Below are 72,089 nucleotides of genomic sequence, written 5' to 3' on the forward strand. Positions count from 1 at the left end.
TAGCAAAGGCTACAAGTGGCCATCTTCAAGATTTATGGAGCAATTCAAGTAGCACAAGTAGAGAATAGTGTCATTACAGTGAAGAAAGCAGAAAAAAAAAAGAAGAAGAAAGAAAGAAATTACTGGCATAATTTGAGCCCCTGGATCCAACTAAGCATGATATATGGAAGTTCCATGAGCCCAAAATCTCTTTAAAATTGAGTATGTGTTTCCTTATATTAAATATATAAAGCTATTTTTTGTTTTTTGAGATGGAGTCTCACTCTGTCATTGTGCCCGACTATATTAAATATATAAAACTAATTTTAAAAATTCTATGGAGTCCTTCATAACTTGGCTACAATTAACATACCATCCTCAATTTCTATGATTGTCTTCTAATGTGCTTTCTTCTGTCCATGCTTACTTTTTAGTGTTCCTTGAAAAACCATCACACTCCAGCTTAAGGGTCAGTATATGGGCTGTTAAATTGCTCTTCCTCAAGATACCTTCATATATCTATACACCACTCCATCTCATCCTCAAATCTTCGCTCACATTCTAGAATTTCTTTGGAGGTTTTCTGACCACTCTTTATGACCTTGCAACTTGCCTGCACACCAAATTTCACTTACATTGCTATAGTATTATCTACTTTCTAAAATACTGTAAGATCATACATATTTTATATGTATTCATACATGCAAAATATATATACAAACATATTTTTACATGTATTCACTGCTCTCTCCTCCACACCACTAACAGTAGACTTATGACCCACAAGGTGACTTTCATTAGTTCCCCCCGCCCGCCGGGGTTATGCCCCCTGTGGTGAGAATAGTGCTTGACACTTACAGTGATCTCAATAAATATGTAGTGAATGAATTAGATGAATCATACAAACATGTAGCTAAGTTTGGTTTTAAGCAAGTCTCATAAATTGTTTGAGCCTTTGTATCTATGGTTGTAAAACATCAATGACACATGCTACCCACTCTCCATATCTTACAGGTCTATGTATTAGTCTGTTCTCACATTGTTATAAAAAATTCCTGAAACTGTATAATTTATTTTAAAAAATAGGATTAATTGGCTCACAATTCTCAAGTCTGTACAGGAAGCACAGCAGCTTCTGCTTCTGAGGAGGTCTCAGGAAACTTCCAGGCATGGCAGAAGGCAAAGGGGAAGAAGGCGTGTCTCATATGGCCAGAGCAGGAGCAAGATAGAGAGGGGCAAGGTGCTACACACTTTTAAAACAACCAAGTCTCATGATAACTCGCTCACTCCCTATCATGAGAACAACACATAGGGAAAGGTGATAAACCATTCGTGAGAACTCCGCCCACATGATCCAATCACCTCCCATTAGGTGCCATCTCCAACAATGGGGATTATAATTTGACATGTGATTTGGGTGGAGACACAGATCCAAATCATATCAGTCTATAATATATACATCTTATTTTACCAAGTTTATGAAAATAGTTGGACATATGTAAAATGCTCCAATGATATAAGCCAACATTTTCAGATACTATTTTTATAACTAAATATAGAGTTAGAACCACATATATGTGTTCCTTTAATCGTGGTCTAACTCAATTCTTTTTTCCAATGGAAATATCAAGGGTTAAACAAAGATACTTCAAAATCAAATCATAATTCTGGCTTAATGTTATAAATTATTAGTTCTCTGAAATTGCTTTTATAATGTCATAATAGTAAAATTGATAATAAATGTATTATGTTATTTTCTCATAATGTACACATTTTAAACTATAATGTACACTATAATGTGTACATTATGAGGAAATAACAAAGTATTAAAACTAATATGAATTTTATTTCATGGTAAACTTAATGTCATTAAAAAAACTTAATTGATTATTCTTACATCAGCCAATTTATTCAGCAAAGAGTAACAGGGGAAACCACATGTTATATATGAAAGAGATTCTGCTGGGAAGTGAAGACCTGAATCAAGTTATGGACAAGTCTATAACTTGCCTATGATGCTAGGAGACATATTTATGCTTTTCTTTTTCCTTAATATTTATCAAATGGGCTTAATGATCTTGTTTGCAAAAATGTTACTATTTTTAGAATCACATGAGTTAATGTACTGAAGAAAAATTAACATTTTATATATATATATATAAATAATGTTTCTGCCACTAAATTTTTCAGTGAAACATGAGAGCTAGTTATTATCCCTGCCCATAATTCCATAGCTCCCTTCTCAAGCCGTGTTTCTTTTGCACCAGAATTGTTGTTTGCGATCGCCCATCGAATTTATGCATCCTTCAATCCTCACCAGAGCCTAGTATTTCTACAGCCTTGACTGTAAATAGACATCAAGGCAAAAACCGCAGAGTAAAATATTGACAGATTTTATTTCTAAAACAATTGGAAAAATTAAACCAAAGAATGGATAAAAGAGTTTAATATATATGATAGCAAAGGGTTAGCATCATTTATATAAATAAATCTATGCATTTATGGAAAAAATGTGAATATTCCAATAGAAAATGGAAAAAGGACATGGTAATTTACAAGATAATAAACCCAGATGTCCAAAAGACAGAAATGCGTTAAAAATATTAGAAATTGCTAATGAATAAAAACTACACGTTAAAATATTGATGTACTTATTTCCATTAGGTGATCAGTTATTTCAAATAATTCTAATGTTTTATGTAGAAAAAAACATGTGTGGAAAAAGTGACAAGGAATATTTGTGCAGTCTAGGAAGGATACCAAGTAAAAAAAATACATCAACATGTATATATTTTGGAATGCAAAATCACAGTACTCATAATCTTTCTTAAGGACATTTTTTTTCTTTTTAATCTTTTTTTAAGGACATAATTTTTTAAAAAATAAAATGACTTCTTTTCAAGCAGGTTCTTCGTAGCGTATTACATGTTATAAACAATATTGGAAACCAATTAGATGACTAAATCAAGAAGTGTGGTTAAATAGTTCTGTATGAAATACTACAAGTATATATCATTACATAGTTTTAACACTGAAAGAGACCAGGAAAAGTGTTAAATAAAAAGCAGTCTATAAGCTATATGTATAGTAAAATGCCATTTTTGTTGCATATATTTAATCATTCAAGCCTGTTTCTGGTCACACTCAGCCCTCTTTCATCTGCTGATAGGCTACAAAAGAACCAAAGGTGATGTTTATATGGTTAATTCAGAGAAAGAGTCTTAAATAAATGGAGCTCTGAAAGAAACCTGCAGTAATTTGTCCTTCCAGGGACATGCCTGGACACTGTGGTCTTTAAAGAAGATTATTTTAGAGAGTGGTGTTTTTAGAATATGAGCATCAGGAATTCAAAAATTTGATTTCTTCTTATTATTTCATTTCTTGACAATCATAGAAACATGAATTGATATTCATTTCTTGGGATATTTTCTCATAGATGATCACTTTGAACAGAATAAACTGCTAAGCCTTTATAGAGTGAAGAGGTTTCTTTACATGACTATGTTAACAATATTAATTCTTTAAAGTCCTTTACTACTAATAAACCAGAGATTCTTGGGCCTTACCAAATTGTGGGATAAAATAAATTGGTCATATTTACAGGAATTACTGAAATATCACTTCTCATAGGATCTCAGCACTTCTACCTCTTCCCACAATTTCCATACAAGAACATTAAGAAGTTCTGTTCATATCTTAGTAGATCATATCATGTGTTATCCGCCTGAAATAACTGCTACTGGCACTAGAAACCACATGCCGAAGATGCACCATTGCTGCTTCTCTTGGTGATTACTATTTCTGCTATGCAGTCAATGCGTATGGAATGTACAGAATGAATTGTAGCAAGTGGAAAGGTGAAAGAAGAGAATCTAGAGAACAAATAATGTGCAAATGGGAAACGAGTGTGGAGGCTCACAAGTACTCATTGCTCCACATGGATGGAGAATTATACTCCCCTATTGCACTGTCATTATGCTTGGGACATATGAGATTTGTCAATGAAATGGGAACAGATGTGGGTTACATCACTTTCCTTTCTTTATTTTTATTATACTTTAAGTTCTAGGGTACATGTGCACAATGTACAGGTTTGTTACATATGTATACATGTGTCATGTTGGTATGCTGCACCCATTAACTCGTCATTTACATTAGGTGTATCTCCTAATGCTATCCGTTCCCCCTACCCCCACCCCACGACAGGCCTCAGTGTGTGATGTTCCCCTTTCTGTGTCCAAGTGATCTCATTGCTCAAATCCCATCTATGAGTGAGAACTGTTTGGCTTTCTATTCTTGTGAAAATTTGCTGAGAATGATGGTTTCCAGCTGCATCCATGTCCCTACAAAGGACATGAACTCATCCTTTTTTATGGCTGCATAGTATTCCATGGTGTATATGTGTCACATTTTCTTAATCCAGTCTACCATTGGTGGACATTTGGGTTGGTTCTATGTCTTTGCTATTGTGAATAGTGCCACAATAAACATACGTGTGCACATGTCTTTATAGCAGCATAATTTATAACCCTTTGGGTATATGCCCAGTAATGGTTGGCTGGGTCAAATGATATTTCTAGTTCTAGATCCTTGAGGAATCGCCAAACTGTATTCTATAATGGTTGAACTAGTTTACACTCCCACCCACAGTGTAAAAGCATTCCTATTTCTCCACATCCTCTCCAGCACCTGTTGTTTCCTGACTTTTTAATGATCGGCATTCTAACTGGTGTGAGATGGTATCTTGCTGTGGTTTTGATTTGCATTTCTCTGATAGCCAATGATGATGAGCATTTTTTCATGTGTCTGTTGGCTGCATAAATGTCTTCTTTTGAGAAGTGTCTGTTCATATGCTTTGCCCACTTTTTGATAGGGCTGTTTGATTTTTTCTTGTAAATTTGTTTAAGTTCTTTGTAGATTCTGGATATTAGCCCTTTGTCAGATGGGTGGATTGTAAAAATTTTCTCCCATTCTGTAGATTGCCTGTTCACTCTGATGGTAGTTTCTTTTGCTGTGCAGAAGCTCTTTAGTTTAATTAGATCCCATTTGTCAATTTTGGCTTTTGTTGCCATTGTTTTTAGCGTTTTAGTCATGAAGTCCTTGCCCATGCCTATGTCCTGAATGGTATTGCCTAGGTTTTCTTCTAGAGTTTTTATAGTTTTAGGTCTAACATTTAAATCTTTAATCCATCTTGAATTAATTTTTGTATAACATGTAAGGAAGGGATCCAGTTTCAGCTTTCTACTTATGGCTAGCCAGTTTTCCCAGCACCATTTATTAAATAGGGAATCCTTTCCCCATTTCTTGTTTTTGTCAGGTTTGTCAAATATCAGATGGTTGTAGATGTGTGATGTTATTTCTGGGGGCTCAGCATACCAGAATCTCTGGGACATATTTAAAGCAGTGTGTACAGGGAAATTCATAGCACTAAATGCCCACAAGAGAAAGCAGGAAAGATCTAAAGTTGACACTCTAACATCACCATTAAAAGAACTAGAGAAGGATGAGCAAACACCTTCAAAGGCTAGCAGAAGGCAAGAAATAACTAAGATCAGAGCAGAACTGGAGATAGAGACACGAAAAACCCTTCAAAAATCAATGAATCCAGGAGCTGGTTTTTTGAAAAGATCAACAAAATTGATAGACCATTAACAAGACTTATAAGGAAGGAAAGAGAGAAGAATCAAACAGACACAACAAAAAATGTTAAAAGGGGTATCACACCAATCCCACAGAAGTACAAACTACCATCAGAGAACACTGTTAATACTTCTACGCAAATAAACTAGAAAATCTAGAAAAAATGGATAAATTCCTGAACACATACACCCTCCCAAGACTAATAAAGAAGAAGTTGAATCCCTGAATTTCAGAATCCCTGAACAGTTTCTGAAATTGAGGCAATTCATCAGATTACAGGACATCATGTCCTGCCTATATATGGGCATGAAGTATAAGGATGACATATTGCAGGTTGTAAAATATTTTTCTGGAGATAGCAGAGATGTAGGAAAGAACAAACAAGTTCCACATAATACCACAATAATTCAGAAGTTTTTATAGGATTTAGAATGTTCTTAATGGAGATTTATCTTTTTCCCTCGTCTAAGACACTATGGGAATACTGAGGGAAAATCCATTTTGGTACCTCCTAATAAAAATGTTAAATAGATATTCAAAGAGTAATATCGAATCTAATTATCCCCATTTTATCCTCTAATGTTGTTAATGTTGTTATACTGATCATAGTGTAATTGACTGATGCATTTAAATAAGATGATACACTCGCTGATGGATATAGAAAATATTCACTGTAAATACATTTTATGAGACTGGATAAATGTGAGAGGTAGGCTAGAGGAAAGAGATATAGTATGAACTATGGCAGGTAAAGATGACACAAATATGTTGATAGCTTTCCCTAGAGAGATGAGATTTATTTACCCTGATGTATGACCAGAGTATGGCATAAGTAATTTCATGCCAATTCCAGTTCTAACCTTTAAAAAGAAGGTAATTTTCTGCTTCTTATCACTTAGAATAGCTTCTGGAGCTCTGACTCACCAGTTGAGTTGAAAAGTCAAACTAATATACTAGAAAGACCATTGAGAGACATCCTGAAGCTACATGAAGAACCAAAGGAACTCTTCAGAATCTAGTGTTCCAGTTGTCCCCACAAGGGTACCAGACATATACATAATGAAGCCATTTTGGAACTGACTTTGTTATCCTCAATTACTCCAATTCACAGTATGTGAGGGAGAGACAGATGTCCCAGCCATGCCCTTCCCAAATCTTTGGTTAACAAAATCATGAGTAGCGTAAAATGCTGTGTTAAGCCACTAAAGTTTGAAATAATTTGTTATATAGCAATAGATAACCAAATATGTGCTAAAATCTGCTTCTCAGGCATAAAATGATTAAAAAATATATCTTTTTAAAAAACAAATCCCTGCTTGTCTACACTTCTATCATTGAATTATTACTCTGTTTTCTGACGACTTTGGCATATACAGGTGCCATACCCTTATCATAACCCCCAAGTGTTTTTTTTTGTTTTTGTTGCGTTGTTTTTCTCCATAGAGGTCTTTTCTTATAGGCATGAAAGAACAAACATAAGTGTAGCAAAAAATAGCAATTCTAGAAATTATAAATACAACTATATTTAATTGTGTCACTATAAATACAGGTAACTCTTGAACAAGATGGATTTAAACTGCGTAGGTCCATTTATACATGGATTTTCTTCTGCCTCTGCCATCCTGAGACAGCAAGAAAAACCCTTCCTATTCCTCTCCTCATCAACCTACTCATCCTGAAGACAATAAGGATGAATATTTTTATGATGATCCATTTCCACTTAATGAATGGTAAATATATTTTCTCTGCCTTATGATTTTATTTTCTCTAGTTTACTTTATTGTAAGAATACACTATGTTATACATATAGCATACCAAATATATGTTAACTGACTACGTTATTGGTAGGGTTTCTGGTCAACAGTAGGCTATTAATAGTTATGTTTTATGGAGTCAAAGTTATATACGAATTTTCAACTGCATGGGAGTTGGCACCCCTAACTCCTGCATTGTTAAAGGGTCAACTGTAATTTGAAATTAACTAAAAAGCACTTGTAAGTGTTCTGATTAGACATATGTCATATTCAAAAATAATTCTTAGATGCCTATTAAAAAGTGAGAGAATGAACTATGAAATATTTATACATATACTTAATTTCCAATAATTATATGAAAGAAGAAAGAAGCAAAAGGCAATTTGAACTCCATAAGCAATTGAAATCTTGAATATCATTAAACTCAAACTAACATGAGACCACTTAAATTATTTATCCATGATTACTTTCTTCACAGTTAATCACTCCCTTGGTGTTTCCAGAATGATCAGAACTCTAAGGTGTTTATCATACTAAAAATGTCAAATCTTAGAGTTGTTCCAGCCTCAGAACACAGACTCTATTAAAGCAGTTTCTCATTTTAAAAAGAAAGAATGGTTCACTGGGGCAAATCCCTTCTCTTTAAGTTCAGGGAATTAAAAAGCATTCATTTAAGTCTCCCACTTCCATTTAAAATGAAGCTTCAGTCATTCAATCAACTGTGGTTTTTGAGACTTTGAAACATTCCAGGCCAATTCCATATTCTAGTTTATTTCTAAACAAATGCCACTTTTGTTTATATGCAAGAGAAAAATTAGTCTAACCCTAAATATCCATTTTTAACACAAAGAGAAAAATAGTCAAGAGAATGTAAAAGGCTTTTTCTTTCTGGCTTTTTTTTTCAGAAACTAAAGATGAAAGCTAACTTGTCTGAAGGCTTCGCACTTCTTAATTTCCATGCTTATTAATAAATATTATAATTTTATTTTGAACATCAAACTATGCTGATTGTAAAATTAGATACAAACTCTAGGATAAAATTTTCTTTTACTGTTTTGAGCAATGTTTTTCAAAGTTTGAAGATGTTTTCTTCTGATACTATATGTTCTAATTAACTATATATTGGCAATGACACAGACACAGTGATTTACAACTTAAGTTTTGTTAAATAATACATAGACAATTTTTTTAGTATGATTGAGTAGACTTTTCTCTTATAAAAATCAACACAGATACAGTGATTTACAACTTAAGTTTTACCAAATAATACACAGACAATTTTTTTAGTATGATTGAGTAGACTTTTGTCTTATAAAAATCTCCAACTTTTTGGTGTTTTATATTGCATGAGGGCCTTGAAAGAAGGAAGCAATATCTATCATCATCTTTTCTTCAGATGCCTTTTTTTAAAAAAAAATTACAGACCACCATACCTGGCTAAAGAAAAAGTATCTTTTGAAGTAAACATAGCTTATATGACTAAATGCAGTGCTATGTTTTCTGAGAATAAATCCAGGAGATCAAAATCTCACCCAAATAAGTGGAGTACAATTATTAGTCTAATTTTCCTGTGAAATCTACAACACATGGAAATGGAAGGAACAAAGAAAGATAAGGAGAGAGAGAGGGAGAGGAAGGAGGAGAAAGGAGGAGGAGGAGAAGGAGGAAGAAGAAGAAGAAGAAGAAGAAGAAGAAGAAGAAGAAGAAGAAGAAGAAGAAGAAGAAGAAGAAGAAGGAGGAGGAGGAGGAGGAGGAGGAGGAGGAGGAGGAGGAGGAGGAGGAGGAGGAGGAGGAGGAGGAGGAGAACGTGGAGGAGGAGGAGGAGAACGTGGAGGAGGAGAAGGAGAAGAGGAAGAAGAAAAGAAGAAGAACAGGAGGGGGGGGGAGGAGGAGGAGGAGGAGGAGGAAGAGGAAGAGGAAGAACCAGGAGCCGGATAGAAGGAGGAGAAGAAAGAGAAAGAGAATGAGGCTGAAACAATAAGACCAAGAAGAACATGAACAACAATAAGAACAAGAGTAAAAACAGGAAGAGGAAGAAGGAGAGGAGAAAGAGATGAAGACAGAGAATGAAAAAAGCAGAGGAGGGAGAGAGGAAGCATGGAAGAGAGGAAAAGAGAGCAAAGAAATGAAAGGCAGAGAGATGGAGTGAAAGAATGATGGCAAGATAAAAATCTAAGAACACTTACATTTAAAAAAAAAAAAAAATTGCCCTGATTAATCAAACTTCAAATCATTGAGTTCTTTAATACACAGTTGCATAAAAGCTCTGTTCAACTGCCTACCAGGGCCTTTTCCTCTAGACTATTGGAAAGCCTCTCTTTAATAAGCCTTAGCTAACCAAGTAAACCTTCAAGTAAACCATGAAGGTTTACTTGGTTGGGTTCTCATTTCCCTCTAAACCTCCTCCCATGTTTTCTCCAAGTCCAAGTATGACAGAATTGAAGAAAACTGCATGATCGACTCAAAAGGGAGAAAACATATAACCAATGCCATAATTATCCTTAGAATGCAAGAAGTAAATAATATCTATGAATATTAATATTTTAACACTTTTGATTTTATAAAACTTTTCTTTGCCCAAACTTCTATGATTCTTCAGAGATTCCTTTTATTTAGTCTTATATCAGTAATCATTTGTCTTATTTTCTTATTTTTAGGGTGTTAATGATTCTTCTTAGAGTTCCCCATTCCACTTTTCACATTCCATTTCCACAGAAAAAAACTAAGAGTATAACATATTTACTAGTGATGTATATGTTTCTGCACGTGTGTGTGTTTAAGGGGAAATTAGTATTTTTTTACTGTATTTTAAAATAATGTCAAAATATAGTTTGAGCTTAAGAATTTCACTTTTAGGTAAATCAGCTTGCCTCTTGATTGCTTAAGATGAAGAATTTTTAATAGTTGTATGTAAATAAAACCTATGGATTGTCACCTGAGAGAAATGCAAGAAAATATCCACGAAGAAAAGTAATTAGAGATGATCACTGCATTATTCAGATTCCAAGGGCATGCAATGCTTTATAAACCACCCAGGTGTTTTTCCAGTGTATACCCACAGCCTTTGAGGAGTAAGAAAGATTTTATTATTGAATCTGTATGTGTATATCACAAGATGTGGAATGAATGGGTGAAATGAAGGACAGTGAAGCAGGGTTTTGGCACTTTTAGATCCTTATAGGTAAGTGTGAAAGATTGACACATATTCTCAATGTCATATTAAAATGTACAAATCAACATGACTCCAACAGTTATAAGTTATAGAAATTAATAAATGTTGAAGGGGAGTAACTCAAGTCCTGCATTGGAATGAATAAGACCATGCAAAAAACTAACCATAGGGGAAATGTTGCTAAAATTTGATTTAAAATTGCTGAATTGATTTAATAGCATATATTATCTCATCTCTTTCTGAACCCAATAGGTTTCACTTATTTGTTTAGTATCATAAAAATTTGAGTGTTTTTTGAAACACAAAAAATTAGGAAATCAGTGAAGATAATTTCCCAGTATTCTGTCAGCTGTTGGATGGTCCAGTATCTTTACTTCAATGGTAATCAGGAAAATAGCTTTAGAACAGATTAGGATTGTCCACATTAAGGATTTTAAACATAGGCAAAAGGGAGATACCAAACATTTTTTCAGTGAGTACTAATATGAAGGGATCTGAAGAGGAGATAAATGCCTGTAACACAAGACAGTAGTGAAAAGGATGTGGGCAATGTTAGAGCAAACGGAGCAAGGAGGACTTTATAATTGTAGACATCAATTATGCTGATGATGCTCACTTAGGACAGCAGTACCAAAGTCGATAATGAGGTGGTAAAATAATCTACCACCTAATATGGTGAGTGACACAGAGAAGGATACTGGTAGGATGCTTCCCAGCTGCCAGCTTTGATGAATGAGTAGAATCCACCAAGAGAGGGAATGTAAGAAGAGAAGCAGAAATGGCAACAGGAGGAATTCAGTTCAGACACACAGAAACTTACATCCCCATGGAATACTCAGAACTTAGGCCACTGGCGAATTTGAATATTTTGCATAAAGGAGAGACATAAGTAAATTAGTATGTTTAATGTCATTTGCCAAAGCTATAAAGAAATGCATCCTGTAAAAGTAAAATTAGTCTTGTTTTGGTTCCATGATCATTAAGGGGAGCCCAGGCGCTTTATTTTTTATTAATTTTTTATTATACTTTAAGTTCCAGGATACATGTGGACAACGTGCGGGTTTGCTGCGTAGGTATACATGTGCCATGTTGGTTTGCTGCACCCATTAACTCATCATTTACATTAGGTATTTCTCCCAATGCTATCCCTCCCCCTGCCCCCCATCCAAGGACAGGCCTCTGTGTGTGATGTTCCCCATCCTGTGTCCATATGTTTTCATTGTTCACCTCCCACCCATCAGTGAGAACATGAGGTGTTTGGTTTTCTGTCCTTGTGATAGCTTGCTTAGAATGATGCCCAGACACTTTTAATTGCTCTCCTAGTTTATATACAGATCAGAAATATTACCACAGTTGCAGGAAAATAAAAGTTATTTTACACATAAAGGTAACATTTTATAAAAATTGTCTGCACATCAGAGACTCAAATGTGTCTGCAGTGTTTGTGAGAGAGACTCAAAGTGTATCTTTCAAATTGCCAGTTGAACTTACTTTTTCTTTTTCTGTGGTATATAATGGGAAGTACGTGTCCTGATAACAATAAGTATACTACCTGTCTCTTGAAATACTAAGGGATCTCTTAAGATATAAATCAAAGCATAAAAATATTCATCAATGTCGCCATCTCTCTGCCTCCTGTAGGATGAAAGAGAAGCATTGCAGAGTAAAAGAAGAAGAAAATATCTGTTGATTGTTCTCTCCATTCCTTTGACCTAGAGTTATTTAGATCTAAGAGCAACATAAATGGTTTACCAATTCCTTATTTATCCTGAAATCCAAGCTGTAGTCCTGATTTGATTTTCCACTTTTTGGCATCTAAAATTTCCCAGGAGCATATGCTGTGGCAACAAGAAACTTGAGCCTTTCACTGTATATTATATGTAGGCAAAAATGCCAGATTTAACCTGGATATCTGTTAGTCCCCAATAATAGAATTATATATTGAAAAACTCATAAGTTTCTGCATAGTCTCTTATACCTTTAATGGGCTCTTTGATCAAATTTAATGAGTACAACCAAGGTTTTGGACAACTGCCAAATAGTGCATGCCAGAGAGAACAAGGAACAGGAAGTCAGCTTGCTATCGTGAGTCATGCATTTTGTAACACAGGAGGCTCTATTCAGATCCAAGTTTTTGTTTGTTTGTTTGTTTGTTTGTTTTATGACCTGTCATGATATAGAAAGGATATTCTGCGTACAAGCATCATAGATAAGTCTTTGATTGCAGAGAAGTACCACAGAGAAGTGAATTCCGGGGAGGCTGGTCACTTTACACACTCTGTCAGCCCTAAGACACATAACCAGTTATGAATGCTGTTTCTATAATGGAGGTCACTTATCTTCTGCTTGGTCTTAGAGGTATTTCCATTTTAGGTGGATACATTAGTTTGTTAGGTCACCGACTGGATGACTTAACAAATACTGATTTTCTCATAATTCTGGAGACTGAAGTTCACGATCAAGGTGTAGCAGGTTTGGTTTCTCCTGAGGTTTCTATCCTTGGCTTTCAGATAGTCACCTTCTTGCTGTGTCATCACGTGGCTTTGTCATTGTGTGTAGACAATCCCTGGTATCTCTCTTGAGTTACAAGGACACTGGTAAGAGCTGATTAGGGCCCACTCATATGACCACTTCAAAGCCCCTCTTCTAATTATGTATCTCTAAATACAGTCACTTTGTGAGGTACTAATTGTTAGGACTTTAGCCTATGAATTTTGGGGGAACACAAATTTATCTGAAATCATATTTTGACTTTTAAATTGTGGACAGCTTGCTTTGTGTATGTTTAAAGAAATATTGACTATGTAAATAGTAATCTAATACACTTTGAAGGATCATGCAATTTATTAAGCCTCGTGTCAGCCAATGTTATGGCTCTTATTTATTTCTTTATAAGTTTATTGCTATATTTACTATTTCATCACAAAGCAGGAGAAGACTTTGGATCATAAGTTAGGAGTCTTGTGTTTATTTGTACCTAACACCGGCAGTCTTTATGCAAGGTATTTAACCGCTTTAATCCTGTGCTTCATTGGTCGAAGAGATTTAACTATATAAAAGTTTTTGCAAGTACACAGTGCTTCACAAACACAATATTAGTATTATAGTGATTATTTTACTTTTTATAAGAAAAAATGTCCTTAGCTTTATTGTATTTTGGTCTCATTAGTTTAAACAAAATAATTTTTTATGATTCTATTTTCAGGCTATATGTCAGCATAGCCAATATTAAAGTAAATTTTTGATCTTCTGATTCAGGAAATAAGTTCTATGGAGAAACTATTATAGTATTTAATTTTTAGTCCTTTCTAATACCATAGTTCCTCTTAAAATTGAATTCATGAGTCCGGGGCAGTGGCTCACGCCTGTAATCCCAGCACTTTGGGAGGCCAAGGCAGGCGGATCACGAGATCAGGAGATCAAGACCATCCTGGCTAACACATTGAAACCCCATGTCTACTAAAAATACAAAAAATTAGCCGGGCATGGTGGCCGGCACCTGTAATCCCAGCTACTTGGGAGGCTGAGCCAGGAGAATGGCAAACCCGGGAGGTAGAGTTTGCAATGAGCCGAGATCGCTCTACTACACTCCAGCCTGGGCTACAGAGTGAGACTGTCTCAAAAAAAAAAAAAAAAAAGAAAAAAGAAAAATCACGAAATCTCAACTGGATACAGCATTCTTAAATACCAAAATCTGAAAACTATTCTATTTTGAGTGATTCTGCATTCGGGAAGACTAAAATTCTGGAGCTATATGAAGGCAAATTCCTTATGAAAAATATCTATAATCATAACATGGTTGTATTTTCTTGAAGTTTATGGTTTTAATTCTTTATGTAATTCCTTTCACCTTACATGTGCCAACTTTCCACGGATTCCTGTCAGATAATACAAGGATCCATCTCTAAGTCAGAGACCTCATGCTATCTCTCTCAGGTCACCTTTCTTCTGTTCTCTCATTAGTTTTGCAGACAAGTGATGGTGTGAACAAAATTATCAGCATAGTGGCAGACATATTGAGTGCACAGAGCAAATGTATGTTACCTCCTTCCTATTAATAAAGCAATACATTCCGGTTAAGCTAGGCTTTTGTCCAGTTTCTCTAATATAACTTTTAAATTACTGTTACTCATTTTAATGTTATTGCTAGTTATTGGGATTGTTTGTAGATGATAGATATATGAGCCTTAACAAGAACGTTCATGTTTGTAAAACTGTAAGGAAAATTATTCCTACAGTTTTCTTATTTTTCTTTTTAAAATTTTTATTTTATAACATTCATTAAGTGCCTACCATGTGCAAAGCATAATGTCAGACCATGGCAATACTATGTTAAAAACAAAAAAAAGTCTCTGTTCTGTTTATAGTCTAGAGGGAGTAACAAACAATAATCCAGCAAACATCAAAGTGGTGAAGCACATTTGGTATGTGTTGTAAAGGAAATAAACAAGGTGCTCTTACCAATGAGTCTGTGTAGTGAACTGCAGAAATGGCCATGATTCTCCATCCTTTCTGTTTCTGCATCTTTTATAATGCAACTGTAGCTTTTCTCATCAAGCACTGCAGCCTGTATCTTCTCCCTTTGATTCTGGGCTGTGTAGTGACTTATATTGACCTGAGAACTGCATTAGAAATGATAGTGTGACTGCTCTGAGCATTAAGATCTCTCTCTCCCCTTTGCCTTTTGACTATGTGAACAAATTGGCTAACATTCTAGAATGTGAGAAACAGCATGGACTAGAGAGACTGGCCTTCCTAATTGAAGTTACCCTAGAGAAGCGAGCTGCCAATGACATGCAGTTGACAGGAGCTGAATGAATGGTCCCTCAGATACCAGGAGAGTTGCCTTGCTTGGTACAGACAATATTATTCACAAAGAAAAATTAGCAACAAAATGGTTATTGTTTCAAACCATCATTGGGTGGCTATGAAATAAATCCAACTGATCCAGTTAAAGTGGGATACTTAAAGAAATACCTTACAAGGTGGATTTAAGCTCAGATCTAGAGGATAAGCATCTTTCACAGTGAGAGTGATTCCAAGAACACACTCTCAGAGGGAATAGCAGGTGTTAAATAATATCGACTGAATTAGGTTAGCGCATTTTAGGATCAAGTGGTTGAAATATATTGAATGAAGAAAAGAATGGGATAAAATGTGGCACATATACACCATGGAATACTATGCAGCCATAAAAAAGGATGAGTTTGTGTCCTTTGTAGGGACATGGATGCAACTGGAAACCATCATTCTTAGCAAACTATCACAAGAACAGAAAACCAAACACCACATGTTCTCACTCATAGGTGGGAACTGAACAATGAGATCACTTGGGCTCGGGAAGGGGAACATTACACACCGGGGCCTATCATGGGGAGGGGGGAGGGGGGAGAGATTGCATTGGGAGTTATACCTGATGTAAATGGCGAGTTGATGGGTGCTGACGAGTTGATGGGTGCAGCACACCAACATGGCACAAGTATACATATGTAACAAACCTGCACGTTATGCACATGTACCCTAGAACTTAAAGTATAATAATAATAAATAAATAAAAAAGAAAAAAAAGATTACAGATATAAACAAAAGCCATATTATGCAAAGCCTTGTAGGTCATGAACAGAAGGTGGCCTTTGTCCCTGAGGACAGGGGAAACTAATGAATGATTTTAAAAAGGGAAGTAATACAATTTAATTTATATTTTAGAAAAATTCACATGGCAAAACCATGTTGGAGGCTTTGTAGTAGCACAGAAAGGAGATGGTAGTTACTTATAAATACCTCTCATTTTTTTCTCCCTTAGTAGACATGGGAAGGTTTCTTCAGATTGTTTTTAGGGATAAACTCTGAGTCTATCTATTTGTAGAACTCTCTCTATTTAAATTCATGAAGTTTTGCATATTCTCATATGTCTATATAAATTGACATAGATGTTGTCAGGGGCTGCAGAAGCCTTTTCTGAACACAAACTTGAACTTTGAGTTATGCGAAAAGGTCACATTTTTAAGTAGCAAGAAAATGCTTCTCTTGACTTTTTATGTTCTATTTTTAATAAAGCTTTCTCTTGAAATTTACTTTCATGGATCTGATTTCCAAAGTTAACCCCATATTATTATTTTTTCTTCAATTTTTTTATTCACTGATATTTTTTCTTTTAATTATTATTTAATAAAGTAAAAAAATCTGTTGAAATACTAATACAATCCTTTTTCTTTTATTCTAAAAACTTTTCTGGTTGTCTTTAATGCAATCTCAAGTAGCATGTTCTGTGTCCTTCAATATTTGCATGTACGTTGTTTCTTGATTGACATAAATTATGTCTTACTATTTATTTGTTCTAGTATTTCACTAAGAAAATTATATTTCAATAATGTATTACTGTGTATAATATAATATTACATAATAATTATATCTGTATATAAATAAAACACATCTTACAGTAGTAATGAAACCTCACAGAATTAGAGCTAAAAGAACATTTAGAAATTACTTTTTCTCAAATCAGATTTATAGAGAAAATCTAGCTTGTGAACAACAAAATTGGGAATTAGCAAAATTGCCATGTCTTCTGGTATTGTGAGCTGTCTACCTAGGAAATATAAGAGCTATATAGTTTATATATAACTCAGAAAATTAAATGGGAATTTGGCTATTTGATTCTAAATTGAACATTCTGTGCATTAATGAGAGTTTCTTATTGAAAAAATGATGAAATAGAAACATCATTATAGAAAATTCCAACTGTGTTTGGAATAGAGGTTTATTAATTTTTTCATATTACTTTTGATTTTTCCCTTCATCTTTGCCAAATATGGATCTAAAGATTGTTCTTGTTCTTTTGAAATGATAATGATGATGAAAAAAATAACAGCAACATAAACTCGTTTCATTATAATTGCTTTTCTGTACATTTAGCTATTTTATCCTTAAAGGGAGATACCGTTTCCCTGTGAGATTACATCAGTCAAGGTACAGAAAGTTTAAATAATTAACTTGTAGTGACATTATTACTGAAAACAAGATTCAAAGTGTCCTTCCTCCAATCATAAGCTGTGTCTATTGAACCATAAAGATTTTCATGGTGTCAACATAATTCTAATAACTAATAAATATTACCCACATTAATGAATTATAGCTGCATTGATGAGCGTCTTAAGAAGAATTTAAAAAAATATATAGGTACTGTAAAAGAACAGGTAAACAGGTAAAGAAATCACAAGAGAACAATGAGTGTCCTTTTTACTGATTTTTAAAAAAAATCTTTCAAGATTTTGCTTATCTATAGACAGTGGGATCAAAAAACTTGGGAATTTATGTTTTAGGTTTTAATTTACATAAAAGGCTTTAATTTTTTATTCCTAAAAGCATACAGAAATGGTAGTAGTAGAATGACAGTAATGGAATCATCCATCTGACTCTAAAATTGTTTGTTTCTTTTCATTTCAAATAAATGAACTCAAAATAGCAAACTAAGATTCATGAGACATGTAGAGGTTATGGAATAAAAAGTGGCTAAAAATAAATATGACTGTAATACAAGAGCAAAAAGCATTTCTCTATTGCACAGTCTGACCTTGGAATAACAACTAACATGTTTCTAAAATTTGCATTAAACTCTTCTGTGCTGCTTTACACTTAATTCACTTGTGCTTAATTAAGAGCTTTTATAACCTGAGAGAAAAATATTTGATACCAAATTATGCCTATAGTTTAGGAAAATATGACTACCCATTTCCTTTCAATTTTAATTAAATGCCTGATTTAAATATATCTGTTTAATGCAGTGAAGAAAATTACTCATCCAAAATAGCTTACTTATTTGTACTAAAATAGTGCAAAATAGTTCCCTGAAGTGTGTCTTTGCAACTTAGCCATGCATTTGTTATTTGTATGCAGTATAGTCTTGTAAAAGCTTTTCTATTATTAATTGAACAGATCACAAAATGTTATACTCAACCACCCTAACTAGATTATCATCTCCTTGAAGAAAATGATTATAACTAGTGTTCTCCATAGTTCTTAACAAAGCCTTAGCAAGAAGCATTATGTCACTAATTTAACAAAGTTCATTATATTTCTATATAGAAAGCTAACCATTTAAAAAATTAAAAATGTCTTTGTTTCTTGAAAGATCAAAACTAGAAGAAGCAAAATCAACAAATACTTTAAAAATTCTGGGTTTATTATTTATGTTGTTGCCAATCATATTTTAGATAGGGAAAGAAAGATATTACAAAAGCTTGAATTTACCAGTTTGGTGCATTTTCTTTTGACTCAAAATTCATTAATTTCATAAATAGTTCCAATTTGCATACACCTGTCAGTGAGTTATTTTGTCCTTACAACGTGCTGGTAAATGAAAGAGATAGGAACTTGGTTCTTATGAATTACCTTCTCTTTTGTGTATGTTTTGATTAGTGGTAACAAAAAAATGAATATTTAAAGAAACACCTATACATGTATATTTCTATACATATGTGTATATAATAAGATACATAATTTTAAATTGTAATAATTTCTATAAATGAGTAGAATTCTACCATAAATATTAATAAAAAATCAACTTCTGATAAGATGTCAGAGAAAGGTGATATTTAAATTGTAGCTGGAAGCCCATTGACATGATTTATGCAGATGCATGTCTTAATTACAGTTGCATATTTAACAGATCATTCAGCTCTCTGTATAGAGAATAGATTCGTGTGAAGCCAAATTATAAAACATAATTATAATTTTAGAAACTATCATAATCACCCATTGACAAAGCCAGGTAAAATGTAAAAAGAAAATGGATTTATAGTAGTTTTGCAGGCAGACTTGTTTTGCAGATCCAAGAGATTAAGATAACCATAAAATTATTCTTCTTTCTGGTTTTCCAGTATCTTTGAAATTCTTTTAATACTCATCTGTAAAAGTATAATGCCTATCTAATAAATATGATTTATTAATTTAAAACATTGGTAAAAAGACTGTAATAGCTTGGTCTATGTATACCAGAAAACTTTAGTAAAATATGTAATTAAAAGTCATTAATTTAGGTAGCTGGACCTCACCAGGTCAAATAATACTGACATTTGAATTCTAATGTTATGAATAGCTGCAACTATCTCAATTGAAAATCTAACTTTGAACCTCTTTCCTTGCTTCTGATTTTCTTCCAGTCTACACCATTTGTGTGTTCGTAATAACTATTATCAGAAACATTTTTCTATTTCTGGTTGTCTGATAAACACTATACGGAATAATACTGCATTATCCTGAGAGAGCAACAGTTCATACTGGCCTATTGAACCTAAAATTCTCTTGAAAGGCACAAAGAAAAATAAGCGGATAGATTATATTTTCACCCAGAACACCAAGTCAACTCCCTTTCCCAGACTCAGTTTGTGGTCCTCCTATAATCTTTGCACTTTTGTTGCATCTGCAGTCCATAGTGGGCAAAAGAAAGTAAGATAACCCCTAGATCACACAGTTATTTTGGAAAAAAAGCATTAACAGTGTCATCTCAGATTTTTTTTCCTGAAATATAGGAGCCAAACCAAATAATGTAAAACACTTCTTATGATTTCATACTACTGATAACAGAATAAATTTCTTCTTAAGTGTCTATATAAAAGCCATGATAACCCAAGGAGGAGAGAGCAAATAAGTTACACAGTTGTGAGAAAGTTGATTTCTTTTCTCTCCAAACCCCAATCTTGATGGAGATTTTCTTTTTTCACATCTCTTGTAATATGAATAAATGTGCTGAGGGATTATGCTTGGATGTCTCTTTTGAGACCAACCAGTGATTTTAAATAAAGATTGCCCTAACCCCAGAGACATAATATGTGAAATTACAGTCTGAAGATTTAAAGGTTTATGTTTATCATAAAAGATCATTTATGTTTATCATAAAAGGTCACTTTCCAAACTCTCATTCTAGAAGTGATATTACATATTGCATTTAGAAAAGATCCACAGAGCTTATCTAATATTATTTTCTTGCTTTGAAAAATGTAAAGGGCAACTTACAACATAATTGTTTTAAAAAAATTATACTTTGGATGTAATGGGAGCAAAATAGCCTATCAAAACAATGTTGATAGGTTATTTTTCATTAAAAGATAATAAAAATACAATTCTAAGAAGACTGAAGATTTCTTCAACATTGTAAAATAAAATGTTGAATAAATCTTATTACACAATCATCATTCATACTGAATGCATTTATTATTTTGATATTAAGAGTGTCAGACATAAATAGATGGTAAATCACTCGCTAGCAGAGCTCTCTGCTCATAAAATATAAAAAAGTAAGTAGAATTTAAAAAACTCCCAATTGGAATGGGCAGACAGCTTATAGACAATTTTGATTCTCAGTAATCTTTATAGCATTTTTTATGCACTGAAGAGTTCATTGGCAGAAGTATTCTGTTACTGCTGAAACAGCTTAGAGTATATAATATGCAATGACTATGTTATGCAGTCTGTCCTACAGGCATGTAGATGATAATATATTCTTGATTAATGCACCACCCCTTCCTACTCTACCTATCACTATAAAATATTCGTAATGTGTCCTGGAGTATATATAAGTTCACTTTATAAAATACAGATGTGCTTATTTGAAAATGGTCTTTAAAGCCTTTGGTTAGATTTTTTTTTTTTTTTAAATATAATGCCCAAATGCCCATCATTGAAGTGCATGTTTTTCCTTCCAATGTAGAGTACTCTTTGCATTTTTTTTTTTTTTTTTGAGATGGAGTCTCGCTCTGTCTCCCAGGCTGGAGTGCAGTGGCGCGATCTCGGCTCACTGCAAGCTCCGCCTCCCGGGTTCAGGCCATTCTCCTGCCTCAGCCACCTGAGTAGCTGGGACTACAGGCGCCCGCCACCTCGCCCGGCTAGTTTTTTGTATTTTTTAGTAGAGACGGGGTTTCACCGTGATAGCCAGGATGGTCTCCATCGCCTGACCTCGTGATCCGCCCATCTCGGCCTCCCAAAGTGCTGGGATTACAGGCTTGAGCCACCGCGCCCGGCCTCTTTGCATTTTTAATTTAGTAAATTAAAAATCTATCTTACAATTGTACTTTTATTATCATATATATATATATAAAATGGCAAATTAAAGAATAATCTTGGCATCTATTGGAATTTGAGAAGATTCTCTTCATTTCAAATATGTACTAAGGTTTCTCTAGAACACAAAGAATAAGAATTATGTGTACCGATCTAGCCAGAGTTGATTCATCCTTAGAGATGGTATGTTCTATGGCAATTTCCTGCAGAAATCTTTGGAGAACATCTCTAAAATATCTTCATGCTATATGAGGTTGATGGTTTGGGTAAAATGAGAGAGGCTGATATGATTTATTTATGTGTCTCTGCCCAAATTTCATGTAGAATTATAATCCCTAGTGTTGGAGGTGGGGCCTGGTGGGAGGTGATTGAATTATGGAGGTGGTTTCTCATGAACGGTTTAGCACCATTCCCCTAATGCTGTTCTCATGATACAGGTTTTTTGTGAGATCTAGTTATTTTAAAGTGTGTAGCCCCTCCCCCATCTCTCTCTGTCCTGTTTCTGCCTTGTAAGACACCTATTCCCGCTTTGCCTTCTGCCATGAGTAAAAGCTCCCTAGGCCTCCAAGAAGTAGAATATGCCATACTTCCTACATAGCTTGAAGAACCGTGAGCCAATTAACATTCTCTTCTTTATAAATGACCCAGTCTCAGGTATTTCTTTATAGCAATGTGAGAACTGACTAATACAGAGGCAAACTGTGAATAAAACTTTTACACCAGTTTTAGATTTGTGAAAACCTTGATAGAGACCTATAAGAGACCAAGGGATTAGTGCTGGCATCCACTAGTAAAGAATATTAAAATGGAACATTTTATTTTGTTTTCATCAATACATGGTTTGTGGTCTTCCTATAATCAATATATGGTGATATCTATGGAAAAGATTTCACAGTCATTTATATATAAATATCTTGTGGGTCTTACAAATACATCCATAGAATGGAAAGGATGAAAAACTCTACCAAGATTTGTTGAGATAACTTTTAGAGTCAAGTAATCAATTTGTTTGTCTTTGATTTTATAAACTCCAAATCAGGTTAGTATTTGACTGATTTTTGAAGCTCTGCTACCAGGAAAGAGTGGTAATCTACTTCATTTTATAATTAAAATTTCTCATTGTGAATTAATATGTTGGCATTCTGGGATGTGCATATAGCAAAATAAATATAGATTAATGAACACTATTCATTTATTCCTCTCATTACTGGACAAGACAAATAGTATGTTTTCTCTGATTGACTTTTTAACCAATATGTACCTTCCTGTTACCCAGATGCCATTGGCAAAGCAGAAAATTTTAAAGTTAATTAGTTATATTAATTTTAACTATTAACCAGTAACTTTAACATATCATTTTATGGTGGTGATGTTGGGCAAAAGGCCACTTTACACATTACTCATTTGTACGTCTACACCTGGAGAATGTCATGTTGTAATAGAATCCAGAAATTTCATTTTTCAAAGAGCTATGAACATATACCAGTGGTCAGTGTAGATTTTCTCCTTTCTTATATGCTATGTCCTTAGGCAGTAAATCTCAGAGGGAATTCCTTGTCTACTTGAAATTACCGCATTTATCACCTACTTACCAATAGCTGCTTAATAATTACTTTTAAGGGTTTGAGACAAAGAGAAAGGTTTTGGTGTAGAGTTCACTGAATTTAAGGCAGAGTTGGTCAAGTGTGTCCCTCTGTTTATTTCTAGAACTTAATTGCTTCAAGTAACTTCAAAGACAGAGAATGGCTTCGGTATAAAGTATGCACAGATATAAAAACATGTGACCTAATATTACACCAAAAGCACAGGAAACAAAAGAAAAAATAGATAACGACTTCATTAAAATTAAAAATCTTTGTATATCAAAAGCTAACAACAGAGTAAAGTGACAACCAACATAATGGGAGTAAATATTTGCAATTCAAAAATCTGACAAAGGACTAATATTCAGAATATATAAAGAATGCTTAAAATGCAAGAACAAACAGCAAGGAACCCAATTCAAAATTAGACAAAGGACCTGAGAAGACATTTCTACAAAGAAGTTATACAAATGGCCAATAAACACATGAAAAGTTGCTTGATATCACTAGTTATTAGAAAAATACAAATCAGTATCACAATGAGATAACACTTTAGGCCACTAAGGTGACTTTTTTAAAAAAAATATTATTATTATTAAAGGTATTAGCAAGGATATGGAGCAATTGGAACACTGCTGTACTGCTGTTGGTAATGTAAAGTGGTGCAGCCACCATGAAAAACAGTGATCTGGTCATATAAAGTTAAACAGATTTCCTGTGTGATCCAATAATTCCACTTCTGTGTAGATACCCAAAAGAATTGGGCCAACCTCGGTGGCTCATACCTGTAACCCCAGAGCTTTGAGAGCCCAGGGCAGGCAGATCACTTGAGGTCAGGAGTTTGAGACCAGCCTGACCAAGAGGAAACCCCATCTCTACTAAAAAATAGGAAGATTAGCCGGGTGTGGTGGCACCCACCTGTAGTTCTCGCTAATCGGTAGGCTGAAGGTAGGAGAATCACTTGAACACAGGAGGTAGAGGTTGCAGTGAGCTGAGATCACACCACTGCACCCCAGCCTGGGCAACAGAGGTAGACTCTGTCTCAAAAAAAGAAAAGAATTGAAAACAGGGACTCAAATAGATACTTGTACACAAATATTTATAGCAGCATTATTTATAATAGCCAAAAGGTAGAAACAATTCAACTGTCTATTGATAGAAGAATGGATAAGCAAAATATGACACATGCATAAAACAAAGTATTATTTAGCTTTATAAAGGAATGAAATTCTGATACATACTACAACATGGATGTGGATGAACCTTGAAAACATTGTGCTAAGTGAACCAAGCCTGACACAAAAGTACAAATATTGTATGATTCCATTTATATGAGGTATCTAGAATACACAAATTTATAGGGACATAAAACCTAATAATGGTTACCAGAGGCTGAAGTGCAGGCAGAATAGCCTGTTACTATCTAACGGGGTACAGTTTCTTTTTGGGATGATGAAAAGAATCTGGAAATGTATAGTGGTGATGACTACAAACTATTGTGAATGTACACACTTTCACTCGGTTGTATTCTGAAATCTAGTTAAAATAGTAAATTTGATGTTACTTCCTATCTTAGCTTGAATTTCTATACAAAAATATCTGAGATTGGGTGGCTTAAACAACAGATGTTTATCTCAAGTTCTGGAGGTTGAGAAGTCCAAGATGAAGATGCACACAGACTCAGTTATTGGTGAGAGCCCTCCCCCTGGCTCACACACATTGCTTTCTTTCTATATTCTCACATGGTGGGAAAGAAATCTCTGGTGTCTCTTCCTATTCTTGATGTTGTGTGTCTCAGTTCCCCTGGCTAGGAAAAGGGATTCCCTTCCCCCTTGCGCTTCCCAGGTGAGGCGATACCTCGCCCTGCTTCAGCTCTCGCTGGTGGGGCTGCAGCAGCTGACCAGCACCGATTGTGCGGCACTCCCTAGTGAGATGAGCCCAGTACCTCAGTTGAAAATGCAGAAATCACTGGTCTTCTGTGTCGCTCGCGCTGGGAGTTGGAGACTAGAGCTGTTCCTATTCGGCCATCTTGCTCCTCTTCCCTATTCTTAATAAATGCAATAATCTCATCATAGAGTTTCTACCTTCATGATATTATCCAATTATCTCTCAATGGCCCTATCTCCTAATACCATCAATTGGAGGCCAGGCCTAAAGTGTATGAATTTGGGGTGACATAAATATTTAGTTTATACCATGTATGTTTTACCACAATAAAAATTAAAATTCTTCACACACTCCATGTTATTTTACATTGTACTTTAAAATATATATATTTTTTTGCCCATGGAAACATCTACTTGCCTTCAAGTTCTGCAGATACACATTTTGACATTGTGGTAAACAATTTCATTAGGTTCCTTGACTATTCTTTTGATCAGCTTTTTTTTCCACCTATTTATAAGTTCATATTAATGGATTTTTGTATTAGAGGGAGAGGTCAACTGAGTCTTACAATATTCACAATAAATATCTTCTAATGTTTATAATAAATGTCTTACAAATTTATAAATGTTATGAATTCTATTCTATTTCCCACAGTCCTGTACAATGCAGCACTGTTTCTCTGTTGACTGTTTTTATAAGGTATGCAGATACATACTTTTTATGTAGGGTACATTTTGTATACATTATTTTGGAGGAAAATTGGCTATACAAGTAGAGCATAATTTAGCATTTTCAATTCATTTGCCACTTTTTATTTTATCAATATTTTAAAAATTGCATGAGAAAAACAGAGTAGGCTTTTTATATATTAACGACTCAAAATTCTTAAGAGGGACATAGATGTTAAGTATCATTTCTACTAATTAAAATATAACATCCTTTCAACTTGGAATGCATTAAATATATATCTGTATAAAAAGAAGATTGACCAAGGGTTCAAAGTTCTGTCTCTGACTTGCCCTATAGTTTTGAGTTATGTGTGTTTTTTTTTGTTGTTGTTGTTGTTTTTTTTGAGGTGGAATCTCACTGGGTCGCCCAGGCTGGAGTGCAGTGGCGCGATCTCGGCTCACTGCAAGCTCAGCCTCCTGGGTTCACGCTATTCTCCTGCCTCAGCCTACCTAGTAGCTGGGACTACAGGCACCCGCCACTACACCCAGCTAATTTTTTTTTGTATCTGTAGTAGAGACAGGGTTTCACCGTGTTAGCCAGGTGAAATGAAAAAGTGGCATTGTTATATTTTTCTCCTTTAGATGCTGAAGTAATTAAATCAAAAATATCTGAAAATATACTATAATTTCCAGTAAAGCCCTTGAAAATCTATTATACACTAAGTTTGGGTATATAAAAAGGTACACACATAACAATAAAATTTGGCATTCATATTGGGCAAATTAAACATCATATTTCTATTCAGTAGAAATAAATACAATATTTGAAAATGTAGATTAGCTAGACTAAATCTAAGAAAACCATGTGCAAACTATTTTTCAAAAGTTTTGATACTTTTTCTAAGGCACACTTCATAACTTTAAGAAGTAAAATCAAGCAAGGTTATTTATTATGGTGAAGATACTGTGTTAAGGATATTCACATTTATCATAATTTTATTGACAGTAATAACATTATAGGTTCTGTGATAATATATTTTACAAATAAATGTATTTATATACAATATATTTATTTTACGAATAAATACATTTGCATTAAATAAATGTGAGGAAACTGTACCTCAAGTGGCCTAGTTAATACAAATGCCCTAGTTAATAAACATACATAAAACCAGTTTAAAAAATAGGTCTGTGTAACTTCAAAGCCCATACTCTTAATTACTGTATTATGCAGTCTATAAAGTGGTGGTTACCTTAACAACGAAAACCCACTTTTCCTTTGTTCCTCTCTCATTCTCACCATTTTCTCATGCTTGCTCTCCGGGATCACCTTTCAACTCCCTGTACATAAATCTTTGTCTCAGGGTCCACTCTTGGGAGAAACTCAAGCTAAGTCATAGCTCTTCTAAGGATCCTCATCATAATCACTCCCATTCCCCAGACTGCCTCAAATGTTTCTTCTGGAAGTGCCGAAAGCACCTAAGACTTTGTTAATAAAATTCTAAGGTTCAGTATCCATCTTTTAAATGTATCTTCTGATTGCCATTATAAGGTATTCTACAACTCTTGCAGTCTCATTGGTTTCCCCTTTTCTGACCTTCTTTCATATACACTGACTATACAATACATTTGAGCATTTCATATGTTTCTGACTCTTGGTCGATCTTTCATCTGTCATTTCTTTGCCTCTCCTCATAATTAATAAGTCATAAAAAGGCTGGGGCATACCTTGCATTTTTTTTTTTTTTTTGATTTATAGTATTAATACTCACAAAGTCACTGCAGGCCATAAGGCACTATACTCAATGGCATGTCATGATTCTCTCCTTGACTCTTACATACTCTTCTCTTACATACTCCTTGACAATGCAGTATACATTTTAAACTCAGAATTAAAATAGGAAGTTTCTCTTCATGCCATATGACATTAGAAATTCTCCTCTGTAATCATGACATGGCCTAAAATGATATACAGAACAATACATAAACTTTGAAAAAGGTGAGTGTGGCAACACACATCCATTTTCTCTGACAAGTATCCAGACAGGTAGGCACAAGTTTGCACTGCCGTGGTAGGAAGCAGAATCTCCCACTGAAGGTAATTGATTTAAAATTTTGTATTTAATAGCTGGATGCAGTGGCTCACGCCTGTAATCCCAGCACTTTGGGAGGTTGAGACAGGTTGATCATGGGGTCAGGAGTTTGAGACCAGCCTGGCCAACATGGTAAAACCCTGTCTCTACTAAAAAAACAAAAATTAGCTGGGCATGGTGGCATGCACCTGTAATCCCAGCTACTTAGGAGGCTGAGGCAGGAGAGTTGCTTGAACCTAGAAGGTGGAGCTTGCTGTGAGCTGAGATCATGCCACTGCACTCCAGCCTGGGCAACAGAGCAAGACTCTGTCTCGGGGGAAAAAAAAAAAAAAAAAAAAAAGGATTTAATGCTATAGTAGGCACCATTCAGGTGTACCCAGATAATGGCAGATCCATATATGATGAGCCAGTAAGTACACCATGTGATGACCATGGATCAGTCATAGATCATGAGAGATTTGTTAAAGTTGAAAATAATTACAGTATAAACTTTGGACACTTGGTTCATTTCCTTTTTGGTAATTTCATTTTTAAATATTTTACTCCACATTTTTAATATTTAAAACTGCCCAACTAAAAAACAAGAATAAAAAGCATGGCCTTGCATAGTTTTGTCAGGTTGTGCTATGTTTTACTTTAGATTTCAATTTTGAGAAAAAATTTTACTCAACTAACAGTAAAAAGAATAAGTTAGAATCTGAAGAATTCAAAACCTATCATTATAAACAGGATACACCTGATATTTTCCACCCAGAAATAGAAATAATTGGTGAAATAATCTTGGTTAAGAGGCATTAGCTTTCGGAAATTAATTATAAATTATATTTTAAAATTAGAATCAGAAGAAACAGAAAAGCTCTTCTTAGCTCTAACTTCTATCATCACACATATGATGCGTAAAAGTCATATGAGCAAGGCAAACATATAAGCTTTACTAAATTTTGTTACACATTGTAAACGAACGTCAGCAATGGTCACAGACTATTTCAGCTAAGATTGGCTATAACATTGCCCCTTTCTTCCTGCTGGAGAAGCCATGTTAGATTGGAAATGGAAACAGTAAAAAACTCATATACTTTTTTTTTGTTTTTTGCATTATTATCTCATTCTTTGTGTTGTATGCATTAAATAAACTTGATATTGTTGTACCATGAATCCTGCTATTCTAGGGAATGATCATTTCAGAATCAATCCACAATGAAGAGCGTCACAGAGTTATCATAGTGACGAGAGGAGGCAAGGATAACTCCACACCCTACTGGCTAAACGCAGTTACATAAAGAAATCATCAAAATATATAATGTAAACTAAAAGGAGAAAAATATAGTGTTTAATAACCATTTTGCATTGATAATTAAGAAAAGAAATGACACTTATTCCAGAATATTGTGATAAAGGGAATTAGATAACTCCCAGACTTGTTAATTGAGAATCATAAAATACCTTTTCGTTTGTTGCAAAACAAAGAAGCCTCTGAAAGTACTGTCAGAGAAGCAGAAAAATGGCCAAGAAAAGGTCAGTCATGAGTTGATCATGGTGGCCAGAGCAAGGGGAGATACATAGACCAATTTCTGTTATAATTAGTTTGAGCATCTAATACGTGGCAGCATAAATTACAAGAATGTATAGATTTATTTCTCCTCTCATCCAATTATGAAGTCCTATGTATCTTCTTCACCTTTGTATCCTGCACAGGACATAGCAGTCATATTTTGACATAGATGACTGTGAATTAATGCTTGCATTATTTATTTATGTAATTGGCAAATCTTTATGAAGTACAGTTTCCATTTTATATCAGACCTTGTATCACTTCAAAGTTATATTAAAAGTAATGATGATACCAAATATTCTAAGTACTTTATTCATCCAAATTCACATAACTCACACAAACTTCGGAGGAGTTTTATTTATTTTTTTCTGATTTTCAAATTAAGAAACTAAAGCACAAGGCGTTTAAGTAACTTGCTCAGCATCATACACATCTGAGAATTAATGGAGCAGTGAATAAACATGGGTAGTCTACTTTCAGGGTCTGAGTAGAATTTCACTGGGCAGAAAGTACATAAACATTAAAAATGATTCATCTATAGTACAATATTAAAGTAAAGTGCAAAACAAATCCCATGAAAGATAACAAGGGCGGGGAAACACTCAGTGATAAATGTTACATTCCATCACAGAAAAGGATCAGGAACTTCTTGGTCTCTGAAATGTCTTATTTTGTAATTCTGCAATTCTATAAAAGAGAAGTCTTTTTTTTTCTAGGGTAAAACTTGGGGAGTTTATTTATACCATTTAGCGAGATTCCATCGTGTGCCAGCCCCTTTGCTAGATATTCTTCATGTGTTACTTCCTTAGGTATTCATATATCTAATTAACAAATAAAAACATGAAATGCATGTTTTTAAAGATGAGAGTATAAATGATGTGTACAAAGTGACACAACAATGAACTGAGAGAGCCTGATTTGGAGCTCCAAATACCACACCCTATACTCTGAATAGAAAGTCACATGTCACATTCATTCCATCAAGAAGAGTTTTGATTTAATTATGTTAGTTTTTAAAAATTTTTGTATAGGAAGCAGTAAAAGTGAGTTGAGAAAGGTAAGAAACTATAACACACATCAGACTTAGAATGGCAAAGGGAACCTGTACAATATGTTCATAGAGTATAATATATATACCTTTTTTTATTTCAATCTTACTTTATGAGGAAATGTGGCAGGGAACAGAATTGAATTTCAATAAATCAAAAAGATGGTTTTCTCTTAAAATGTATGAGAAAGTTCATTTATACCTAAAACAAAATACTCCCTTGATGGTTCTTTTACCAGAGGCATTTTAAAATTTGTGTAGAGGGTCTAATTAAAAATAATCAATTCCTACAAATGTATTATTCTTCAACTGCCAAAAAATGTTATGAGAGACAACGGAATGGTAACAGTTAAAATTTTCAGGAAGTAAAATTTAGAACCCAAGGAAACATATATAATTGTTAATACCATTTAGTAGTTTTTAATGCTATTATGACTAAATAGTGGGATTTTCTTCAGAAGTCTTCATATTTACAGTATGAAAGTTGAATACATAGAGACCATTTTTTTCATACTATTTTAAATAATTCAGTCCATCTCTTTATCAATTTTTCTTTCACTGGAAAATTTTAAAGTGAAACCATACATGTAAAAAAATACCTACTTAAAAAAAAGTAAGACTATTGTAATTCTAAGCCCAAGACATTATTAAAAGATGCAATTTTGAAATGGTATAGTGTCTAGGGTAAAGAAAATGTTCTCACTCATAGGTGGGAACTGAACAATGAGATCACTTGGACTCGGGAAGGGGAACATCACACACCGGGGCCTATCACGGGGAGGGGGGAGTCGGGAGGGATTGCATTGGGAGTTATACCTGATGTAAATGACGAGTTGATGGGTGCTGACGAGTTGATGGGTGCAGCACGCCAACATGGCACAGGTATAGATATGTAACAAACCTGCACGTTATCCACATGTACCCTAGAACTTAAAGTATATTTAAAAAAAAAAAAAAAGAAAAAGAAAATGAGAGAGACAGAGACAGAGAATAGCCCTCTGTATGTTCGTAGTAGTGAAGTTATCATTACTAAATATATACCTTCAATTAATTAAAATAATTCAAACTGCTTAGTCCACAGAAGAAATACGCTCAGGAGACTGTAAGTGTCTTGCCAGGTATCCCTTAATTTCGTCACAGCTGCAGGGTGCAATACATGGCACCTGGACTTGATGAAATCGGAGGCTAGCACTGGGGAGGTGCAGATACTGACCCTGAGGGTTGCACGTTTCTTTGTAGTTCATGCTTATTTTTGAAAATCTAGTTTACTGTTAAAAGACACCTGTCCTTTTGATCACTTCTTGCTCGGGCCAAGAGTTGTCACTAACATGGAAAAAGAGAGTAAAATCTGCTGAGGTCTGGAATTTTAGTTCAACAGAAAGTCTGAAGTTAGCTGTTGCCATGGAACATAAATTAGTGACAAATAGAAGACCTAGGTGACAATCAAGAATCATCCAAAGAGGAGTTTAGGGCAATAATGCATGCTTTGTCCTTTCTAAGACAACTCCTCTCCCTCCCTCTCTCTCTCTCTCTATATATATAGATACACATATATACATATATACAGTTATATATAACTATATATATAGTTTCTCATTATAATTTTTAGCTGATAAAAGATTTTCTTAAATATTATTGCAAGAGTATTTCTGGAAACAGGACCCTAATTTGTGGATTTACATTCAAGTGGTTATTAAGAATTGCTCTCAACATCAACACCTATGGGAAACAGAAAGGGAGTAAGCAGTGAGCAATACATGCAGAAGAAAATGAGAAGATTTGAAAGTGTAATGGCTTTGCAGAGATGTTCTGGACTGGTGTGTATGAACCAAGTCTTTATGCTCCTTCTCAGATGCTTCAGTGGGTGTGGGATTTGCTTGAGAAGGGAATGGCCTTAGTATAGGCAGCTCTGTTCTAGCTTTCTGCAGTCAACGGACTCAGAGTATAGAAAACAGGCAAGAGACTGCCCTCAGACTCCTTGGTTTGTTTGTTGGTTGCTCTTAACCACAGGGATGTTAACTTGTATTAACTAGCTTTATAACTGTATATGTCAAGCTCCCCTGGCTACCACTGTGACCATGTCTCTCATTGCAATAATTACGTCTACTGGACATTTGATGATTATGCACCACGACCTGGCCTCTATTATTCCAGAGTCCTCTCTTTCATTACAGAATTCAATGAGCATATTGATATAATAGCACCTGCTACTGTTAGTCCTGGCATACAAGAAAACAGGTATCACTGAACTTGATATTGAAGCACCTCTCAGCTGTGCATTGCTTACTGCTTTGGTAAACGTATCTTCTGAACACTTTTGCAGAACAAAATGAACATCTTCACACCCTCTTTTGCTCCATTATCCACTAACCGCCAGGACAGGTATTGCACTTCCTCTTTGATACGAGCCAATACTATTCCAGTTTCTAGAATTATCTAAGTAGCATTTTAGAAACATCTGGAGTTTTTGCCAAAGTAGTAAATCTTTTGTTTTAAGACAGTGCTCTCATCTCAAAAAAAGTCTTTCTTAATCAGTGTTATGTATCGTCCTCCTTTAATTCAGCATGTTCAATACACACTCACATTATATATGTTTCTAGTTCTTACAGTTCCTTCAAATTATAGTTCTTAAATATTGGTCTGATGGTCAGGAAGGAAGGCAGGGACAAATCTATGGGGAGTTCATGCTCACTGGAAGGCAAGAGGTGTCTGCATCACCTAAAAGCAAAGGAAGGGCACTAGCCCTTAACAAGGAAGAATAGCCACTTTTTCAGGCTCAGGTTAGATTAATCTGAGGACTCAAGGTTCTCAAGTTCATCAACCCAACCCATAGGCAACTATCCCATTCTTTCCTAAACAGGGCCCTGATGTCAGCATAGCAGTCCTACCTAAGTTGAGAATTTATCTTTCTCCTGAGTTCTGCTACTTTTATGATAAAAATTCTGGACATGATATTCAGCTTTCTTTGCCCATCTACTGCTGAGAAGCTTTTTATATACTGTAAAGAAGCACTATTTGTTCACATTTAGCTTTTAATTGATGACTTATCACCTCTAGTCTTTCATTACATTTATCCACAGTATCGCTTGCCCCTGCAGCCAGACAATTTCATTCCCTTTATAGTTACCATTTTTCTCATATTTCTTAAAAGCTTGCTACCTTTCACCTGCTAGTTGCATTTGTTTTTTCTATTGGTACACCACTAAGTTAAACCCAGATGAACTTTTAAGCTATGCTGTTAAATTGGGCTAGGGTTTATTCATAGTCTACCTACTGCTCACAAGAAGTTCTTTATTGTCAGCTAGCCAAGAGGTGATACAGCTCAGCTTCAAAATTCCATCTTAGCATCTACTTTTATTGACTCCTCCTGGTAAAAACTCAGAGAGGCTGATTTATTCAGAAAGTAAACTCAGATATAGAAATCTGGGCCTAGTGCAGTGGCTCACACCTGTAATTCCAGCACTTTGGGAGGCCAAGGGAGGTAGATCTCTTAAGGTCAGGAGTTTGAGACCAGCCTGCCCAACATGGTGAAGCCTAGTATCTACTAAAAATACGAAAATTAGCCAGGCATGGTGGCGGGTGTCTGTAATCCCAGCTACTTGGGTGGCTGAGGCAGGAAAATCTCTTGAACCTGGGAGGCGGAAGTGGCAATGAGCTGAGATCACGCCACTGCAGTCCAGCCTAGGCAACAGAGCAAGACTCCATCTCAAAAACAACAACAACAAGGAAATAGAAATCTGCATACAGGAAACTCATTAGAAAGTACTTTCAGGATTTATAACAGTAAAGAAAGGAAAGGAAGCAACATTGGGAGGAGGAGGAATTGGCTGCAATGCAGTCACAACAAATGCCTCAGCCAACTCCATAGGGTAATGGGAAGCTAGAAAGACCCTATAGACTGCCTGTTTTGGGGTGATAATCACCATCCTGCATTGCTGGGCACTCACTATAACTGGAAGTTTACTTCATTAGGGCAGAAGACAGGACTCTCATACCATCATCTTATCTGCCTTTTCGATTAATACACTTATCTCTAAATGTTCTAATGACTAAAATATTATGTTCCTATAAAGTGAAAGGCAATACTAACATCAGGGAGAAGACATACTTGTCTTTTTGCAAAAAAAAACAAAAAAAAACAAAAAAACAAAAAACAAAAACAAAAAAAACTCATGTACATGTCTAAAATTTCCAAGGATGATACATTGAGATATACTGATGTTTTGCTAGTATAAAGCAAGAGATTGCCTTTAAGATTTTTCTTCATTAAAATGCAGAGAAATTAATACTATAACTAAAGAAATTATAAATTATAATTATGTATTATTAATAAAAAGCAGATGGTAGGAATATGAAAGGTTAAAATAGGTTAGGAAAAGTCATTAACTGCTGTTTGTTATTTATTTGGAGATTTTGATGAGAGAAAGTCTAACCCTTGGAGAACATAACTGAAAAAATAAAAGATATCTTGCATTTACAATGACAATAGACAGTATTTTATTTTAATTTTTAATTTTTTATTATTTAATTTTCAAAAAAATTGTCTCAAAAATGTTTTACTATAATATTTTAAAATAATATAAAGTTGTAACAAACACACTTTGCTCAAAATAGAAATTGAATTCAAATACAAGTATATTTAATAATACCAAAAGGTACTTTCAGAATTAAATTTAAGACAAAGTGTTGTTAGTGGTTTTTGTTGTTGTTGTTGTTTTTAATAATGGCCAACTGTGTGTTAAACTGTTTTGGATCATGGATAAATGAGAATAAGATGATTAAATTTTCATTAAACATATTATTATTTGGTGTTGAGACTAATCACCTTAAATAAAATAGAATAGAGCACTTTCTGAAGTAAAATGGATACCTATTTATACCTGGAGGCATCTGGGGATCTCAACTTTGTAGTAACAGAAAAATATACTTACTACTAATGAACTATTTTAGGTTATTTTCTGTAAGGGAAGATTGCAATAATACCGCTATGATTTATTATGGTAATAACCATCAAAATACTGTCGAATTGAACTTTTCTATTAATATTATGTTCAAATTTTGCCACCACTTGCCTTGGCAATAGAGTAACTGAGAAATTCACATTTTTATGAGACTCCATGACATAACTTACCCTTTACTTGCCCAAAATGCATCATTTACAATTTTAAGAAGTATTCTGTTATTTAAAGTAGTTGTTACTCTGCCACAGTCTATTGTTTTTCTTTGTCAAATCAATATATCAAGATATTTAAAAACTAAAATGACAAATCTGTGGTCTAGAAAAAAAAATTTCCTTTAGTTATCACTGTATTAGAGAAGTTCTACCTTTAAATCTGTCAAGAGAATTCAATCTAACTACATAAGTGTAAGACTATTGTAATTTTAGCATTATATTATGTCAATTTAAAACACTGGACATCCTGGCAATTACTAGCACATTAAATGCTAAAATGTTATCTCTTTAGGGAAATAATTTAAGCTTCAAACCAGGCATTGATATCCTATGCTGGCATTTCATTAAACGGAGGTCGTCAAACTCGATCCAAAATATACTCTTTTTTTTTTTTTTTTTTTTTTTGGTCAAGATAACTATCAGATTGAAAGTCTAAGTTTAATATTTCTTTTAAGATTTGAGGAATCCTGAAGCAAACTGTTGTCTCTTTTATGGCATCAATTTTGGAAGTGTTACACAAAGTAAAAAAAAAAAAATGAAATGCTCTAAGAGAGATGACACTTGAGAGAATGACTTTTATCCCAATTCAGAAAAAGATAATTGCTCAAGAGTCTTCCAAAGTCTTTATAAATCACAGAATAAAAGGCTTTGCATTTACCCCAACTGTGCAAGGAGGAAGAGAGCCAATTCCAAGGACAGTCTGGAGGGCACAACATAAACTCCCAACAGCCTCATTGTGTTCCATCTTGAGTAACAAGATGGTCAGGTTGGCTTATGTTTTAAAAAAAAAAAGGATGTTAAAGTTGTTAAAATATTCAGTAATTTTTTAAAACAGAGTCCTATCTTCCTTTGTAGTGATTAAAGGCAGGGAGGATAAAATTTTTCAGGAAATTTATAACAAAAACCACTTCACCAGAAAAATAAGAGCAGTTTACCCAGTGTGATATTGAATAAGAGCAGTTTACCCAGTATGATACTGAATAAGAGCAGTTTACCCAGTGTGATATTGTGAAATATATATTTAGTCTTCATCCCTGTTTTCTGGCATAGAACTCCTAGAATCCTTGGAATCTCCAGTGATGTCTTTTTGCGTGCCAGTGAGTGACTGATGGTTGGCAGCTCCTAGGCAGCTTCAGGATGGGGAAGGCCAAGGTTTGATGGAAGGATTGAGACTGAGGGGAGAGGAGCTGAAGGTTAAGTTCATCACCGACGGTCAATAGGTTAATCAATCATGCCTACATAATGAAGCCTCCCTAAAAACCCCCAAACCAGGGTTCAGAGAGCTTCCACATAGTTGAACATGGGGAGATTCCTGAGGAGCTGTGAGGCCAGGGAGGCATGAAAGCTTCGCACCCCTTCCCCTGTACCTCACCCTGTGTATCTCTTCGTGTGTATTCTTTGTAATATCCTTTATAATTAACTGGTAAATGTAAGTACATGTTTCCCTGAGTTCTGAGAGTCACTGAACAACTTAATCAAACACAAAGAGAGTATTGTGGCAACCCCAGCTTGAAGTTGGTTGGCCAGATATTCTTGATGCCCAGACTTATGACTGATATCTGAAGTGGAGCGGGAGGTGGTCGTGGAGACTGAGCCTTCAACTGGTGAGATCTGATGCTACCTATAGGTAGATAGTGCCAGAATTGAATTGGAGGAGACTCAGCTTCTGTCCACTGCAGAATTGATTGTTTGCTTGGTGTGTGGAAGAAGAACAACAACAACACATATTTGGTCACAAAAGTCCCCTATGTGTGTTATTGGTTGTTGAGTGAGAAAATAGAATAAAAAAAACCATTTTGAGTTCTCGTATGATTCACACAGTGTAAATTAGACAATTAGTTGTTTTTCAAACAAAGAAAGTTTGGGAATTTTGTTCTTACTAACAATATGTTATAAATCTGTTAATGAAACTTCCATGTACTTTTCCCTGGTAATAGTTGTAACAAATAGAAGGCATAATAGTTTCTATTAGCACACACTAGGAACAAAGGAATGATTAATCTTCTCCAGGACTCAGTAATGTTGGTGATATTTTATCATAGATGTTTCACAGTTGAGGAGGTTGATGCTTTAAGAGATCATAATGGCCAATGGTCAAATCTAGAAGAAGTTTAAGGTGAATTAGAGTCTGGATTTCCATGTAGAGTCCATGCTTGTCTACCTTGTCCCCTGTTTATAAAGTGTTTTAAATGAATTTCAATCTTTACTTGACAATGTAGTTTTAATCATAAATATATCTACAATATTGATTATTGTTCTATGATAACACTGAGGGTAATTTATCTCCTAACTAGTTCAAGATATTATACTTTGATTTTTTATGTTTTCTTGGACAGCATTATATTACTTCTTTTTATCTTTAGGGCACCTCACAATGTTGTCAGTGGACCTACCTATCTTCTTGAGACAGTTCTCTTATTCCTCCGTTTCCAGAAAACTGATAATTTTTACGTGTCTGTGATGTAAGAGATTATCATATGATGTTACTTTTACTTGTCTAAATGGCCCACCTAAGAATTATGTATAAGCATTACTTTTTTTGTAAACGTCGCTTTTAGTTATTTTATTTGACTACTTGGAGATCTTTATTCTTTATTCTCTGGTTCTCATTTGTCTTGAAGGATGAAGTTTCCAAAGAAGTAAACTCTGGCAAATGAAAACATTTAAATGGGTTTTTGAAAATTATAAATTTTTATTTCTTGCATGTCATCATAGTACAAACAAAATTATTGAAAAACATCAGATGTTTTGTTTTGTAAGAACTTGAAATTGTGTTTTCCAAATTAGTAAGAATAGAAACAAATTAACATCAAATCCCAAGTAATAGAGATAGTCGCTGACTCTGGAAGATTGACATCTTACAAGTTTCTGTGTCTATTGAGATAATAATGCAATTTGTGTCTTTAGTTCTGTTTATGTAATGAATCACAATGATCAATTTATATATGTTGAATCAGCCTTGCATCCTGGGAATGAAGACTATTTGATGGTGGTGCATAAGGTTTTTGATGTGCTGCTGGATTCAGTTTGCCAGTATTTTGTTGAGGATTTTTGTATCTATTTCATTCAAGACATTGACTTTAAAGTTTTCTATTTTTGTGGCATCTCTGCCAGGTTTTGGTGTCAAGATGATGCTGGCCTCACAGAATGAGTTAGAGAGGAGTTTGCAGGAACATGGATGGAGGCAGAGGCCATTATCCTTAGCAAATTAATGCAGGAACAGAAAACCAAATATTGCATGTTCTCACTTGCAAGTGGGAAATAAATGATGCAAACACACGGACTCATGGGAGGGAACAACACACACTGGAGCTTGTTGGAGAGTGAGTGGTGGGAGGAAGGAGAGGATCAGAAAGAGTAGCTACTGGATGCTAAGATTAATACCTGGGTAACAGGATGATCTGTGTAATAAACCACCATGGCATACCTTTACCTACGTAATAAACCTGCACATCCTGCACATGTGCCCCTGAACTTAAAATAAAAATTAGAAATTAAAAAAAAAGTTTCTATGAAAAACAACACTCTGGAGCTCTTCACAGATATCATTTCCTGGAGATTTTCAATGCAGTATGGCTTTATAAAGACTCTAAAACATCCTGTGAAAAGTAAACCTGGTTAAACTGATTGAACATGATATTTTCCATAACAAATATATAGACACACACAGAGAGATACATATATACACACATATATATATACACGTAAACATGTATTTAAATTAAAATAAATGAAAAGTAGTAGTCAAATATGCAGATCTATGTCATATATACAGATATATATATATATATATGTGACTACTACTTTTTTGTTTAATTCTCTTACCCCTATCTTTCTCTTTTCTATGTATGCAGATATGTAACAGCTATGCAATTGCATCTTGGAAGATGATTTTCTCATATTTTGGCATCACCTATTGTTTAATCCTAAAGCCAAGGAAAGACTCAATATTTAACACTTGAATTTAAGATCATGAATTATATTGGCCTGGTGCGGTGGCTCACATGGGTAATCCCAGCACTTCGGGTGGGGTCACAAAGTCAGGAGATCGAGACCATCCTGGCTAACATAGTGAAACCCCGTCTCTACTAAAAATACCACACAAAATAATTAGTTGGGTATGGTGGGCCTGTAGTACCAGCTACTCAGGAGGCTGAGGCAGGAGAATGGCATGAACCCAGGAGGCAGAGCTTGCAGTGAGCCAAGATCATGCCACTGCACTCCAGCCTGGGGGACTGAGCAAGACTGTCTCAAAAGAAAAAAAAAAAAAATGCATTATATTTACCAAAAAGGCAAATATTATCCTAACGCTGCATTTTAATTTCATGACTTCCAATATATCTGGAGAGTATGGAGGAAAAAGGTGTTAAAATTTTTATTTTAAAGTATATCACTTTACAGTTTTCTGAAAACTATAGCTGACAAATTTGTTTTGTCTCAAAGACAACTTAGTGACAAGTTATTTCTTTTGGGGGCCATAGATACAAGAAAAGATTTACTTCATCTGTTTATTACCCTAGAAATCTCTAAACAAAATTCTAGTTCAACTTGCATTTGTGATTTCTCTAGACTTTATTTATCAATGCCCTATATGGACAAGATCATTTAATTTAAAAAATCTAAATTAAAATTAATTTTTCATTGAACCTTATCATTTCTGTGTGTGTGTGTGTGTATGTATGTGTGTATGTGTGTGTGTGTGTCTGTCTGTGAGAGAAAGACAAAGCACAGTGAATTAAATTGGCCATTTTGTCTCCCTATATTGGACAACCAGTGTCCTGAACACTGATTTTGCTAAGTCAGCATCCCTACTGGGAAACACAGAGCCCACTTGGTAGAGGCAAATATAAATATACTTGGGAAACACATTTTTGTTTAAATTTTCCTCATAAATTTATTAGAATAAAATCAACCGGTATAACAGAAATAAAAACACAGTGCAAATATAAACTTTTATTTTTATATCAATTCATTATTTGCTTTATAAATTTTGTACTTTATAAAATAAAACGGCCTTGTGTAATTGCAGTGGCATACATGAATTTTTTTCCAGGTATTATTTGACTTTTAATAAGCTGATTAGTGACTTTTTTCTTTTCTTTTTTTTTTTTTTTTTTGAGATGTCTTGCTCTGTCTCCTGGGCTGGAGTGCAGTGGCGTGATCTCGGTTCACTGCAAGCTCCGCCTCCCAGGTTCATGCCATTCTCCTGCCTCAGCCTCCTGAGTAGCTGGGACTACAGGCGCCCACCACCACGCCCGGCTAATTTTTTTTGTATTTTTAGTAGAGACAGGGTTTCACCATGTTAGCCAGGATGGTCTCGATCTCCTGACCTCGTGTTCCGCCCGTCTGGGCCTCCCAAAGTGCTGGGATCACACGCATGAACCACTGCTCTCAGCCAGTGACTTTCCACTAAGTAAATCTTCACAACTAAACAATGTACTGCAGGGATGCAAATACAACCCCAGGCCTTTGTCAACAAGCTCCCTCTATACGCCAGGGTAAAATAAAAGTGTTGTTTGCTTCTTCACATCTCATATCACTTCTTCATTTTGTTCTGTGTAGAATTTGTACTTTTGCTTTGCATTTAAGGAAATATCTGTCACTTATCTATTTTTTTTCTTTTGTAACTTTCATGCTAATAAAGAATTGGCTGTCCTCACCCAGCAAAATGTTTTTATGCACAAACTACAATGACATGGTTGCAAACCTGGTTTAATGTTTTGAACTAAGAATGACCATTTATTTATGTTAATAGAAATGCTCTCAATAAACCAGTTCACTGCCCTATATGCCATAAGTAGACTTGGTAAATTGAAAGAACAGAGCTTGGTAAAAAGAAGTCAACTCCTGATCAAACAAAGAAAAAAGAAAGATTGAAACAAGAAACTAATTCATTTTTGATGCAACGTTTTTAAAGTCTTTTGAGGGAGAAATAGTTTGCTCTCTGTAAATGCAGCCCAGCCAGTTTCTGCTTCCTAACAAGAGTATTGCTCACAAAATTATAAAGCAGGCTGTTTGTTTATGGAGCTCTCACGCACCTCCTTTCAGTGTTTCTCTTGACTGTTCCCTCCCTACTCCATCAGAAAACTATATGATTCCTTATTCTAGACATCACAAGCTCAATGACCCAAAGGCCAGGAATTTAATAAAGGTGTGAAGACAACACTGTGTGTGTGTGTGTGTACGTGTGTGTGTGAAGCATGAATTTTACAGACGTTTGAGTGCATGTGTGCATGTGATTTTAAAGCAGGGATTTATTTCTCAGGTACTACTAATTGTTGCTAGAACTAATTGCAGACTGTAAAAATAACCTACATACCTACATTTTTATTTGGAATTCCTTAATTTCTACGTGTTGGTCTCTGTTATGAGCTGAATTATGTCCCCCTAAAAATTCAGATGTTGTAGCCCTGACCTGTAATAATTCAGGATATGTCTGTATTTGGAGACAGGGCTGTTAAACCGGTAATTAAGGTAAAATTATATCATATGGATGTGCCCTAATCTAATATGACTGGTGTTTTTATAAGGAGAAGAGATTAGGGCAGACAACACAGAGATGAAGAGAGGGCCACGTGAGCATAACATCTGCAAACCAAGGTGAGAGGCCTCGGTAGATATAAAATATTCTAACATCTTGTTCTTGGACTTCTAACCTGCAGAAGTACGAAAAAGTTAATTTCTATTGTTCAGCCACCCGGTTTGTGGTATTTTGTTATGGCAGCCCTAGTAAACTAATGCAATCTTCTTTTGCAAAATATTTCTCTGGTCAAATGAAATGTGTAAAGTTCAAATTTCACATTTTGCCAAAAGTCTGCTGAAGTTTACCTGTGCTTTATTTACTAATTGAATCATATTTTATCAAATAGGCCTTATAATTTAGTGTTAATGGTCAAGGCACGCAATTTCAACTCATTACCTGTTTTTTTTACTTTTGAATCACATAGTTTACTTTAAAATAATTGTAGATTCACATGTGGGTATAAGAAAGAATACAGAGAGATGCGGGGTATAAACTACTGGGTTTCCTCCAATGATGACAACCAGGATATTGATATTGTTACATTCAAAATACAGAACATTTCCATCACATTTCTGTCCATAATGTTCTTTGTAGCCACACTTACTTCTCTCTCACTTTCGCTTCTTCCATAAACCCTGACAACCACTAATCTGTTCTCAATTTCTATTATTTTGTTATTTCAAGAATGCTGTGGGTGGGGCGTGGTGGCTCATGCCTGTACTCCCAGCACTTTGGGAGGCTGAGGCGGGCGGATCACGAGGTCAAGAGATGGAGACCATCCTGGCCAACATGGTGAAACCCGGTCTCTACTAAAAATACAAAAATTAGCTGGGCGAGGTGGCGCGTGCCTGTAATCCCAGCTACTTGGGAGGCTATGGCAGAAGAATCTCTTGAACCCGGGAGGCGGAAGTTGCAGTGAGGCAAGATAGCTCCACTGCACTCCAGCCTGGCGACAGAGTGAGATTCCATCTCAAAAAAAAAAAAAAAAAAAAAAAAAAAAAGTGATATAATAGGAATCGTGCAACATGTAACCGTAACTTTTTGGGATTGACTTCTTCACATTCCAACATAACTTTCTAGCAATTCCCTCACATTTTTATGTATATTAAAAGTTTATTCCTTTATACCTTTGAGTATCATTTCATGATATGGATGCAACATAATTTGTTTAATCATTCAGCTATTGGACAACTAGGTCATTCCCAATTTTGAGTTGTTGCAAATTGAGCTTCTATAAACATTCATATATAGGCTTTCGTGTGAATATGCCTTAATTTCTCACTATAAATGCCCAGGGATGCAATTTACGGGTTGTATGGTCATTACATTTTTAATTATTTAATTTATTAAACTGTTTCTAATAATGGCTATACCATTTTATATTTCCATCAACAATGTATGAGTGATCTGATTTCATCTTGTCAGCATTTTAGTTTTGTCACTATTTTCAATTTTAGACATTTTGATAGGTATGTAGTTATAACACATTGTGGTTTTATTTTGCATTTCCCTACTGTCTAATAATGCTGGACATTTTTTCGTGGGCTTATATGCCATCTGTATATATTCTTTGGTGACATGGCTTTTGCTAAGTTTCTAAGCAGGCGGTTTGCTGTTTTAACTGTTGAATTTTAAAAGTTCTTCATTGGTCCTTTAAAAGGACATTGGTCCTTTGTCAGATAGTTTGCAAACTTTTTTTTTTTTTATCTTAATAGGTTCTTTCACAGAGCAAATATTTTTCTTCTTTTAAATTTTGATAAAGTACATTATATAGAATTTTTTTTAATGTATTACACTTTTGATACTAATTCTAGGAGCTCTTTGCCAGCCCTTGATTTCAAAGATTTTCTTTTATGTCTTTTGTCAAAAGTATAGTAGTTTTACATTTTACATTCAAGTCCTTGATCCATTTTGAGTTTTTATAAAAAGTGTGAAGTTTAGGTTGAGGATATTTATTTATTTATTGCCTGTGAAGGCAATTGCTCCAGCATCATATGTTTAAAATGCTGTCTTTCCTTCATTGAATTACTTTTGCATCATCATAAAAAATCATTTGGTTGTAGTTGCATGGGTCCATTTCTGAGTTCTCTATTCAGTTCCATTGATCTACCTATTTATTCCTCTGCTACTATCACGAAGTCTTGAATTCTGCACTATATAATAAATTTTGAAATGTGATGGTGACATTCAATTTCTAATTTAGGCAGAGAATATTCAGTTTTTCCTGATCTTAGGCAGAGAATATTCAAATTTTCACCATTAAGTACAATATTGGCTGAAGGTTTTCGGTAGATCCCACTTCACCATGGACTTGGCTAAAAAGGGAGAATGGGAAATTGTGATGGAGAGCTACAGATTAATCAGTAAACCCATTTTCCTAACAGCAAAAAAATTTAATAATAGTATAGACTGTAAATCAGAAAAAAAAACACTTCTTTCTAGAATATGTTATTATGAAAACAACCATGTTAACAAAAACGAGAGAATTACATATTTTTACTCAAACTTTAATAATTTTTCTTATATAAAATTTTTACAGTGTTTATTCTAGCTACCAGTCTTTTAAAAACTGTCCTTTAGGCTGCGTGTGGTGGCTCATGCCTGTAATCCCAGCACTTTGGGAGGCCGAGGTGGGCAGATCGTGAGGTCAGGAGATCGAGACCATCATGGTTAACACGATGAAACTCTGTCTCTACTAAAAATACAAAAAATTAGCCGGGCGTGGTGGTGGTGCCTGTAGTCCCAGCTACTTGGGAGGCTGAGGCAGGAGAATGGCGTGAACCCAGGAGGCAGAGTCTGCAGTGAGTGGAGATGGCGTTACTGCACTCCAGCCTGGGTGACAAAAAAAAAAAAAATAGAACAAAATAAAACAAAACAAAAAACTGTCCTTTAATAAGACTTAACATTATATCTCAACTTATGCTACTACAGTAATGTGTACTCTAATTTATTAATTGGATTTCTAATCATAAAGACAATTTTTAATAATATATAAGAATTATAATAAGAACAATAAAGTTGAGGAGTATATGTAAAAATGTTCTTGAAATCCTAAAGTATTATATAAAAAAATAAATTTACTTTTTCAATATTCATTTGTCACTGCTTGATTTTAAAATTTTAAGATTTTTTGTACTCTTGAAAAAAGCATTGAAACAGATAATATTCGATTCTAAATATCTGAAGAGTTCAAAACATTGTCCTTATTTTTACTAATTCAATTAAAAATTGAATTGAAAATTCACTGCATTTAAAATTTATTGTATTTTTATCTTTGTTTTATTTTCTTTATGAAAGATAGTCAACAATTCACATTGTTCATTGATAATTTTTGTTAAGTTGGAAATTAATCTAATTCTCAATCTCAAGTGGCTTTTCCTAAAGAGTTTTAAATTAGGTGTTTAATCTTCGATGTAACAAAACCCATTAGTTGGAAGAGGAAGCAAAACAAAAGTGTCAAGGTTTAAATCAAGTCAGTTCAGAACAGGTAGATCCTAGTATTTTTCAGAAAGATTAACTCTAATTGCGCTAACAAACAACTTTCAGATTTTAGGGACTTACAATAATGAAAGTTTATTTTTCCACTAAAACCATCAGATTAGTGCTGGACCATTTCCTTTGGACTCCCCTTCAAGCAGTGAGTCAAAGATTCAACACTCTTTCATCTACTGACATTTACATGTTGAATATAGGTTCTGTGATGTAAAGATAGATAAGAAAGAAAGGGTTAGAGAATTGCACAGAATATTTTGAGAACCAGTCTGAGTTTTACCTAACTTATAACAGTTTGTAGAAAATGTCTATTGTCCAGAACTCAGTCATTTTGCCCCTAACTTCCCAGCAGCTGGGGCTGGAAAAAGAGTTTGTAACCAGTAAGAGGAAACAGTTCACAGAAAACATGGTATTTGTTGTCCCCGCCACATTTCCTTCTTTTTGTAACAGAATGATAAACATACATTTAACATTGTGACATAGGGAGGGCTAGTTAGACTAGACTACTAAACCCGGGACTTCAATTCTGTGGTCACAAACTTTCACTTTGGAAAATTCATCTCCCTGGGTGAACATTAATTCATCGTGTCTCTCTCTCTCTCTCTCTCTGTGTGTGTGTGTGTGTAAATAGTAAGATGTGTGTGAAAGTGAGCTGTAAATTAAAGCTTAATTATATTTACATTTTTGTTATAGTTATTCACAGTAGTATTACTTTCATTCTTTGAAAACATATAATCCTTTCCAAAATGAAGTGACTTACCTTGCCTAAGCTATGTCTTTTTCGGTAATTTTTCCATTTTAAGCTATTTTGTTACATTTGATTATTCGTAATAAGATTCATCATTTTACTGGGAACATTTCAGTTAAAAGGTATAGGTAGCCAAACCTGATGTGCTCATTCTGTGAAAAAGTTCAACATAAGAAAAAATAGGGAGTAGCACTTATTTTACACAAATGTAGTAGTAAATACTAAGACATAAAAATAACTGATTATCTAGAAAAATTAGTGGAATGGTAACAATTATTTATTTAAGCTAGTATTTCCAAAATATGTTCTGAATAGCACAAAGCAGTTTCTTAGTAGATGTCCAGAAAAAATATGTCACATTCAAATAAATTTGGAATGCTCTAAGCTGAATAAAATTGAATAAATTTCTTTATTTGTGATGTTGTTGAACCTTTAATAACCTTGAACATGCTGATGTGAATTGTGAAGTTGTATGTAGAATTTTGCAAAACCATTAAAAAGGAAAAGATCTTTTAAATGTACTTTTTCACAGGTTTATTTTTATGGTCATATAACTTTAGAAAGTACTAATTTAAACCCATCACTGTTCTAAATATGTAGTAAAAATGTTTTACATATTCTTTCCAATTGAATCTAAAATAAATGAAATAATAGCCCAGAATAATGGAACCGAACTATTCCTCTACTGCAAAATAATAGGTGATTAATAAATTATTTTTAAAACTATAAGTACTTCAACTGACCTAGTTTAAAATTTGATGATAAATCATACCATAATGACATTTGATAGAAATCAGTGCTGGTTATTAGTAAAATCTCACGAGGAATAACAGGATACTTCCTTAACATTCCTTACTATAAGCCCAATCATTAACTTACTAGTGAAGCACAAGATCTATACTATCATGGTTAGAAATACAAAACAGACTCTAATTTTCACCTTTATCACATAAGAGTGATTTGAAAGTTTCTAGTCATTGTAATAAGAAAAAAATAATTAAATAACTTTAATTGTTAGGAAAGAGGAAATATAGCCAGGCGCAGTGGCTTACATCTGTAATCCCAGCACCTTGGGAGGCCCAAGAGGGAAGATTAGCTGAGCTCAGGAGTTTGAGACCAGCCTGGGCAATATAGGGAGAAAAGCAAAAGAAGAAATATTATTTTTATTAGCAACAAATATAATATTCCTAATAAGCCCATGAAAATCAACCCAAAGTTGATATGTTATATAGTCATTAAGATGCTTAAATAAACTTTTAATGCAATAGACTATCCTAAATGGTAGTAAATATATATTATAAGACTAGAAATAGCTATATAATAAAAATGTTAAACATAAAGTGACAATATATAAATATATAATTATATATTAATATATAGTAATTGTGTAAGAATATATATATTTTGTATAGATGTCTCACAAAGATGAAAAATCCTAATTTACAGTAACATGCAAACATATCTGTGTATTCAATAAACATATAAAATATGCATAAACTTCATGTCAGAATATATGTATTTTATTTAAATATTTCATAGAAAATATTTAAAATACAAATTATCATTAATAGTTACTGTTCTGTTGATTCTGTTGTTTATGATGTAATTGTTTACATTGATATATTTGGTTAGTATTTCATCACTAAATTTAACCATATTTGGTCATAAATTAAGCTTACTCTTATTTTTTAATAGCTAACATCTATCTTATTTACAGTTTTGATATCTGTATTTATTAAAAAGTTTATAACTTCTCATTTTTTGTAGCACATTTATCAGTATTAGATGATCAATTCTGGTTTTACAAATTGATTGGGGAACTTCTTATCTTTTTCTATGAACTCATTTATATAACATCAACGTTAAGTATTTTTTAGAGAATCTGATGCTGTAAAATATCTGCCTATCTTATGTGGTCTAAAACAGGTCCACACAAGGATACAGAAGATGAAGTACATGTTACACAGTTATCACACTCATAAGAGATAGAACTACAGAGTTATGAGTAGCAGATGACAGTAGAATTTAGTTTTAACCATGCATTAATCATTCACATATTGTACATTTGCTTCTAAATAAATGCTCATTGCTAACCATTTTTAGGATGTATGACAGGAAAAATATGGTGACATGTGGGCACAGGGAAGATTGCCCTTGGCCTATTTTAGATTTGAAATTGATCTGTATCATTGCTGTATCTCTCTGTCAAATGTTTGCTCTCCAATGTGCACTCTGTCACAAGTTACTCAGAGTCAACACTCAGAAACAAAGGGCGTAGACAGCATCTAAATATATCACTTTTGCATGATTTGCTTAAGCAGAAGTGAAACCAAGAGAATTTATTGCCAACTGGAAATTAGCCACAACGATTCTCAAATGTGCTAAATCCCAGCATTAATTAAATTGTAAGTAAAGAAATTGCATTAACTGTTTGAAATCACAAGGGCACTGTTTTGTCCAACCTAAAGCAGTAATTTTCTAACTGTGACACAAGTGACCTACTAAACTTAATGACATTTTCAAAAATTGCTTATTTTCTCTCTGCAAGTTCAAAGGAATATTGGTTGGGTAATTGTCTAAATTATATCAGATGGCACTAATAACATAAGGGAGGAAAGTTCATGGAGAGAAAAATAATTAATTGTAGATTAGATATCTGAATTTATCTTTTTAAAAGATCACCTTGGGGTAAGCACTAGCAAAGCCATTTATCCCAGATCACATGAATTCTGATACCACAGCTAGTTGAATGAAATAATTTTATTTCATTTCATCATCTTTAGTGAAAGAGTTTTAAGAGAAGGGGATTGGCTTAAAGTTATCCTATAATACAGTAAAGCAATTTAAAATATAATTTCAAGGAAAATAGCAATAATAAGGTTAAAGAGTACTTATTACAAACTGACTTTTCCACACTCACATATTAAACAAAACACCGACTATATATTAACCAAGGTAAAAGAAAATAACAAACGTTTGAAAACGTTAAATAACTAATACTAGAAATAAAATATTCAAATCCTCCATTACTGTACTTACTGTCACCTACACATAACCCAAGGAAACGGCTCTTACTAGTCAATGGTGAGTAATTTTTGTAAATAAGTCAACCTGGAAATGCATAGATTATAAAACAAACAAGCAAGTAGATAAACAATTATAAGATACATCCCAAAGAATGAAGTTAGAAAAAATATTTCTTCATACTCACAAATAAAAAGGTGCCAAAAAAGAGTATTCATGTCAAAAGCTGATGAAAAATAATTTATAATTGTTCTTACAATTTTTTTAAAAAGTGCCTCCTGTTCTTCTTTGGCTTTTATTGGGGAGTATTTGAATGAAAAGAGAGAGCAAAAAAATTGCCAGATGACTTCTGAGTACCATTTAATAAATACAAATATATAAATCAATGAAACCATAAAGAATAATGCAGCACCATCGCTACATTAGAGGTAAGTATAGAAAAATCTCAAAAACATCAAAAGTGAAGCTGTATTAGAGCAAATATATTTAGAAAGTCAGATTGCATCACAAATCATGATCTTATGATCGTTTTGAATACATATATGTGGATAATGTCTTTGCTCATTGGTCAGACATATTACTGCAAATTCTTTGGGACTATTCCCATCAAGGAATAGTGTCTATGCTCTTTCCTTTTAATCTGAAACAACTTTAACCAATAGAATACAAAGGTCATTTCTGTAACTTCTGAGGCAAGGGTAGACAAGGTTATGTAGCTTCCTCATAGTTCTTTGGGAATTTTTATCTCCAGAGGAAGTGATCAGCTGTGTAAGAAATATAAACAATTCTAAAACAACCATGTTACAGAGGTCATATATAGGTGTTCTGATAGATCATTCAGATGAACTCCCAGCAGACAAGTGCTATTAACTGCTAAGCATCTGAGAGAGACATCGTAGGCATCAAGTAGAGAACAGTTCCGGCCAACACCTGCCTCCAACCTCATGCAGTCTCCAGTAAGAACAGCCCAACTGATTATTTCCAAATTGTTGACCCACAAAAATTGTACACAAAACAAAATAGTTATTTAAATTGGTTAATTTGGGGGTGCTTTATTGTGCAGCAATAATAAACAGAACAAAATTTAATACCCAGAGGTGGGATGCTTCCATTTAAAAAATAAGCAAACAAACAAACAGTTAAAATTGAAAATGTGGCTGAATCTGGGGCTTGGGGGAAGACAGGAGCTGACAAAACCTTGAGAAATTTGATAGCACAAACCTCAAGCACATGACAAGACTACTGTTGAGAGTTTAAGGAAACTGAAGAAAATGTTATTGGAATTTGGATAATAGAGAATTCTTCTTATGCTGTGATAGAGAGTTTGACAACGCCGTTGCCTGCAATAGCATGGAAAATAGTAATTGAATTTAATGAACTCCATGGTCTGGCTAAGATTTCCATGCAGAACGATGGAGATGCTAAAGAGGCTTTTTATTATGTGCCTATTAATTTATTTATTTTGAGGCAGAATCTTGCTCTGTTTTCCGGACTAGAGTGCAGTGCACGATCACAGTTCACTGCAGCCTCATCCTCCTAGTCTCAAGGGACCCTCCCACCTCAGCCTCTGAAGTAGCTGGGACTACAGCTGTGTGCCACTATGCTGAGGGCCATTTAATGTGAGAAAAAGAGATGAACAAAAAATCAGATGTCCCAGTTTTCGAACAGAATTTGGAAGAGTATAAGGAGCCAGGACTTGCAGAGTTCCAAAATAAAACTGTTCTTTGCCCGCAATCTGTCCAAAGAGAATAGCTCCAAATTAAAAATGAGATAGACAGACAGTTCCAAATCCATGCTATTGTCACATTAGCATTGTCTCATGGAAAAGAGACTTGATTTCCCATAAGTGTGATTGTGATTGCAAAATTATTTAAGAACTAGCAAGATTTAAAGCAGTGCCTTATTGGCCCTTTCAAACATTCAAACAAACTTAATGTTCCTGACTTTTAAGTCTAAGAAAATTAAATCAGCACCTCATTAGAGATATCTGCACTCTCATGTTCGTTGCAGCATTATTCATAATAGCAAAGATATGGAAACAACCTAAGTTCATTGACCAATGAGCAAAGAAATTATCCACGTATGTCTGTTATTTTGTGTCTGAATTCTTGTTATTCATTTCAAGATTCATTTGTTTTGTTGCATGTATTGGTAGTTTGCTATTTCAGTTACTGAGTGGTATTCCATTCTATGACTACGTTACAATATGTTTCATCCATTTTACTCTTAAGAGACTTTTGGTTACAAAGATCAGAACTCCTAAGAATTTTATATATATATATATATATATATATATATATGAGTGTGTGTGTGTGTTTGCATTTGCTTAGTAATACCTAAGAATTGTTGAATCATATGATACGGGTAAGTTTGACTTTGTAAGAGATTAACACAATTTTCCCTAAGTGATTGTTCATGTTATGCTCCCGGAAGCACTGTATGAGGATTTCAGGAGCTCCATTCATTAACATTCCAGATAATGAATGTTAGCCATTCTTAATAACATTTGGATTTGTTATTCACTTTAATTTTTGCTGTTCTGGTAGGTGTATAGTAGTATCTCAATATAAATTTAATTTGCATTTTTACGCTCATGTGTTTGCTTTCTTTTCAATTTTTAAATTTAATTTGTTTTCTGAGACACCCTTCCTTATAGCAGCAGGAATCGTACCAATTTTTTTTTTTCACTGATCTGTACATACACTCAAGACTATATCTAAATAGCTATGTGTTGAATGACCAATTGAATATTTAAAATACAATTGCTAGAAAAGTTCTTAGTTTTTAAAAGCTCACTCTGGATTCAGAGATCTTATTGTCAAATTCTAGTTCTGCCAATTTGCCAATGTGAAACGTTAGTCAAGCACTCATCTTACCTTGAATCAATTTCCTCATATTTACAACTGGGATAAAGAATATAACTACCTTATTCTGTTGAAGAAAGAAAGAAATATGCTGTTCTTTAAAACTGTACCTGAGATTTCTTTGGCATTCAACAAAGGTTAGCTATTGTTTAAAAAAATGTGTATTTATATTTTCTGTATCTCCAGGGTTTTAAAAAATACATAAAAAAGGAAAGAACGAGTGAGCAGGGAGCACTTAATTTTAGGTATCTTCCAGGCTCAGAATTAAATGCAACGCCAGCTTTCATTCTCTCATCTACCACTGGATAGCACAGGCACTGCGCCTCTCAGTTCTGTCACTGTGACTGCTGCCAGGATTCTCATTTTCCACTCACCCATATTCACAGTAGTTCTCATACAGCCTTGGAACATTTTCTTCCCCTGACTCTCTGATTTCATTCTTTCTTTATAAGCTCAGTACACAGTCACAGTAATTGCAGCAGGACCCCAATTTTAATCACAACATCTACCTCAACAAATCACTACCATTGGTGGGAGCAAATTTGTATGCAAAAGTACAGACAGAAGTACTTCTTTGTTTTTCAAAAAAGATGTATGTATCTTATTTTACCAAAGCAAAATATTTTATTCTCAAATACATTTAGAACTGAATATAAATTTTTAGCTTCTGGCTACTAACACCATTACCCTTGCTTTTCCAGGCTTTATTACTTTTTAATGAAGCAAAATGTATTCTCTAGGTGGGCTTATATTTAAAAAACGCATGGGTGAGAAAACTGAAAGAAACTTAGAAGTGACAAATCTATGAACATAATTACACTATTATCAGCATTTTTGATATATCCTTTCAATGCTTATGGTCCTGACAAGGCCAGCCTACTACTTTCTTCAACAGATCTTCTTACCCAACTATGTGAATTGCTTCAGTTCAAAAGAAGCCTCTATTGTCAAGGCTAGTTTTCTAAAATGTTAGCTTTCTTTTACTCTACATCTTGCAAGCAATTTCCTCTACAGTCAATTATCTATTTCGCCTTCAGACCAGTAAGAGATATCATTAGATTGCATTTAGAACTCAGTTGGATGCGAAAAAGAAGTCCCTAATCCTAGAGTGACCAAAATGAAACTACAGAGGTGCATTTTAATTTCCTCTCCTGAGTTCATTGCAACAAGCTTAATAGGTGATCTAACAATTATCCTACATAGATAGAACCAGAAGTGTCTATTCAGGGTAATTAAATTTGGTGAACAAATTGTTACTTCACAAATGTAATACCACGCATTCCTTAAACTGAGTATTGAAAATCCATGCTTATTTTGTCTAGTTCCTTCTGTTTAATGGCAACTTATTAAAAATAAAATTTCCAGAGTTTTGAATGGTTGTATTAAAATTTTTGTCAGTTTTATCATTGCCTTTGGTGACAGGATTTGCTGAGCTTCTCAGTAAATCACTCCAACAGTGCCAGCTAATCTGTTTAATTTTAATATAGTTATTGACTTATTTGATAATAGATACGGTATTTTGCATTTGCCTTCTTCTTGTGTTTCTCTTCTGTTTTGCGTTTTTAAAACTGTTTATGTATTTAGTACTCTATTAGCTCATTAGTTACATATTCTTTCACTGTTGGTTTTTTTGGTTACTCTAGAAAGTGAAATCTGTGTTCTTGGTGTCTAATATAAACCAATTATTTTCTAGCTTACCTTACATAGCATTAATCTGAGTACTTTATTTGTATTCATGTCTTTCTGCCCTATGTACTACAGTCGTCACTTAAGTAGATACATAAGTGATAAAGAGAGAGAAATAAAGATATGTTTCTGTTCATGATATATCACTGTTCTTTTATAAAACCACATTTTAAAGCATTCATCTATTTAATTTTTCCTTTCTGCATACCAGAACGTTTATTTATAATTATTATTTTTCTACCAAAAATCTAGTATATCCTTGCATAATTTCTTCTGGTGACCACCTATATAATTTCCAATTGTCTTTTCTTTTACCTTTACTCTTAAAGAGTACTTTTTGCTGATTATAAAATTCTGGTTTGGTAGTTATTGCTTTCAATATTGTGAAAGTGCCATTTTCTTCTCTTCTGTCTTCCAGTTTATCTATATTCTGTTCAGTTGCATCTAATTCAATTTTAAATACTTTAAGTTTTTAATGTTAGTTATTCCATTTTCAGTTGTAGAATTTCAAAATGTTTCTTCTCTGTAGTTGCCAGTGCTTTTCAAAAAATATTTTCCTTAGCATATTAATCATAATTGTTTCATAGTTTATATTGCATAATTTCATAATCTGGATGACCTATGGGCTTGTATTTTAATTGTCTTTTTCCTCTTTTGGTTTCCTACGTTGTCATGTCTTTATCTATCTCTGGATATTTTAGCTTGGTTAAGATAATTTGAGGCTCCGAAAAATACTATTTTTAGTTTTGTCTTTCTTGTTGGCTAGTGAAAGATTATCTTGATCCATTAAATATTTGAACTGACTCAAATATGGGCTTCATTCCTTCAAAAGACTGATCTGTATCCAGGAAAACTTAAAACAGTGTGCAATCTCATGAATTTGGCAAGCATATGGCTTTCTATTAGCCCTAATTACCTAATTGCTGTGATGGTTGTGTCTACGCCAACCTATTTTTACATATTGGAATTCTGCTCTTCTCAAACATAAATATTTTTCAAAGTAAGTTTCAGTGAACAGTAATATTTTAGGTCATCCTTTCAAGAAATGGCTTTCCCACAGTGCAATTCGATGATAAAGAGAAGGTATAGGCATGCAATAATAGGACAATGTAGTTTGTCTATTTCTACTTTCTCATGTTACGTAGTTTTCGACTTCTGCCTAAGTTGTTCTGTTATCCTCCACCAAAGCCCTTTCCCTTAAAATATTTTAGCAACATATATTTTGGTATTACTTCACTTATTCATTGGGTGAACATAAAAACCACAAGTTTTTCCAACTTTTTCAATTGTATAATTTTAAAATATCTTGTTTAATTTCTCCTATAGCATGTTTTTGATTTTTAGTAAACATGATTTAATTTTCTTATATCTAGCATCACATCATTGTGTATTGCTTAGCTTCTCTTTTACTCTTGCATTTGTGGATAATCAAGATACAACTCCTGACCTCAGGTGATTCACCTGCCTCGGCCTCCCAAAATGCTGGGATTACAGGCATGAGCCACCGCGCCCAGCCAATATTCATTTTACGCCTCTAACTCATCAATTGGCCTTTTCTGATATGTCAAAATGATGATATAGGTTCTTAGTGTTCTTTTTATTGTTAATTTTTTATAATAAACCTCATTTTTTCTATTTTTAATCTCTAATATGAAAAGATATTGTTTATTTCATGCATCTATATTTTATACTATATTATATATAATTATATGATTAAATATAATCTAATATAATTTTAAATATAATTGTATATAATAAATATATGTAATACATGGTGTATTATGATACACTAGTATGTATATTCTATTTACTAATATAAAAGTTTTAAGTTAGAAGACTATAACATTTTAATGAAATTAACATTTTAGAGAAGTGTTAGGAATATACTCCAGAGAAGATACTACACAGCAGTGTATCTCCTCTATATTCCTGCTGTTGTATTGTTCTGTTTATTATTATTGCTGCTATTTGTTTGAAAAATGCCGAATACAGACGGATATGCAGGAAGGAAAATGCTACTAATATAACTCCTTTCCTACAATGGTAAATTTAAATGGATTTTTAGAAGTTTTTCGAGTAGAAGACATCATATTCACTTTTCACAGTAATGGTACAGTAAAGGAAATCACTCCTGCCTCCCCTTCGGCAATGTCTTTACATAGTCTTTTCATGTATTGATGTATCAAATTATTTATTTTTTTTCTGAAAGGGGTAAGAGTCTTCTTGGTGGTAATGTTCTTTCCAAACTTCTCTCTTCTAAGAGTGGATTGGCAAATAGAGATTATAATAAGGACTCATAGTTAGTAAAACCTATTTTGAGAAATTACACATAAATAAATAAAGATGTCACAGGAGTGTTGTGAATTAGTTGAAGTTGGCAACTCCATAGTAGGTCCTGTGCTGACAGTAGAATATAATAGTTATCAAAACGGATACTGTCTTTATCTTGCCCCCGTCCTCACAAAGCTTAGTATCACATGAGCAAGATGTAAACATAACAAAATTTAAATAAGTGTCTTTGTAAAAATGGAAGTAAATATTCTTCCCTAAGAGATATTTCCTACATTTAGTATGAGCACATTTAGTCATTTAGCAGCCTAAACTAGCTTCATCTATTACACATTTTCTAGATCCTGCCCTGGAATAATTTTAGATATAAAAATAATAATGCATAATAAAAACAGCATTTTTAGATAGTAAAAACAAGGTTTCTTAACATTTTGCAGTGGGTAATACTTCATTGTGGGGAGCTGTCCCATGCATTTGGATATTTAGCAGCATATCTGGCTTACAACTAGTGAATGTCAGTAACACACCCCTCATTTGTGAACCCAAAATATCTTCAGATATTACCAAATCTGTCTTTGGATACAAAATTGTCCCCATTGAGAACCACTCACTGTGCTGCCCAGACTGGACACAAACTCCTGGGCTCAAGAGACCCGACTGCCTTAGCATTCCAAGAAGCTTTGACTACAGGCATGTGCCACTGCACCTGGCTTGATCCATACAATTTTTATAGATGAATTCATAGTGTATTATGGCTCTTATTTTTGCATCTCTCTGTGAGTTATTTTAGTTGGTAGAGGAATCTGAAAGCTATCAGGAAGTCAACATTTAGATCACACTTGTCCAACTCACAGCCCGCTAGCCACATGCAGCCCAGGACCAATGAATGCGGCCCAACACCAATTCATAACCTTTAAAACATTATGAATTTTTTTTGCATTTTTCTAGCTCATCAGCTACAGTTAGTATTAGTGTATTTTATGAGTGACCCAAGCTACAGTTAGTATTAGTGTATTTTATGAGTGTACTTCTTCTTCCAATGTGGTTCAGGGAAGCCAGAAGATTGGACATCCCTGATCTAGATCCTTTGCTGAAAATAGAGACCCAGGGTACATCAGTTCCAGCCTCCTTGTGGGGCAGGAAATAAACACAGTGGTCTTGAAAATGGAAACATGAAGAATTCATCCCCAGACGGTCATCTTAATATGGAATATGTCACGATAGGATTAATAATTTGGAAGAGAATAGTAGCTCTAATTTGAGAATAGTAACGTATTTAATAAAAAATTACCCTATTGTTTCAAATTATTTCTTCTTCAAGTATAGTATGAAAATTACTTTCAAGTGGTAAAATTAAGAGCAACAATAAAGCAAATTACCCATATTTTCTCTGAACTTTCAAGAAAAATGTTTCTTTAACCCCAGATTCAAACATGTAAGAACAAGTCTATAAGAATTTGACAAGAACAGATCTTGATAAGCGACATGGCCAATTTTGGCTCTTCATCTGATAAGGGTACCAGGATTTCTTTGAGACTTTGAGAAGTTAGAAATTTTTTTTCTAATTTCTATTTTGTAATTTGTGTTTGTATTTTCTAATTTGTATTTTTCCCTTTGTTATGCAGACTTTGGCTTAAAAGTTGAATCAAGTTGAACTTACATGTTGTTTAGAAGTATGTATTATCTTACATTAATATTCATTGCAATGCATTAATTCAGCATAAGCACAATGCTTTATGATTAATATCTATATATTCAAAGCTACGAAGTGGTTCAAATCCTCAAGATGAGAAAAAATTCCCTGCCTTATCTTCTTTTCCTTCCCATGTTATGTATGTAAGAATGGGCTGATAGCAGGTGGCACAATCTGATTATTACCATTTGGTGGCAAAGGTAAGAAGTGGGGAATTGTAAGGATTATTAAGCACCATAAGGGAATTTTCACATGGCACACGGGCAATTAGCATGTAGCATCATTAACTTTAACAGGAGCTGTGTTGTTAATCTGGAAATTTTCACAACGAATCAGCACAAAGTTATGTAGTACAGGTGTTTAATTGTTGATGGAATTAAAATCAGAGCTGAATTAATTAAAAGATCAAAGAATGAAAGTGTATCACTTGCTTACAAAGGTAAGGAGGTCTGAAAAACAAAAATGTAGGTTACTTGGTACAGAAGAACATTTTCTTAAAAGACTTGGAGTAAATCTATGGAACAAATCTTGGCTGTATCTACTCTATTCAATTTGGCTGTAGATACAGTTCTTCAGTTCTTTCCAATAAAACAGGGGATTTAAAAGCTCTGTTGTTATTTTGGAATGTGTAATACAGTATCTGTATCTATCTTTCTATCTGTCTATCTATCTATCTATCTATCTATCTATCTATCTATCATCTATCTATCTATCTATCTATCTATCTATCTATCTATCTTCACTTGTATTTTTGTAAATTATATGGAACAATAACAAAGTGTTTCCAAATCTCATTTTCAGGTAGCTAAACTCTAATCCTTCTTGATAAAATATACCTGGAACTGAAGATGTCTCAGAGTCAGAAACACAACTTTCTGTAATATTTAGGCAACCTTTCCTAATTACTCTTATTCATAAATTATTGCCACTAAGAAAAAAAAAAACAAGTAAATATCTGTGTATCACCAAGTCACCTAATATAACATCTGGCTTCTTCAGATACACACTTTTAGTCAATTGCCATTTTACAATTTGCTGTTGAGATGCCCCATAGTGAATATTGTTTCTGAATCCATTGTTTATATTATCATTTGAAAAGAATAGCCGATTTTTGTGCTTAGCATTTTAGAGTTTATTTGCTCACTTTCATAGAAATTTTAAGCTACAATTGATTTGCTAATAACAAAAATGCATTATCACATATTCATCGTTTTTAAAAAGAGCATTTGTAGATTATACAAACTTTGTTGAGAATGAATGATTTCATTTAGTGTGACAAAGCTACTTTGGTCATTCAATCAGATGCTTGCACATTGAAAGTTTCTCTAAGTATTCATTGAGTAGAAATTTATCTCTGTAATAAACTATTAGTAGATTTTTGAAAACTTAACATAATCCTCATATAAATTACATAATCTTAAACTCTGGATCTCTAGTTCCTATAAGGTGGTAATATTATGTATAATAATAATAGTATTCAGGATAAAGGAACATTAAGGGTGGATTGTGTTGCCCATTTAAAGCAAATTGATAAATACTGTACTATCTTCTCCATTTTCTCATACTACAGCAAAATAATAACTACAACAGGATGAGGCATTGTTAAACATACACACTTCAGTGTATTAAACCTAAAGATTCTGATTTAGCAAACTTGGGGTGTTGTACATGGTTCCCAGACCACAAATTAAGAAATGTTACCCTGGAAGTACGATACTATTTATTTTTAAAGATACAGATTACTAACTTTGTATAACAGCAAGCGCAAAACTGTTCTGTTAAGGCAAATTAAAATAAATATTTTAAAAATATATTTTACAAGCACCTATTGTTTTGGACAAAAGTCTACACTGCCTTTATTTTACTGAGTCAGTTTTTCTGTATGTCTTTGTTTCTAGCTCCAGTTCCAGTAAAACCAAATCAGCTCTGTACAGAACCTTATGTATCTCAGACATATAATCTTTTAAAAAATTAGCTAAATATTAGGAAAAGAATACATCATATTTCTGTACTTTCATATGTAGCAAGTTCTAATCATTTGTTTTCAAAAATCTAAATAAATAAAATATTTACTTCTATTCTTCTTATAATACCTTTACATTATTCAAAGATGAGTTTCTATGCAAAGCAGTATGTCTAATAGATATTGCTAAAGAAACCATGTAAAATCAAACAAATGTTTCAGCACACTGTAATTATGACTTTTTACGGATTCATACACAGAAGCATACATGCAGAGTGAAGACAATTTGAATAATCATCTGAAAGTAATTTATGGAAACATTTTTTTTCATTATTATATTACAGTAAAAATGGTTGATTCCTGTGCTTTTGTCAGGCATCTTAACATCCCACAAGTAAATTTTTGGAGTATAAAAAATACAAATTTTATGTGCTATCCTTTGGGTTTAATTTAGTAAGGATGTCAAAGATAATAAGTTTAATAAAATATGCATGGTGTTCTCATAGTAGGATATACATTTGAATTAACCAAATGCTTATGTCAAATTTATTTGTTTTAATTTTTTAATAAACATTGTGCCCACCCTGAATGTATGAATTCTAATGTTTTCTTGTTTCATAGACTATTCAAAAATTATTAGTAATTTGAGCACTTGTAATCCTTAATATTTAACATATGCTATATTTCTGGTTGCAATATGAAAAACGACTCTGAACCTACCTGAACACAGTATTCAAAAGTAATATTCAAAAGAGAATCCGTAAGGTTTAAGTGTTTGGCACTTGGTCACTTAACGATGTTTATAAAAGGAAACAACCAAAAAATTTAGATGTTCTTTTTTTTTTAATTAATTTGAAGTAGTATTAATTGTCTTACATTTATTTCCGCAGGGTGAGTAGTTTTAGACTCTGCTGATCCATATGTTTAGTTCATATTGGTATGTGTGTGTATGTGTGTGTGCATATGCTATTCATTGCCATTTTGTTTTCTTATATTATTTTTTAAAAGTCAAATTCCTTGCAGTAAAAAATATTGAGGAGGAAATGGCAAGATTAGGTTTGTGCCCATTCACACCATGGTATTCATTAAAATCTAACTATATACATGTTTTAATGACAATTATATATATCTGCAAACTGCATATGTGCACATTTGTCAACATTCTTGGATTGCCATCTTATAAGTTTACCACAACAATTTTCCTCTATAATATGCAGTTTACTAAAGCCTAAGAAAGAAAAAATCATACATTGACATTTTTTTAACCTATGCAATGCCCTTAATTTCCTTCTACCATGGTTTCAGATTTTCTGAATCAAATGTTATGCATTTCGACAAATAAACAAATTAGGTGCATATTCATCCATTAATCTATTAATGACATTTAGAAAGGATTCCACAGAGAGTCTTTAATAATTACTCACTTAAGTGTTTTCTGCGCATAAGCTGGTTTGTTGAGTTTCGATTTCTCTCCCGTGTAAGACACTTAGGAGAAAGGAGCATTTGTGAATTGCAAGATACCACCGGGAAATAAAGAACCGTTCACATTATCCTTTACTTTTAAAGTAAATACATTACTTTTTTCTACGTCTACATGAAAGGAGGACCAAGACACTTCTGTTTTCATTGCTCCTTCTACCTGAGTCTCTTAAAGCACTTAAAATTCTCTTTTCCTTTTACAGAGGCCAGATTCAGGTATTCATTGGAGTATATAGTTGCTGGAAATAAATGCAACTTTAAAAATGTATCTTGACTTTTTAATGATCGCCATTCTAACTGGTGTGAGATGGTATCTCATTGTGGTTTTGATTTGCGATGGGTGGAGCACACCAACATGGCACAAGTATACATATGTAACAAACTTGTACGCTATGTACATGTACCCTAGAACTTAAAGTATAATTTAAAAAAAATGTGTCTTTGACTATTTTTATAAAAAAATAATTATTTATTATTGAGATATTATTTATATATCACCCCCTTTAAAATGGATAATTCAATCATGTTAGTATAATTACAAAGTGGTAGAAACATCTTTATTACCTAATTGTAGAAGTCTTTCATTGTCCCAAAAAGCAGCTCCTTATTCACTAGCGTTCACTACCAATTTCCGTGTCCCTCAGCCCCTGGCAACTACTAACCTGCTTCCATTCTCTATGCAGTTGCCTATTCTAAATCTTTTTTTATAATTTGAATTATACAATATGAGACATTTTGTGCCTGGATTTTAACACTTATAATAATGTTTTCACTGGTCACCCATGTTCTTTGTATGTCGTATATACGTATGTATCCACATTGTGTGCATCACTGTTCTATGTTGTAACCTGTATTAGTACTTCATTCTTCTTTTGACTGAATTGTATTCTATCATATGGAAATATCAAATTTTGTTAACGAACACAGCTGATGGACATCTAGGTTATTTCCACATTTTGACTTTTTAAATAATTCTGCTGTGAAGATCCCTATACAGGTTTGTGTGTGGACTCATGCTTTTACTTCTCTTTGATATCTCGCTAGGAGATTGCAGCTTATATGGTAACTAATGTTTAATTTTGGAAAAACTGCTAGGCTGTTTTCCATAGGGACACCATTTATTATTCCCATTAGTAACATGAAAGGGTTGTGATTTATCCACGTCCATGCCAATACTTGCTCTTGTTTGTCTTTCTGATTATAGCCATCCTAGTGGGTGTCAGGAAGTATCTCATTGTGGTTTTGATTTGCATTTCCCTAATAACTACTGATGTTGAGCCTTTTGTTGTGTGCTTATTGGTCATTTGTGTATTTTCTCTTGAGAACTATCTATTAAAAACTTTTGCTTATTTTTCCATTACTGATTTTTTAATTGGGTTGTCATGTATGAGTGAATTAGAAAAGTTCTTTATGTATTCTGGGTAATAGGTTTTTAACAACTATATCACATGCATGTTTTCCCATATACTGTGGATTGTATTTTCACTTTCTTGATAGTACCCTATTGTGCTGCCTGAAAGAAGCCCCAAAATTGTCAATTTTGATGTTTAAATTTTGTTTCTTTTGTTGCTTGTGGTGAAGACATTATATCTAAGAAACAATTGTCTAGTCCAAGGTCATGAAAATATACACTGTTTTTGTGACGATTCCTCAAGGTCCTAGTACCAGAAGTACCATTTGACCCAGCAATCCCATTACTTTGGGAGTTACTGGGTATATACCCAAACTATTATAAATCATTATACTATAAAGATATATGCACATGTATGTTTATTGCAGCACTATTTACAATAGCAAAGACTTGGAACCAACCCAAATGCCCATCAATAATAAACTGGATAACAAAAATGTGGCACACATACACCATGGAATACTATGTAGCCGTAAAAAAGAATGAGTTCATGTTCTTTGCAGGGACATGGTTGAAGCTGGAAGCCATCATTCTCAGCAAACTAACCAAGGAACAGAAAACAAAACACCTCATGTTCTCACTCATTTGTGGGAGTTGAACAATGAGAACACATGGACACAGGGAGGTGAACACTACACACTGGGGCCTATCAGGGAGTAGGGGGCAAGAGGAGGGAGAGCATAGGACAAATAATGCATGTGGGGCTTAAAACCTAGATGATGGGTTGATGGGTGCTGCACACCACCATGGCACATATATACCTTTGTAACAAACCTGCACGTTCTGCACACGTATCCCAGAACTTAAAGTAAAGTAAAATAAAAATTTTAAAAAAGAAAATACACACTGTTTTCTTTTAAGAGTTTTGCTGTTTGAGTGTCCACATTTAGGAACTTGATGTAATTTTAGATAATTTTTGTACATGCCATAATATAAGGGTTCTACTTCTTTTCCATGTGGATAAATAGTTGTCTCAATGCCATTTGTTGGAAAGACTGGTCTTTGTCCCCATTGTATTATCTTAGCAGTGTTTCTGTATAATGGACCATAAATATGAGAGACCCAGAGTCCCAATTATTTTATATATATCTCAATATTCATTTATTCATACATATGGTGAAGTTAAGTTATATATATAACATAAAAGTTATATGTGTTAAATATATTACATATGTCATATAAGCTATATACCTTCTATATATCATATAAGTTATGTTGATAACTTACACATATATGTTACACATATATATCATATATAACTTACACATATATATCATATAAGTTATATTTCATATAACTTATGCTAGTAGCACGTATCTTAATTACTGTAACTTCCTAGGAAGCTTTACATTTTGTATTTTATACATTTAATTTTATATATTTGAAGTGTACAACCGGATGTTTTGAGATACATATGATGAAATGGTTACTAAAGTCAAATAAATTAACATATACATCATTGTACGCAGTTACTTATTTTGTATGTACATGGCAGTAGTGCCTAAAATCTACTCTTTTAGCAAACATCCTGAATACAATATAATACTATTAAGTAGAGACCTCACGATGTACAATGTTTTTAAACTTGCTCATTCTACATATCTGCTATTTTGTATCCTTTGACCTTTATCTCACCATTTTTTCCCCATCCCCACCCATTAACCACTTTTTATTCTGTTTCTGTGTATTTTATTTATTTATTTATTTTTAGCAAGCATAAAAATCAGAATCTGTGAGTCCCACAACTTTGTTTTTCTTTTTCAAGGTTCTTTTGGCTCTTCTGTGTCTCTAACATTTCTATATGAATTTTAGAATCAATTTGTTGACTTCTGCAAAAATGCTTTATGCGCTTTTGAAGGGGATTAACTATTCAGATCAATGTGGGGAGTAATTACCACCTTAACAATATTAAGTGTTCTGATCCAGAAATGAAGGATATCATTCAATTTATTTTACTTTTTATCATTAAATTTATTTTGTTTATCAAAATGTTATGTTGTAATATTGTGTATACACGTTTTGCATTGTTTTAAATTTATTGATATATACTTTTTCTTTATAACACCATTATAAATGAAATTGTTTTCTTAATTGCATTTTTGTATTCTTCATTGCTAGTTTATAGAAATAAACACTGATCATTATTGCTTTGTATAGTTGTCTTTAAGAAGATACAGGATACAATTACAAACAAAAATATATTTATATATTTTTTATATTTATAGATCTAGTTACTTTTACCTGTAATCTTTATTTCTTCACATGAATTTGATTTACTCTCTAGTGTTTTTTCATGTCAACCGAAATGACTGTCTTTAGTTTGTTTTATTGTTTTTTTTTTTTTTTTTGTAGGGCAGGTCTGCTAGTAGTACATTATTTTACTTTGTGTTTATCTGAAAAACTCTTTGTTTTTGAGGTATTAACTTCTCTTCATATATTAGTAGAATTGTTGATTGTCAGACTTTTTTTTCTGCACATTGCAAATAATGAGTTGTTTCTGTTTTACTGTTTTCAAAATACCCTCTTTAGCTTTTTAAAGTTTTGTTATGATGTGTCAAGATTTAGATCTTTTTGAATTCATCCCTCTTGGAGTTCACGGAGATTCTTGGATGTACAGATGAATGGTTTTCATGAAATTTGGGAATTTTTTAAATTATTATTTCTTCAAATATTATTTCTTACTCTGCCTCTCTTTTTCCTCTTCTTTCAGGGTTCTCCTTATGTATAAATTGATAAGCATAATAATGTGTCTTATGTTCCTTGGGATCTGTTTATTTTCCTTCATTCACTTTTATTTCTGTTCATTATAATGGCTAATCTTAATTCATCCCTCTTGAGTCATCAGATGCATTCTTTTTCCAGCGCAAACCTTTAGTTGAGCTTCTCTGCGATTTTTTTTCTATCAAATACTACATTTTCCAACTTCACAGTTTTTATTTCATTTTTAAAATAATTTCTATATTTTTATTATTCTCTCTTAGATGGAACATCATTTGTATACTTTCCTTTAGTTCTTTAAACATGGCTTCTTTGAAAATGTTGAAAATAGGTGATTTTAAATTTTTGACTAGCAAAATCAAAAATTGTTAATCTTTAAGGGCCTTTTCTTTTGTCTTTCTTTTTGTATGGGCCATTTTTTGTGTATTCTTTTCGTATCATGATTTTTAAATTGAAGACTTGACATTTCATATAATATAGTATTCCAACTCTGAAATACAGATGATCTCCCATCCTTAGGTTTTGTTGTTATTTCTGTTTATAGTTATTTGTTGTCGTTGTTAATATTTATTTTGTGACAAGTAATTTTTAAAATCTGTATTCATTCTCATGTGGGTCTGCTAAAAATCTCTATTCAATTAGCTTAGTGTTAATTAATGAATGATCGGTTAAAAAGATTTTCTTAAATTCTTGCAACCAGCGTTTTTCATTCCCTGCAAAGGAGGTAGGTATGTATTGGGGCATACCTTCAATGTTCAGTGAAGCTGTTATTCTCTCTGTTCTTATCTACAGTTAAACATTTTCCTTGAAAAAAGTATTCCAAGAGTTTTGAAATCCTTCAGTTAATTTCAAGTGTCAGCCTACAACTTTGCCATAATTTTCAATTTCTATTTGTACAGGGCCTCAAGTTCAGCCAGAAGTGAGAACTTAGGTGTTTTCTTAATGTGCACACAGCCCTCATCATATACTTAAGCCTACATATGTGCACCACCTTCAAAATTACCAGAAATACGCCAGAGGTTTTCAAAGCCCCTCCTAAATTTTATTTATTGGCTATTTTTTTTAACTTTTTGAATTAGTTTACATTTTGCCATATTTTAAATAACAACTTTAACATTTAAATGATAATGTTAAACAACTGTCATTGATTTCCACTGACAAATGACCCAAGGAAGACGTTAGCACAGGGTGAGCTGCAGGTTATGTAAGTAAAGGCAAACCTTGTGAGTGTATTTTTTCTCTTGGAAAATGCTACATCAGTAAAATAATGACAATTATCTGAAAATTAAGCCTTGTAACTTCTCAAACCTCATTTTGACCCTTGCAGTGACTGTTTACCTGCTGAGTCACTGTGATTGAAGGCTGTTGGTTTTAAGAGTGCCAAATAACTTGGATGAGAGGGACTGGACTAGGTCAACTTAAAATGCTATGTAAGTGTTTACTGCTATTCTTAAGGTTCTTCAGACATTTACATTGATTAAATTCTCCTCAGATGTGAAAAACTTTGGCTAATTTCCAATGATCCAAAAAGTTGATTTTGATAATTTCACTGATGTTCTTATCATTTTTACACAGAAGAGGACTTTTGGAGGTCCTTATTCTGTCATTCCTGATAATGTCACTTTTCACTTTGCCTAAGAGTTTCCTTTTTTTTCTGCATCATTAATCAGCATTTATTATTTTTGTGTTTTTTATAATAGCAATTATAAAAAAATAAAATAACATCTCATGGTTTTGCTTTGTATTTCCCTGCTGATAAGTGATGTTTAGTCTTTTTAAAAAAAATAAAATAAAATAAACACTTGCTGTATCTTCTTTTGAAAACTATCTAGATCATTTGTGCATTTTAAATTGGATTATTTGTTTTTATATTGTTGAGTTGTTTGAGTTCCTCGTATATTCTGGATGTCAATCCCTTGTCAGATGAATAGTTTGCAAATATTTTCTCCCATTCTGTATGTTACCTTTCATTTGGTTGACTGTTTCCTTTGCTGTGCAGAAGCTTTTCAGCTTGATGTAATCCCATTTGTCTTTTTTTGCTTTTGTTGCCTGCTTTTGAGGTCTCATTCGTGAAATCTTTACCCTGACCAATTTCCTGAAGCATTTCCCCTATATTTTATTTTAGTGGTTTCATACATTTGAGTCTTATATTTAAGACTCAAGTTCAGCCAGCCATTTTTAATTGCTCTTACATGAGAGTTAGAGGTCTGAAAGTTAGAGGTCTAGTTACATTCTTCTGTATATGGATATCTAGTTGTTACACCATCATTTACTGAAGACACTGTTCTTTCTTCTACATACATTGTTGACAACTTTGTCAAAAATTAGTTGTTTGTAGAGGCATGGCTTTATTTTTTGGTTCTGTATTCTGTTCCATTGGTATCTGTGTCTGTTTTTATGCCAGTACCATACTGTTTTGATTACTATAGTTTTGTATGACATTTTGAAGTCAGGCAGTGTGATGATTCTAGCTTTATTATGTTTGTTCATGATTGCTTCTGCTATTTGAGGACTTTTGTGATGTCATACAAATTTTAGGATTTTCTTATATTTCTGCGAACAATGTCATTGGCATTTTGATTGGTCTTACACTGAATCTGCCTATTGCTTTGGGTAGTGTTATCATTTCAACAATATTAATTCTTCCGGTCTATGACCACATGACATCTTTCCATTTTTTCTGTCCTGTTCAGTTTTTTCATCAGTGATTTTCAGATTTCCTTGTAGAAATCTTTCACCTCCTTGAATAAATTCATTCCTAAGTAGTTTTTTATATTAGCTATGACAAATGGAATCCCTTTCTTGATTTTTTAAGGTAGTTTGTTATTTGCATATAGAAATGCTACCTATTTTGTTTGTTGATTTTATGTTAGTGAATTTGTTTATCAGCTCTAAGAGTTTTTGGTGGAATCTTTAGATTTTTCTCTACATAAGATCATATTATCTGCAAACAGGGTCAGTTTGACTTCCTTCTTTCCCATTTGGATGCCCTTCATTTCTTTCTGTTGCTTAATTGCTCTGACCAGCACTTCTAGTAGCATATTGAATAAGAGCGGTAAATGTGGGCAAGGGCAAACTTTTCTTATTCCAGTTCTTACAGGAAAAGTGTTCAACTTTTTCTCATTCAGTATATGTTAACTAGAGTTTTTCATTTATGGCCTTTATTGTGTTAAGCTACATTCCTTCCAAGCTTAGTTGTTGAGAGTTTTTATAATAAAGGAATATTGAATTTTATCAACTGTTTTTCCTGCATCTATTGAGCAATCATATGGCTTTTGTCCTTCATTTTGTTGATGTGATATATCATGTTCATTTATTTTCACGTGTACAATCCTTCTTTGCATCCCTGGGATAAATCCCTCCTCATCATAGCTATAATCTTTTTGATGTACTGTTGGATTTGATTTGTAATATTTTTTGAGGACTTTTACATCTTTGTTCATCTGGGATGTTAGCCTGCACTTTCCTTACATTGTTATGTTCTTACCTGGTTTTGGACTTGGGGTATTGGTTGTTGTTTTGAAGTTTGGTGAAATTTAGCAGTGAAGCCATTCAGTTCTGGGCTTGTATTTTATTGAGAGGCTGTTTATTACTGATTAAATCTCATTACTTGCTATTGATCTGTTCAGGTTTTCTATTTATTTCTGGTTCAATGTTGGTAAGTTTTATGTGTTCAGGAATTTATCTATTTTCTCTAGGTTTTCTAATTTGTTAGTGCATAGTTATTTATAATAGACTCTAATGGTCCTTAGTATTTCTGTGGTTTCAGTTGGAATGTCTTCTTTTTTGTTTCTGGTTTTATTTATGAGACATTTCTCTTTTTTCTTAGTCTGTTGTTAAACAGAGTTATCACTTCCATAGAGAAATAACAGCATATAATAATGAATCTATCAATAGTTATTTACTGGCAAATAGTTGAACTATTCAGTAACTGTAAAACAACCTAGAAGAAAGGACAATGCAAGAAAATTTTATTTTGTAACTGGACAACTGCATAAGATATTTTAGGAGGTGGATGTTTTGGCTTCACTGTATAATATATAACACTTTGCTAAATATCTCATATTTCTCTGCAGCTAACTCTTTCTAGGTATGGCTAATATACAACTGGTCAATTGACCTTTTAAAATGATAAAAAATAAATTGTATGTCATACAGAAATATATTCAATTATATGCCTGAATGACCATCTTACTCAATTTAAAAATGAATAATTTTTTGCCACATTTATTCTTGGATGTAAACATGAGAAAGGTATTTTGTAATTACATTTGGGTAAAATGTACAGTTTTACTTCCATTTATACATGCAGTGAAATTCCAGGTTATAAAAAGTGTATTCTTCTAAACTACTCTGTGCTATGTAACACTAGTAGGGCCTAAAGTTGTTCTACAAGTTCCTAGTTTACCCCTAGAAACTCATCTATGCACTGAGAAAAACAAACAAATACATTCATACTCATCTACATTTAATTAGCCAATTATATGTTAGAAAAATAAGAATGAATAAGTAGAAGATTAAATATTTTAAAATAAAGATAAATATGTAAATTAATGAATACATAAACTAGCATAATTCCAAACCAAATACATTTGTCTTGCTTCATACCTTGAAGGTCAAAGTGAAAAGTGACATCATTAGGAATGACAGAATAAGGTCTTCCAAAAATCTTCTTTTCTCTTAAAGCATTAAGAATACCAAACAATGTATCAAATTCAACTTTTGGAACCCTGGAAATTAGCCAAAGCTTTTCATATCTGAGAAGAATTTAATCAATGTAAATCTCTGAAGGACCTTAAGAATAGCAATAAACACTTACGTAGCATTTTAACTTGACGTAGTCCAATCCCCTTCATCCAAGATATTTGGCACTCTTAAAACCAAAAGCCTTCAATCATAGTGATCCAACAGGTAAAAGGTCACTGCAGGGGCCAAAATGGGGTTTGAGAAATTTCAAAGTTCAATTTTCAGATAATTGTCATTATTTTACCTATGTATCATTTTCCTAGAAAAAAAAAAAAAAAATCCACTCACCAAGTTTGTCTTACTTAAGTGTGAATGTGAATTAGTATGGATATTATGACAAACAATATAGAAGTTCCTCAAAAAACTACAAATAAAACTACTGTATGATCCAGGAACCCCACTACTGGGTATATATCCAAAATAAAGGAAATCAGTATATCAAAGAGATGTCTGCACCATCATGTTTCTTATAGCACTATTTACAATAACCCAGGTACACATCAACCTAAAGGTCTATCAACACATGAATAATAATAATAAAAAAAGACGTATATATGCCTATGTGGTATAGACTACCATGTAGCCATAAAAAAGAATAAAATCCTGTCATTTGCAGCAACATGGATGAACCTGGAAGACATTAAGTTATGTGAAATAAATCAGGCACAGAAAGAAAAATACTGCATATTCTCACTCCTGTGTGGAAGCTAAAAAAGTTGATCTCAAAGAAGTAGAAAGTAAAATAATAATTATTAGAGGCTGGGGAGGGGAGGAAAGCAATTAGAGAGTGGTTGACTAAAGGCTAAAAAATTATAGCTAGACAGGAAGAGTAAGTTATAGTGTTCTATAGCATTGTAGGATAACTATAGTTAATAATTTATTCTACACTTTTCAATAGTTAGAAAATATTTGGAACGTTCCTAACACAAAGACATAATAAATACTTGAGGTGATGGATATCCCAATTACTCTGATTTGATCATTACATTATATACGTGAATTGTAATATCACATTATACCCTATAAATATGTACAATTATTATGCTAATTTAAAATACTAATACAAATGTACTAATGTCCCAGTTTGTCACAATGGCAATTAGAATTTAAGATAGAAACCATTAAAGGAGAATGTTACTTTGAATAGACTGTCTCACAAAGATAATTTTTCTAGGTACCAGCCTGGTACAGCATAATCAGTACATATTAATGAAATGCTCCAAATTATCTGTTCTGTTTTCATTTTGTCACTGTATTCTCAGCTCACCCATCCCTCAGAGTATATTACCTATATTGTCACTAGTACTTATCTTTCTTTTCCTGTCGTAAAATCACAAACAATAGTAAAACTTGAATGGTCTGTAATAAATATTTTTCCTGTTTTTTCCATAAACCATGACTGTCTCTACATTGCCCCAGCAAGCTTCTCAAACAGGATTCTCCCATAAATGGGATTTTAGTCAATTTGGTGTTGGATTTTTCTCCCATTTCTGATAAAACTTCTGCCTGTGCAGGAGAACTCAATCTCCTCTATGAGAAGAACTCAGGAAATGAGAGTTTCAGATGTAAAATATTTTGAAAAAGGATAAGAAAATTGCATTTAAGAGTTGTTGGCAAAATTAGAGTACTCTTTGCATGCTAGTCATATCTAAAAGAGAGCTTCTAAATTTATGACCTTGATAGGGCAAGGGTTGATGTGAAGAAAAATCAGAAAGAGAGAAATGAAATAAGGAACAATAGGAGTTTCCATCACAGTAGCAGTTTCCATCCACAATATGGACCGTTCCTGGCCTTTTAACATGCAATTAATTTTTTAATTTGAAAGTTTTTTAGTTAGTGATAGGCT

This window comes from Chlorocebus sabaeus, chromosome 9, assembly GCF_047675955.1.
Source record: "Chlorocebus sabaeus isolate Y175 chromosome 9, mChlSab1.0.hap1, whole genome shotgun sequence".
Classification (NCBI taxonomy): Eukaryota; Metazoa; Chordata; class Mammalia; order Primates; family Cercopithecidae; genus Chlorocebus; species Chlorocebus sabaeus.